Raw genomic sequence first — 72089 nt, forward strand, 5'->3', positions numbered from 1 at the left:
GATATCCCCGCGATTTGCAAAGTCGGGGGGGGGGGGGGGGGGGGTATCTGCTCTGGGTGCCACCAGCACCAATATGAAGCCGCAGGTTTTACTGCCAGCGGCTCGGAAGGCGACTTACCGCCCCCCCCGCTCCCCGCATTCCGCGGTCTTCCGAGCGGGTTCTTCTGGTGTCACCGGCACCAATATGAAGCCGCTGGTTCCACCGCCAGCGGCTCGGAAGGCGAATCCACCGCCGCTCGCTACCCGCATTCTGCGGTCTCCCGAGCGACTTGGTCCGTGGGCAGGCATCCCCGTGACCGGGGTTCCCTGGAGGTTCGTGACTGGGGTTCCCCCTTAGTCCCGACTTTGCCCCGGACTTTTAGCAGGACCTCTAAGTGGAGGTTCCTGCAAGAAGATGAAAAAACCTGAAAAGGTTTTTTAAAAACTTACCTCAGGTCTGTTGCTGGCAGGAGAATCACGTCCATCCTGCCAGTCGTCACGCAATGCGATAGACGATATGACACGCATGCGTACTGGCGGGGTCTTCACGTAGTCACTCACGTGACTCCGAAGTAAAATAGATGATTAAAACACACATTGAAAGGCAACTACTTAAAACAACTTATTCAATTCACATTGTTCTTTCCAAACATGGACACTCCATTCTGTTATCTACAAGGAGAAAACTTTAATTATTGTCACACTACAATAATCCATCTTGCCTGATTGTCCCTTGCTTTATCTCCTTATGGGGGGAAGGCAGGAGAATGGCGTTAGGAGGGAGAGATGGATCAGCTATGATTGAATGACGGAGCAGACTTGATTGGCCGAATGGCCTAATTCTGCTCCGATCACATAATCCTATGATCTCCTGGTATCCTTAGCACAAGTTGTGTTATGACCAGTACAGCATTCTACCGGTGCAGCATAAACAGCATAAGTAAAATGTAGTGCACTTCTTATCATAGATTATTTTAGTTGACGAACACCAGTTGCTTATACCTGTGTCTGCAGCCAGCGAGTGATTCTCCTAATGATCTCGTCAGACCTCATTCTCACAGGATTTAGCCGCAGGGATCTGAGGGCTGCTTTCTTTGTTGCATCAAATGCCGCGGTGTTTGGGAGTGATTGAGAGAAGCTATTGTAAAACATGAAGACAGCACCCAGCTGAGATGTTAGTCCTCTAACCTCAACTTCTGCATCCGATGTTGTATTGTATTGTAATGCATTGTATTCAATTTATTGTCATTATCTCATAAGAGACAACAAAATGGATTTTCCTTACAGTCAAGTAACATAAAAATAAATAATAAATAAATAAAACATTTTTTTTTTTAAAGCACAAACACAGAAGTCCACGACACAACACAACCCCACAGTGGCACCAAAGTTGAGGAAGGTACCATAGTCCAGCCAGCCTCCCCGCCGATCTTCCCAGATGTTCACCCGTGGTCGGGGCCTCATAAGCACCCGCAGTCGCCGCCATGGGCGGCCCGATGCTCAGGCCCTCACGCCGGGATGATGGAACACCGACGCCGAACCCCGACGGAGAACATCCTCAGCGGCCCGGACCTCCAGATCAGCTACCTCCCATCGGAGTCCGCGGCTCCCGAAGTCCGCAGGCCAAGCCGGGCACGTTGGGAGCTCCGCGAACCACAGCTCCGCGATGTTGGTGCAGCAGGCCCAGCACTTCGGAGCTCCTAACGGCGATCCCAGGTAAGGCATCGCCCGCCCCGCGATGTATCCAACGCTGCGCCGCTGCTGCTGGAGCTCAGGTCGGTCCTGGCAGGAAAGGCCACGCCAATCCAGTAGGTAGAGGCCGCTGGGGGGGGGGGGGGGGTGGCGAGGATGCGACTCGAATAATAGTCGCATCCTCTCCAGGAAGCGACTGAAGGACGGTATCCCCCTTACCGTACCCTCTTCCCCCACATAAAGATATTAAAAAACCCCACAGAAAACGCACTTCAACATAACAAAAAACAAAAAGATACCGGACTGAAGGGGGAGGCAGCTAGCACCAGCGTCACCGGATGTAATCAGGTTCCTGATGTGGGCTCCTGTACATCGACTCGTAGAGACTACATCAAACGTAAACTCGGCGACCGTTTCGCTGAACACTTACACTCGGTCCACCGAGGCCAACTGGATCTCCCAGTTGCTTTACTAATCATTTTTACTCCCCTTCCCATTCTGACCTTTCAGTTCTGGGCCTCTTCCTACTCTTGCCAGAGTGACGGCACACACAAATTGGAGGACTAGCACTTTATATTCAGCTTGTGTAGCTTACAACCCAGCAATTTGAACAATGAATTCCCTAATTTTAAGTAACTTTTACTTACCCACCCTCCCCTCCCCCTACCCCCCACTGCCTCTTTCCCCCACCCAAGTCGTTTTTACCAGTTTCAGAGTTGTCCACCTTGTTTCTCTTGAGATCACACCATCCCGAGCAACAATGAACCTACTAAGGCACCACCCTGCCTGAGGTCATTTGTGGCTGGCCCTGATTGATCCAAGAGACAAGACAATAGACAAGAGATATTTATTGTCACATGCACCAATTGGTGCAGTGAAATTTGTGGTCACCATACAGCCATACGAATTAAAATAAAGAACACAGAACACGATAGTCTTTAACATAAACATCCCCACACAGCGGTATCAAAGTTTCCCACTGTGCGGGAAGGCCCAAAGTTCAGTCATCCTCCTCTTTGATGTATTTTATGATGTACTTTATTGTTCACCCGTGGTCAGGGCCTTCCGAGCCCCCCGCTGTCGCCGCAACGGGCGGCCTGATGTTCAGTCCCGCTCGCCGGGATGATGGAAGTCCGACGTCGGAATGGGAGAACGACCTCAGCAGCTTGGACCTCCGAATCGGCCACTTACTACCAGAGTCCGCGGCTCCCGAAGTCCACAGGCGGGCGGAGATTCACACTGGCGACCCCCGGCGAGAGGTCCCAGGACTCCACGAGGTTGAAGTCAGCGCCGCCCGCGTTGGGAGCTCCGCGAACCACAGCTCCACAATGTCGATGCCGCAGGCCCAGCACTCCGCAGCTCCACACGGCGATCCAGGTAAGGCATTGCCCGCTCTGTGGTGAATCCAGCGCTGCATCGCCGCTGCTGAAGCTCTGGTCTGGGTCTCTGGCTGGAAAGGCCGCTCCAATCCAGGTGGTAGGCCGCGAGGAGGGGGGCGAGGACGCGACTCAGAGAATAGTCGCATCCTCGCCAGGAAGTGACTGGGAAATGGTTTCCCCCTTACCCTATCCCCCTCCTCCACATAGAAATACTAAAAAAAATCCTCCAAACATACTTTCAACAAACTAAAATATAAAAAAAAGATAGAAAAACGAACAGACTGTAGGCAGAGGCTGCCATCATGCGGCGCCCCTAGTGGCACTTATCCCGGTCCTGGTCTTTTCTCACCTACAGCTCTTTACCTTCTCCCCCTTCCCCCACCCCCTACTTTCAGGCTGAAGAAGGTCACTGACCCGAAACATCATCCATCAATTTTCACCAGAGATGCTGCCTGACCCGCTGAGTTACTCCAGCATTTTTGCTCGATCCTGACTAAGGGTGCCATCTGTATGGAGTTTGCATGTTCTCCCCATGACTGCATGGGATATTCTTGGGTGCTCCAGTTTCCTCCCACACTCCAAAGACGTACGGGTTTGTAGGTTTGTAGAATTCCGCAACACCCGCTCTCACTGCTCCCCCTCTGTGATTCCACCTGCTCTCCAGCTCGTCATTCCTGATCACCATCTGCTTTGATCTGTCATTTTCACACCTTACATGCTCTTTGCACCCTTCCATATCTCTACTCTCCCTCTCCCGGACTCTCAGTCTGAAGAATGATCTTGACCCGAAATATCACCCATTTCATCTCCCCAGACATGTTGCATGTCCCGCTGCGTTAATTCAGAATTTCGTGTCTATCTTCGGCCTAAACTTAGATGTTGAAGTAAATGGTGGAGAGAGCTCTGTGTTAACACAGTTCTGGTGGATTAATGTAATAACTTTGGTTTTTGAAGTAAGGAAGAGGGAACTCAGCATCCAGCCTGTACATTGTCTGTCCATTACTCTTTCCTCAATGTCAACATAAGGTATCAGTGGTGGAGGATCAATCTAACAAGAGAAAACCTGACAGTGCTGGAAATGGATCGATGTGTAAACAGTTCATCAAACGGTAGCTGCAGTCAGCTCAAGACTCTGAAGCATTCTGCTCCTGACAGAACAGAATAAGCAGAGATATTTCTGTGGGAAATGGCCTTCTGCAACCTTGATGGAATTGTTTTTAAAACATAGAACAGTGCAGCACCCACATCGTGTGTGCTATATGTTTTAGTTCTATAGTTTAGTGATACCACGGAAACAGGCCCTTCGGCCCATTGAGTCCACGCCAACCATCGATCACCCATTCACATTCGTTTAGTTTAGTTTTAGTTTAGTTTAGAGATACAGCAGGGCAAGAGGCCCTTCAGCCCACTGAGTCCACACCAACCATTGATCACCTGTTCACACGAGTTTAGTTTAATTTAGTTTAGAGATACGCTAAACACAGTGCACAGTGGCACAGCTGTAGAGTTGCTGCCTTACAACGCCTGACACCCGGGTTCTCCCTGTGACCACGTGGGTTTTCTCCAGGTGCTCCGGTTTCCTCTCACACTAAAAAGACGTGCGGGTTTGTAGGTTAATTGGCTTTTGTAAATTGTAAGTTGTCCCTCGAGTGTAGGGCAGTTCCATTGTAGTGGAGCTAGAGTGTGAACAGGTAATCGCTGCTTGGTGTGGACGGTGGGCCGAAGGACCTGTTTCTGCGATATATCTCTAAAGCCTAAAGTCTAACGATACAGCAGGGAAAGAGGCCCTTCAGCCCACCAAGTCCATGCCAACCATCGATCACCTGTTCACACGTTAGCTCTACATTATCTCACATTCTCACCCACTCCCTACACACTAAGGGCAATTTTGCACAGGCCATTTAACCAATAGACCTGCATATCTTTGGGATGTGGGAGGAAATCGGAGCACCCGGAGGAGACCCAGGCAGTCACAGGGAGAACAATAGACAACAGGTGCAGGAGTGGGCCATTCGGTCCGAGCCAGCACAGCCATTCAATGTGATCATGGCTGATTATCCACAATCAGTACCCAGTTCCTGCCTAATCCCCATATCCCTTGGCTTTGCTATCTTTAAGAGCTCTATCTAACTCTCTCTTGAAAGCATTCAGAGAATCGGCCTCTACTGCCTTCTGAGGCAGAGAATTTCACAGATTCACAACTCTCTGGGTGAAAAATGATTTTACTCATCTCCGTTCTAAATGGCCTACCCCTTATTCTTAAACTGTGGCCGCTGGTTCTGGATTCTCCCAACATCAGGAACATGTTTCCTGCCTCTAACGGGTCCAATCCCTTAATAATCTTATATGTTTCAATAAGATACCCTCTCATCCTCCTAAATTTAAGAGTATACAAGCCCAGCAGCTCCAATCTTTCAACATATGACAGTCCAGCCATCCCGGAAATGAACCTACGCTGCGCTCCCTCAATAGCAAGAATGTCCTTCCTCAAATTTGGAGAGCAAAACTGCATATAATACTCCAGGTGTGGTCTCACTAGAGCCCTGTACAAATCCAGAAGGACCTCTTTGCTCCTATACTTAACTCCTCTGTTATGAACGCCAACATGCCATTAGCTTTCTTCACTGCCTGCTGTACCTGCATGCTTACTTTCAGCGACTGATGCACAAGGACACCCAAATTTCGTTGTACTTTTCCTAACTTGACACCATTCAGATAATAATCTGCCTTCCTGTTTTTGCCACCAAAGTGGATAACCTCACATTTATCCACGTTAAACTACATCTGCCATGCATCTGCCCACTCCCCCAACCCGTCCAAGCAACTAATCACTGCTTGCCATTCTGAAAGGGACCCGTTAATCCTTACTCTTTGTTTCCTGTCTGCCAACCAATTTTCTATCCATGTTTCCCTACCCCCAATATCATGTGCTCTAATTTTGCCCACTAATCTTCTATGTGGGACCTTATCAAAGGCTTTCTGAATGTCCAGGTACACTACATCAACTGGCTCTCCTTTGTCCATTTTCCTAGTTACATCCTCAAATAATTCCAGAAGATTAGTCAAGCATAATTTACCCATTGTAAATCCATGCTGACTCGGACAGATCCTGTTACTGCTATGAAAATGTGCTGCTATTTCATCTTTTATAATTGACTCCAGTATCTTCTCCACCACCGATATCAGGCTATAATTCCCTGTTTTCTCTCTCCCTCCTCCCTCATTAGCTACCCTCCAATCCACAGGAACTGATCCTGAATCTATAGAACATTGGAAAATTATCACCAATGCATCCACGATTTCTAGAACCACCTCCTTAGATACGCTGGGATGCAGACCATCAGGCCTTGGGGATTTATCAGCCTTCAGTCCCATCAGTCTACCCAACACCGTTTCCTGTCTAATGTGAATTTCCTTCCGTTCCTCCGTCACCCTACGTCTTCTACCCACTAGTACATCTGTGAGATTGTTTGTGTCTTCCTTAGTGAAGACAGATCCAAAGTACCTGTTTAACTCATCTGCCATTTCCTAGTTCCCCATAATAAATTCACATGTTTCTGTCTTCAAGGGACCCACATTTGTCTTAACTATTTTTTTCCTCTTCACATACCTAAAGAAGCTTTTACCATCCTCCTTTATATTCTTGGCTAGCTTACCTTCGTACCTCATCTTTTCTTCCAGTATTGCCTTTTTAGTTATCTTCTGTTACTCTTTAAAAATGTTCTAATTCTCTGGCTACCCGCTCATCTTTGCTATGTTATACGTCTTCTCTTTTATTTTTATTCTGTCCTTGACTTCCCTCGTCAGCCACGGTCGCCTCTTACTCCCCTTAGAATCTTTCTTTCTCTTTGGAATGAACTGAACCTGTACCTTCTGTATTATTCCCAGAAATACCTGCCATTGTTGTTCCACTGTCATCACTGCTAACTTCCAGTCAACTTTGGCCAGCTCCTCCCTCATGCCACCATAGTCCCATTTGACAACTGTAATACTGGCACTTCGATCTTCCCTTCTCCCTCTCAAATTGCAGATTAAAACTATATCATATTATGGTCACTACCTCCTAATGGCCCCTTTATCTTGATTTCCCTTATCAAATAGAAACATAGAAATTAGGTGCAGGAGTAGGCCATTCGGCCCTTCGAGCCTGCACCGCCATTCAATATGATCATGGCTGATCATCCAACTCAGTATCCCGTACCTGCCTTCTCTCCATACCCTCTGATCCCCTTAGCCACAAGGGCCACATCTAACTCCCTCTTAAATATAGCCAATGAACTGGCCTCGACTACCCTCTGTGGCAGAGAGTTCCAGTGATTCACCACTCTCTGTGAAAAAAGTTCTTCTCATCTCGGTTTTAAAGGATTTCCCCCTTATCCTTAAGCTGTGACCCCTTGTCCTGGACTTCCTCAACATCGGGAGCAATCTTCCTGCATCTAGCCTGTCCAACCCCTTAAGAATTTTGTAAGTTTCTACACGATCCCCTCTCAATCTCCTAAATTCTAGAGAGTATAAACCAAGTCTATCCAGTCTTTCTTCATAAGACAGTCCTGACATCCCAGGAATCAGTCTGCACTCCCTCTATGGCAATAATGTCCTTCCTCAGATTTGGAGACCAAAACTGTACGCAATACTCCAGGTGTGGTCTCACCAAGACCCTGTACAACTGCAGTAGAACCTCCCTGCTCCTATACTCAAATCCTTTTGCTATGAAAGCTAACATACCATTCGCTTTCTTCACTGCCTGCTGCACCTGCATGCCTACTTTCAATGACTGGTGTACCATGACACCCAGGTCTTGCTGCATCTCCCCTTTTCCTAGTCGGCCACCATTTAGATAATAGTCTGCTTTCCTGTTTTTGCCACCAAAATGGATAACCTCACATTTATCCACATTATACTGCATCTGCCAAACATTTGCCCACTCACCCAGCCTATCCAAGTCACCTTGCAGTCTCCTAGCATCCTCCTCACAGCTAACACTGCCCCCCAGCTTAGTGTCATCCGCAAACTTGGAGATATTGCCTTCAATTCCCTCATCCAGATCATTAATATATATTGTAAATAGCTGGGGTCCCAGCACTGAGCCTCGCGGTACCCCACTAGTCACTGCCTGCCATTGTGAAAAGGACCCGTTTACTCCTACTCTTTGCTTCCTGTTTGCCAGCCAGTTCTCTATCCACATCAATACTGAACCCCCAATGCCGTGTGCTTTAAGTTTGTATACTAATCTCTTATGTGGGACCTTGTCGAAAGCCTTCTGGAAGTCTAGATACACCACATCCACTGGTTCTCCCCTATTCACGCTACTAGTTACATCCTCGAAGAATTCTATAAGATTCGTCAGACATGATTTACCTTTTGTAAATCCGGTTCATTACACAGCACAAAAATCCAGAATTGCCTTCTCCCTGGTAGGCTCCAGTACAAGCTGCTCTAAGAATCCATCTCTGAGACACTCCACAAACTCCCTTTCTTGGGGCCCAGTACCAACCTGATTTTCTCAGTCTACTGGCATGTTGAAATTTCCCATAACAACCATAGCATTACCTTTGTTACATGCCAATTATAACTTGATTCAACTTGCACCCTATCTCCGGGCGGCTGCAAGAAGTGGGCCAGTCAGAGAGGGATCTTCATAGTTGGCTGCAGGAGGCACCCCCAGGACACAGAGGCAGTCAGACAAGGAGAGGAAAGTTGGTCCGTGGATCATTCCGATCGAGGGCAATGAAGGAGGCCCTGCAGCAGACTGGGGCTTACCTGGATCAGGAGCCATTCCAGTACATCGAGCGCCTGGACTGGACTTTTTCCTTGTGTAATAGTTCCAAAATATCGTGACTTGTGCATGTGTAAGCTATGCTGAAACAATTTCAACGTGTTGTGTATAGATGACAATAAATAAACCATTGAACCATTCTCCAGAGATGCTATCTGATCCGTTGAGTTATTTAGACACATTATGCCTTTTTGTAGTATTAAAGCCGCCAGCACATTTTTGGAATGTGGGAGGAAACCGGAGCACCCTGAGAAAACCCACGCATATCACAGGGAGAACGTACAAACTCCGTACAGACAGCACCCATACTCTGGATCGAACCCAGGTCTCTGGCGCTGTGAGGCAGCTATTCTGCCACTGCGCCATTTGGACAGATGTAAGGATAGGAAGTGTTGAGAGGGCTATAGGGCAAATGCAGGCAAATGGGACTCACCCATGATGCCAACTTGGTTGGCATGGACAAGGTGGACAGAAGGGCCTGTTTCCCCGCAGTACAGCTGTACGAATCCATGGCCCTGACACACCTATGCTACAAACAGCCAACTCCTGCAAAAAAAACAATTATAAATATTATGATGTTGCCAGGACTCGAGGGTCTGAGCTATAGGACTATAGGGTTGATCAGGCTAGAGCTTTATTCCTTGGAGCGCAGAAGGATGAGGGGTGATTTATAGAGATGTACAAAATCATGAGAAGAATAATAGGTTGTGTAAACACTGAGTCTTTTGCCCAGAGATGAGGAATCGAGAACCAGAGAAAGGTGAGGGGGGTAAGATTTAATTGTATTCTAAGGGGTCACTTTTTTACACAAAGGGTGGTGGGTGAATGGAATGAGCTGCCGGAGGATGGTATTGCAGGAGTAGACAGGTAAATGCTGAGGACAGGTTTAGAGGTATATGGACCAAACGCAGGCAGGTGTGACTAGTGTAGATGGGACATGTTGGTCGGCGTGGGCAAGTTGGGCCGAAGGGCCTGTTTCCACGCTGTGCGACTCCATGTATCTTCGGTAACAGCTGAACATCTCCACACACTTTGTCAATAACAACCGACTGGAAACAGTTTAGCGCAATTATTAAGGTACGAAGCCCTCACATTCAATTACATTAACAGAATATTCTGAATGTATTTAAATACCTTCATTTATCTCACTTAAAGAGGCTCGTTTATAGCATGGAGATGCTGAATATACCCTAGAGCATTATTGGTGCTATTGAATATACTGTTGAACAATGGCTAACCATTAGAATGAGAAATTGAAATTTAACTGCAGATAATGTCCAATTTTGCTTCATTAGTACACCATAATTATCACCTACAAACACGTGTGTAGTGTTCATGCCACCTATATACTTCTGTTATGCAAAAGTCAAGTGTCTTTTACTTTCAAATGCACCGAAACAGAAAGATGACATTTTTACTAGCAACAGCACCACAGATTTGTAAACATGGTACTCAGTAACACCTCGAAAAACCACAAAATGCTATAATGCTGAGTACTAAATTCTGCCCTCTGTATCTTCCCCTTTGCTCTATCTAATGTACTTGAGTTTGACTAGATTTATGTATGACATATCTGATCTGCTTGGATGGCATGCAAAACAAAGCATATGTCCCGAAATGGATCAATGAGATCTATACTTGCAGCAGCACAACAGATAATGTAAACATGGTACTAAGTAGACACCAGAAAAAAACATCAAAAATAGTGCAATATATGAAAACAAAGAAAAATAATTAGTGAAAAACAAAAACCAGCCCAAAGTCCCTCGTGCAACCAAAGCTGTTCTTAGCTCAGAGTTTAGTTGGAGCTTGTAGTGTACAATCGCCCGATGGTTATTGGGAAGAAGTTGCTCCCGAACCTGGACGTTACAGTTTTCAGACCCTATACCTTCTTCACGATGGCAGGAGTGAAATGAAAGTGTGGCCAGGGTGGTGTGGGTCTCTGATGATGCTGGCTGCCTTTTTGAGACAGAGTTTCCTATAGATCCCTTCGATGGTGGGGAGGTCAGTACCCATGATGGGCCGGGCAATAGACATAAAATGCTCGAGCAACTCAGAGGGACAGGCAGCATCTCTGGATAGAAGGAATGGGTGAAGTTTCGGGTCAAGACCCTTGTTCAGACCCAAAATGTCACCCATTCCTTCTTTCCGGAGATTTTGCCTGTCGTGTTGAGTTATTCCAGCATTTAAAATCTATCTTTGATTTAAACCAGCATCTGCAGTTCCTTCCTACAACAATGGACTGGGAAATGTTCACCACTCTCTGTCATCTCCTTCATTTCTGGGCATTCGAGTTGCCAAACCAGGCCGTGATGCAACCAGTCAATATGCTCTCTACCGTACACCTGCAGAAGTTTTCAGAGAGTGTTTGTTGAAATACCTAAATCTCCTCAATTTTACAAGGAAGTAGAGGTGTTGATGGGCTTTCTTTATGATTGCATCAATGTAGAGGATCCAGGACAGATCTTCAGCAATACATGGGCCCGGGAACTTGAAGTTGGTGAGTCTTTCCACCAGAGTCCCGTCAATGCAGACAGGGAGTCCCCATGGTCTGGTACCATTTTGCAACCTCCAAGTCTGTGAAAAGTCCGATCTTGGGTCAAGGACGTGTGCACTTCCTTATATTTCTGACTTTAAAGGGCAGGTGACATGGCGGTACTGGGTCGATGAAGTAGTTAATAAATCTCAAACAGGCCAGCACAGTGGTGCAGTGATAGAGTTGCTGCCTCACAGCTCCAGCCCCAGGTTCGATCCTGACGTTGGGTGCTGTCTTCTCTATGTTCTCCCTGCGATTGCTGCTGGTTTTCTCCCGGTGCTACAGTTTCCTTTGGTTCCAAAGTTATGCAGGTTTATACTGTAGGTTAATTTGCTTTAGTCAATTGTCCATAGTGTGTAGGATAGAATATGGGCGATCACTGGTCAGCTGAATGATCTGCTTCCATGCTGTATCTCTAAGCTAAACTAAACCAAACCAAAAATCTCCTTAGAATATTACTCACTGAATCACACCACTCAGTGTGTGGCTTTAGATTTTAGAATTGAGACTCTCTGAGATACAAAGTGTGGTCTAGCTTTGCCTGATGAGGTCAGGAGGAAGTCTTTGTGTTTGCCCTACTTAGCACGGGACGGGGAAATAGGTCGACAAGAATGTCCAACCTGAACCATTGACTCGTTTCCTCTCTCCACAGATGCTGCTTGACCTGCTGAATCTTTCCAGCATTTTCTGTTTTCATTCCAGATTTTTTTATTTTATTTGATTTTCTGCTGAGATGGACTGTCCTTTCGACTTTGGACTTTAGAGATGCAGCATAGAAGAAACTAGCGATCACCCTGTATACTTGCACTAAGATACACACTGGTGGGGACAATTTACAATTTGTCAACTCAATTAACCTGCAAACCAGCATATCTTTGGAGTGTGAGAGAAAATCAGAGCACCTGGAGAAAACCCACGCAGGTCACAGGGAGAACATAAAAACTCCTTGCAGACAGCACCCATGGTCAGGATCGAATCTGTGTCTCTGGCACTTCAGGCAGCAACTCCACCGCTGCGCCACTGTGCTGCCATGTGTTCTTCAGATGACTATTCATAAATGCTTGTTTATCCTTGATTGGTTTCTCACTGTGTACATTTGAAAAAGTCCAAATTCACAGTTAAATGGAAAAAAAGCTCACCCTGCAAATCGTTCTTTTTGCCCAAGAGTCTTAAAGCCTAGGGCCAAAACATATTTTACAACATTTTTATTTTGAACACTCACGCAAATGTCACTAGACATGAACTGTGCTCTGGTTTATGAACAGAATCACAGATTCTGCATTGACAAGGCTTAATACCCTTGAGAAGCCAAAACCCATAAAAGTAATAAAATGTTCAAACGGAACTCTTCCTTAAGACCATTGTGGGTTTATTGGATGTAGCAACATCCTGACCGCTTAGTTTAGTCCAGTCCAGTCCAGTCTAATTTAGTTTATTCTAGTCTAGTTTAGTCTAGCTAGTCTTGTCCAGTTTAGTTTAGTTTAGTTTATTCTAGTCTAGTCTAGTCTAGTCCAGTTTAGTCTAGTCTAGTCTAGTTTAGTCTAGTCTAGTCTAGTTTAGTCTAGTTTAGTCTAGTTAGTCTAGTCTAGTCCAGTTTAGTCTAGTCTAGTCTAGTCTAGTCCAGTTTAGTCTAGTCTAGTCTAGTTTAATCTAGTTTAGTCTAGTCTAGTCTAGTCTAGTTTAGATTAGTTTAGATTAGATTAGTTTAGTTTAGTGACATAGCATGATAATCTGGAAGAGAGGAGAAGGCAGGTGAGAGGGGGGCTTTGATTTGCAGACGGTTGGACAAAGGCCAGTGATAAAAAGACGAAAAGTGCGGGATGAAGATAGAAGAGGTGTAAAATGTGAAGCCACAGGGGTTGTGGACGGTGGGTGTGACGGAGGAGGGTTTTTTTGGTTTTGTGGGGGTTGTGAGGGGAGGGGAGATTGTGGGGAGGAGAGGGGTTGTGGGGGAGAGGAGAGGGGTTGTGGGGGAGAGGGGGTGGGTTGTGGGAGAGAGGGGGGTTTGTGGGGGTGAGGGGTGTGTGGGCGGGGTGTGGCATTGGAGGATATTGTGGGGGGGCGCATTGTGGGGGTATGTGGGCGGAGGTGGTTGTGGGGGGGTTGTGGGATGGAGGGGGGGGGCGTGTGGGCAGGGAGCGGTTGTGGTGGGAGGGGTTGTGGGGGGAGGGGTTGTGGGGGAGGGGTTGTGGGGGGAGGGGTTGTGGGGGAGGGGTTGTGGGGGGAGGGGTTGTGGGGTGGAAGGGGGCGTGTGGGCAGGGAGGGGTTGTGGGGTGGAGGGGGGCGTGTGGGCAGGGAGGGGTTGTGCAGGGAGGGATTGTGGGGGAGTATGTGTGGGCAGGGGGGGTTGAGGGAGAGGGCTGTGTGGGAGAGGGGTGTGCATGGACAGGGAGAGGGTTGAGAGAGGTGTGTGGAAGGGAGGGGTGTGTGGGAGGGAGGGTGTGTGGGGGGTTGGCGTGTGTGGGGGGAGGGTTGAGGGGGCGGGGGGAGAGAGCTCGGAGAAAATACAGAGGAAGAGCCATGGGGGAGATGTGGTATCACGGGGGATGGGGGAAGGAGCCAGCGAGGGGGCCCAAAGGGGAAGGAGTTGGGGGTGCGATGGGGACTCACAGCGGGCTCTGGTCGCTTCGCTGGTCATTCTCCTCCGCTGGGAATCTCCGCTTTCCGTTTGGAGACATCGGCGCCATCTCCAACTCGGCACTGGCTGGGCTGGGTCGGGCTGGGCCGACTCATCCAGAGCCTCCCGCAGCTGCAGTAAAGACGCAGGGGGGGGGGGGGGGGAGAGAGCTCGGGGTGTGCGTGTGTGTGGGCAGGGGGAGGGTTGTGAGGGGTGTGTGGGAGGGAGGGGTGTGTGGGGGGGGTGGATGGAGCTCGGTGAAAAGACAGGGAAGAGCCTTGGGGAGAGTGCGGTATTACGGGGGAGGGGGGCAGGAGCCAGCGAGGGGGACCAGAGGGGAAGGGGTTGGGGGCACGATGGGGACTCACAGCGGGTGCACGTCTTGTGGACTCAGCCCCACCTCCGGGATTTTATTCTCCAGCAGGTGCCAGAAGGGGCGTCTTCATTGTGCAGTCTTCATGGTGACTGACAGACGAGAAGACCAATCTGCTGATCTCACGATTTTTTAAACCTTATAACTTTTGGAATCTTCCACCGATCGGAACAAAACTTGGTAGCTTGGAGCAGAAGAGAACGGTGAGTAAGGTGGCAAGTAATCCCAGCGATGTAGGGTAGCGTTTTTGCACAAATTTAAATACAAAGCAGACTGGGAGTGGTCCAGATGAAACTTTTAGTAATATTATGGGCCGAAGAGCCTGCTTCCACACTGTATGACTCCATGACTATTTGAAGACTATGGTTGCTGCTCACAAGGAGTTAAAGCTGGCTGGTGTTGTGTGAGTGCCAAATTGTGTGAGTAACACTGCATGACAATTTGTGGAACTAATGACCAAACATATTGTGCAGTCTGTAGCCATTAGCAGAAATCACAGACATTAATGCGCAGACCTAGAGCAAATTCACGTGAACTGCACTTTAGCTCAGAGGGAACAGGATAGCACCATTTGATACTTGAATAGTAATTCTATCAGCTAATGTAGATGATTAACCCCGGTAATGAGCTAATCAGGAGTGTAAAAGCTGGATGAAGTCACAGGAGTCAGCGAGATGAATGGAAATGTACTGACACGGCTCCCTTGAATAAAATGTCCTTTCTTAACAAAGTTAAAATGGCACCATCTTCCTTTCGACTTGCAACAGTTTATCAGAGACACCCTGTCAGCGCGTGGTCCTAATGAGTATCGGTAGCCAGCTACCCATTGTAGGATGCTCTGCAATTAAGATGCTCATGTCATCAAAGGGCAATGCACTCTGAAAGAAGGCACAGTGAAAATGGCAAACCCTAGCCAAAATAGCCAGCCAGTTCAGTCACAGTGGACCTTAACTTGCTTCACAACATTGCAAAATCTCATTACTGAGGCAGTGCCTCGTTTTTTTTTTTGCCTAACCCACGGTTTAGAATAAGAGTCAATTCTATTAACCTTTTAATCCCTCCTGTGCATGTGTTAACCATTTTCATGTAGCAAAACAACACAAAAGGACTTCAAAGGAGTCATCATCAAAAGTGTGTTCATGAGAAAGATTAAAAGGTTAATAAATAGTTTTCTATCCCCATTAGGTTTAGATTTAGGTTTATGTTCAGCTTTCTTTAGACTATAATAATATAGCACGGAAACAGGCACCTTGGCCCACCGAGTCTGTGACAACCAGCGATCACCCCGCACAATAGCATTATCCTACACACTAGGGACAAATTTTCCACAGCTAATTAAACCTGTACGTCTTTGGAGTGTGGGAGGAAACCGGAGCATCCGGAGAAAACCAGGCAGTCATGCGGAGAATGTACAAACTCCGTACAGACAGCACCCATAATCAGGATCGAACTTGGGTCTCTTGCACTATAAGGCAGCAGCTCTATTACTGCGCCACCGTGCCATCCCAAAACTATTTATTGTCATGTGTATCAAGGTGCAGTGAATTCTATTCAATCATGCTATTCAATCAGATCAGATAATACCAACTCAAACCAAACTCATGTACAATAGGTAAAGCAAAGGGGGAAACACGGAGTGCAGAATATAGTTCTCAGCATTGTAGCGCACCAGTTCCATAGGCAAAGTCCAACGTCCTCATTAGGGTAGAGGTGAATCGGACATTACCCTAGCTTATGGAAGGACCATTCAGAAGTCTGATAACAGAGGGGAAGAAGCTGCTTCCGAGTTTGGTGGTGTGTGCTTTCAAGCTCTGTACCTTTGCCAGATGGGAGCGGGGAGAAGAAATGTCTGGGGTAGGACAAGTCTTCGATGATGTTGTATCATCAGTTGCATCAGAAGAGATTCACCAGGATGTTACATGAATCTACAGGCATGCATTACAGGGATTGGTAGGGATTTTGTAGGTTAATTGGCCCCCTGTTTATTGCCGCTAGTGTGCACGGTGAGTGAGAAAGTGGGATAACATAGAACTAGTGTGAACGGGTGAATCAATGGTCGGCGTGGACTCGGTGGGCCTGTTTCCATGCTGTATCTCTCTAAACTACACTAATACAAGAGATGGACACACAGTGCTGGAGAAACTCAGCGGGTCAGGCACCATCTCTGGAGAAACAGGATGCGTGACGTTTCGGCTCGGAACACTTCTTCAAACTCAAGAGGTCTGACCCGAAACGACACCCATCCTGTGTCTATCTTTGGTATAAACCAGCATCTGCAGTTCCTTCCTAAACTAATACAGGAAATTGTTTCAGAAAGCTGTTCTTGAGTTTGCACAGTACGTGCTTACTTCATCTTTACAGGAAAGCAAGTGGAAAACAGTGCCATTTTAACTTAGAAAAGAAAGGACATTTTATTCAGGGGAGCCGTCAGTATATTGCCATTCATCTGGCTGACTATTGAGACTTCATCCAAGGTCGGATAATGGTGAAAGCCCCAGGATTAGGAAGTGAAGGGAAACCTCCCGATGTTTTAAGTACTCAAGACACACCAGTCAGTGTTTAAAGACGGAACCCTTGTGCAAGCAGGCTCTGGGTTGTTCATTAACTCCTGCGCCACACAGTGCGAGAGAGACCTCACGTCACGGAGCAGCTGCACCTCCTCCGCACAGATGCAACAATTATATCGCCTGGCATTTCCTAAAAGATGGGCACCGCGGAGAAAATAACAGGACCGGCCGCACTTACGGCCCAATCTGCGAACATCGTCAGTGCCGCCCTCACTCCAGGGCAGATGCCACTCTCTGCTGTCCCCACCGCCCGCTCCAATAATTAACCAGACCTACCGAGGTTTCAGTCTTGTCTCACACTGCGCGTTTAGTCGGAGGGTGGTGAATCTGTGGAATTTATTGCCGCAGACGGCGGTGGGGGCCAAGTCAATGCAATATTTTAAAAACAGGGATTGATAGGTTTTTGATTAGTAAGGTCGTCAACCTATTGTCTATTGTCTATTGTTGTCAAGGGTTAGGGGGAGAAGACAACAGAGTGGGGTTGAGAGGGAAAGATAGATCAGCCATGATTGAATGGCGAAGTAGACTCGATTGGCCGAATGGCCTAATTCTGCTCCCATAATTTATGAACATGAGGTATGGGAGAGGTTGGATAGGCTGGGACCTTTTTTCTTTGAAGTGTAGGAGGCTGAGGGGTGACCTTATTGAGGTGTATAAGATCTTGAAGTTAAAGTGAATGCCCACAATATATTTCCAATAGTGGAGTATTCTAAAACCTGAGCGTAAAGGCCTGTGTGTGGAGAGATTGAAGAGGGACCTAAGGGGCAATTTATTCACACCATGGTTAGTTTGTCTTGATGGTCCGAATGGCCTACTTCTGCTCCTATGACTTATGGACATGAACTAATGAATTAGGTTCCCCTGGAGCTGAGATTTGCTATTGCTCAGTAAGGAAGCTGAAGTAACCACAGACTTTAACCTTGGCAGTATGCCTTCAATTGTCCTTGAAAACGCTCATTATACCCCTGCCATCGGGAAGAAGGTACAGGAGCCTGAACACTGTAACGTCCAGGTTCAGGATCAGGTTCTTTCCTACAGGCTTCAGGCTATTAAACACTTCAATCTGCAAATGGGGGCATATATGTATAATGTAAGAATTTCATTATTCTGTCTGGGAGATATGGCAATAATTGACTACTGAATGGCAGGATCTCTCTGTATATTCCCTATTGAATTTCTGCCTAAGTTTACTGTCATGTGTACTGAGATACAGTGGAAAGTTTTTTGTTGTTGCGTGCTATCCAGTCAGCAGAAATCAAAACATGATTACAATCATGCCGTCAACAGTGTACAGAGACAGGACAAAGGGAATAACGTTACGTGCAAGGTAAAGTCAGACTAAAGAGAATTCAAAGGTCTTCAATGAAGTAGTTGGGAGGTCAGGACCGCATGGAGATGGGGCATTTTGGTCAGCATGGCAAGTTGGGCTGAAAGGCCTGTTTCCATGCTGTTTGACTCATTGAGTCATATAGTGACACGATGTGGAAACAGGCCCTTCGGCCCAACATGCCCACGCCAACCAACATGTCCCATCCACACACTAGTCTCACTTGCCCACATTGGGCCCATATCGCTCTAAACCTATCCGATCCATATACCTGTCCAAATGGTCATTAAACTTGCGATAGTACCTGCCTCAACTACCTCCTCTGGCAGCTTGTTCCATACATCCACTATCCTCTGTGTAAAAAAATTGCCTAAACCTATATCCTCTGGTTCTCCATTTCCCCTACTCTCGGCAAGAGAGTGTGCATTTACTCGATTTATTCCTCTCATGATTTTGTACACCTCTATAAGATCACCCCTCATCCTCCTGCGTTCCAAGGAATAAATGAGCAACAGAATAGCATCACTCAATGACTCTATGTCCTCACCTCATTACTGCTCCCAATGTGCATTACCTCACACTTATCAGGATTGAACTCCATCTGCTTTTACTCAGCCCATTTCACCAACACATCAATATAAGACTTCCCGACTGTCAACAAAAGTGCTTAATTAGGTTAGTTTAGCGATACAGTGCGGAAACAGGCTCACCAAGTCCGCACTGACCAGCGATCCCCGTACACCAGCACTATCCTGCATACTAGGGTCAATTTACAATCTTTACCGAAGGCAGTTTACCGAAGGCAGGTCTGGTGGACGGTGACATCGGGAGCCTGCGGGTCTCTGCTGGGAGACCGCTTTTCGGGGCTTCCGCAACGGCGACTTCTCCCGCCCGAGTTGCGGGGTTGAGGATGGCCTGGGGCAGGGCCTTACATCGCCCGGCGCGGCTTTGAATGGCTGCGGGACTTGCTAGCGCCCGCCGGGGGCTCCAACACCAAGACCTGGAGCGCGGCCTTGCATCACCCGGCGCGGCTTTGAATGGCCGCGGGACACTTACCATCGCCCGCCGGGGGCTTTGACTCTGAAATCGGGAGGGGAATGAGGAGTGCAGGGGAGAGATAAGACTTTGCCTTCCATCACAGTGAGGAGATTCACTGTGATGGATGTTTGTGTAAATTGTGTTGTGTCTTGGTTCTTTTTCTTGTGTGTATGACTGCAGAAACCAAATTTCGTTTGAACCTCAATGAGGTTCAAATGACACAAATAAATTGTATTGTATTGTATTGTATTGTATTGTATTGTATTGTATTGTATTGTATTACCAACAAACCTGTACAACTTTGGAGTGTGGGAGGACACTAGACCACTCGGAGACAAACCCACATGGTCACGGGAAGAATGGACAAACTCTGTACAGACAGCACCCGTAGTCAGGATTGAATGCAGGTCTCTGGCGCTGAAAGTCAGCAACTGTAACGCTGCATTACTGTGAGGCCCCAAAGGGGTGTAGGTGTACATAGCAGAAACCATGGCAGGACTTAGTGCCGACTGAGCAGGTAATTACCTGTTCCATTGTCCCAATGGGCGAGACCTTGCCTGGAGCCTAGATATCAAAACCAGCCCCTGAGGCATGGCAAGTGCAAGCAGCCAATTAGTGTCCAAAACAGGAAACTTAGAGGGAGCGACCCACCTTTGCAGACACACAAATTATCGTGGGATAAAATGCTCACAGTTCACCTGACATAAAGCAAGACATATTTATCTAGCAACCTACATAGCGTCTGAATATTAGGGCCAATGAATAAATGGAAAGTGTGGTTACATACATAGAAACATAGAAACATAGAAATTAGGTGCAGGAGTAGGCCATTCGGCCCTTCGAGCCTGCACCGCCATTCAATATGATCATGGCTGATCATCCAACTCAGTATCCTGTACCTGCCTTCTCTCCATACCCCCTGATCCCTTTAGCCACAAGGGCCACATCTAATTCCCTCTTAAATATAACCAATGAACTGGCCTCAACTACCTTCTGTGGCAGAGAATTCCAGCACTATACAAGGAGATAACTATGTTGGTGGAGGGGTATGTATTCTGCAATTTAGACGTTGCACAAACAGGCCCTTCGGCCCACCGAGTGTGAGAGGAAACCAGTGCACCCGGAGAAAACCCACGTGGTCACAGGGAAAATGCACAGACAGTGTCCGACAGGATCGAAACTGATGCTCTGATGTTGTAAGGCAGCAGCTCTACCGCTGCACCTCTGTACTGTCCTTTAAACAGGCCCATCGGCCCATCAGGTCTGCACCAACCATTGATCAACCATACACTAGTTCTTCCTACGCACTGGGGACAATGTATAAAAATCAATTAATCTACAAACCTGAAGAAGGGTCTCGACCCGAAACGTCACCTATTCCTTTGCTCCATAAATGCTGCCTCACCCGCTGAGTTTCTCCAGCATTTTAGTCTACCTTCGATTTTTACAGCATCTGCAGTTCTTTCTTAAACAATCTACAAACATGCGCGTCTTTGGAAGATGGGAGGAAACCAAACAAACGGAAAAAACCTATGGCTTCACAGGGAGAACGTGCAAACTCCACACAGACAGCACCCGTAGTCAGGATTGAATCTGGGTCTCTGGTGCTGTAAGGCAGCAGCTCTACCACTGCGTCACTGTGCCGACCTATTTGTGTGAAATATTGATTCAGGATTTTCTGCATCCATCTGATAGGGAATACAATCCCAAAGAATGGTGCTTCCTCTGACAAACTGCCTGAAAGCATCCACATGGTAGATCGAGTGGTAAAGAAGGCACGTAATATGCTTGCCTTCTTTGCTCAGGACTTTGAGTATTAGAGTCATGATGCAGATCTTCAGGAATTTGGTCAGATCACATCGCTGGTCGGCGCGGACTCAGTGGGCCAAAGGGCCTGTTTCCACGCTGTATCTCTAAACTAAACTAAACTAAACATCTCGGTTCATCCATTCAAAGCTCCCCAGTTTGCTGCAAGGGGTTAATAGTGTACAAAGTTTGAATACTTTGCCAGAGTTTAAGCAACTATTATTCATTCAAAGCCTTTTGCAGCTTGAGGAATGGCTAATCCTCAGAGGGAGTTTGGAAACCATTTCGACTTTTCACTCTAAATCCTGTCATCTGCTCTTACCCCCTCCCAGCGTCCGATAATTGTCCCAATTCTCCCTCCGCATTCAGCCGAGCAGGTTCTAATCAGTCTCCTTGTGATGGGGATCCGTTGCTGCTTCTGATCTGTGGCAGTGGTGAATGCAGGCCACCTTATCAGCTCTCCTCACTCCCCCTGTCCTCAGCAGGTGGGCTGCACCGTATCAGCTACTGTGGGGTGACCAGCATCTGGGGAGAGACGACAGTCACAGTGGAAAGAGGATCTGGGGATTGGACTCCCCCGTGCCCGCGCCGAAAAATACATCCAAATGTTGGAACAGTTCAAAGCGAGAGAGGAGGGTAATGAAAAGCCTGCTAAGTCAGGGAGCGACGTTTAATTTAACAAAGTCATCGATCAAAGTTATTAACGGCCTTTAATTTGACTGGATCAACCCTATCTTTACGCCGGAGTATTTCATTCACAAGCGGAGATTGAGTGCGATTGCAAAACCAGGCTGGCTCTTTTATGTGGGGAGCAGCAGAGAGAGAGGCAGAAAGGAAATGATAAATATGTATTCCTAGCAGTAGTCTGGCTTCAAAGTAAAACAAAATGTCACGTTGATTTACTTCGTATTTTCAAGATGTCATTTTCCAAAGGTACCACTGTTCCCAGCTTTTAACCAACCCGGCAAACATCTTATTTGTAAACGATTCTTCCCCCATTTCCTATCACAAGTCTGGTTCTGCCTACCCTCGTGTTTCCTTTTCATCCTTATCCTTCATTTAGAATTCCTGCCTTTTTGCAGAGTTTCAAAGTTACAGTGATATCGTTGTCTCACAGTCTATAAAAAAAGACACAAAGTGCTGGAGTAACTCAGTGGGTCAGGCAGCATGTCTGGAGTATCATGAAGAGGTGACATTTCGGGTCTGATCCCTTCTTCACACTGTTATGTTATCACCAGAATAGGTAAATATATCTGTAAACATTGCTTCAAAAATTCACATAGAAACAAGGAACTGCAGATGCTGGTTTAAAAAAAAGACATAAGACACAAAATGCGGCACAGACATTGTGGGCCGAAGGGCCTGTGCTTGTGTTGTACTATTTTACGTTCTATATTCTAAGTTCTAACTGAGCGGGTCAGGCAGCATCTCTGGAAAACATGGACAGGTGATGTTTTTTTGGTCGGGTCTCAGCAGGTCTCGAACCTAACTCGAACCGAAGCGTTGTCTATCCATGTTCTCCAGAGATGTTGTCTGACCCACTGAGTTAGAACTTAGAACATGGAACATAAAATAATACAACACAAACACAGGTCCTTCGGACCACAATGTCTGTGCCGAACATGATGCCAAGACCAATGCTTATCTGCCTGCATGTAATCCATATCCCTCCATTCCCTGCATATCTATATGCCGATCCAAAAGTCTCTCAAATGTCATTATCACATTTGCCTCAATACTCCAACACTCTCTGTTTTGTAAACCAGTTCCTTGTTTAGTTTAGAGATACAGCATGGAAACAGACCCTTTGGCTCAGCAAGTAGATACAATAATGGTATTTAAGAGGTTTCTGGATGGGCACATGCATATGCAGGGGATGGAGGGATAAGGATTATGTGCAGGCAGATAAGAGTTGATCTAGGTGTTATGTTTGGCATGGAGATTGTGGGCCAAAGGGCCCGGGCTCTGTGGATGGCTTAATTGTTTCTCCGACTGGATAGAACGCAACAAAAAGCTTTTCGCTGCACCACAGTACACAGGAAAATAAACTAAATTAAACTAAACTATTCCCGTGCTGTACTTTTCTTTTTTTTCTTCCTTTTTTTTAATAAATATTTTTATTAGAAGCATGTGTACAAATAATTGTAAGCAACAATTTAATTACAGATTTCTTACTTAGCTTCAGTTTTTTTTATAAAGAATAAAGATAAAGATGAGAGAAAGTAATAGAGAGAAGAAGGGGATAAAAAGGGAGACGCAGAAGGAAACTACCAATGACAAGATTATGAAGATAGATCCAGGAAATGTTGAGTGTAACTATTCATCCAGTCCCAAACTCAGGTTTCCACCCTGATTTTGTGTTAAACCAATTTACCTTTTCAAATATTCAATAAATGGAGACCATATTCTAACAAAAAATTCTGGTTTGTCAATTAAAACAAGTCTTATTTTTTCCAAGTGCAAGGTCTCAGTCATTTCCGTAACCCACATGTTAATTGTGGGGGCTGCTGGTTTTTTTCCAAAATGTTAGTATTAATTTTTCTGCAGTTATTAGACTGTAATCAAGAAATTGTCTCTGACTTATCGTAAAGTTTGTATTGTGTTCTGATAATCCTAATATTATTAAATTTGGCTCTGGGTCCAGTTGGATATTGATAACTTCAGAAATAATTTTTTAAATGTCCACCCAAAGAATTTTTATACGTTACAAAGGTATGCGTTAAGTTGGCTTCTTGAAATTGACATCTATCACAGAGAGGGGAAATATTTGGAAAAATCCTATTTAACTTTGCCTTTGAATAATGTAGTCTGTATAATATTTTGAATTGTATCAAGCCGTGCTGTACTTTTCTATAGTCTGAAGAAGGGTCCTGACCGACACATCACTCATCCATGTTCTACAGGGATGCTGGCTGACCTGCTGAGTTACTCCAGCACTTTGTTTACATTAGTTTAGAGATACAACACGGAAACAGTCCCTTCGGCTCATAGAGTCCACGTCGACCAGTAATCCCCGTACATTACACTATCCTACACATTCTACGAACAAATGTTACTATTTTACCAAGCCAATTAGCCTGTAAACCTGTAAGTATTTGGAGTGTGGGGGGAAACCGGAGCTCCTGGAGAAAACCCACGCAGGTCACGGGGAGAACGTACAAACTTCGTACAGATAGCACCCGTCGTCAGGATCGAACCTGGGTCTCTCGAGCTTTAAGGCAGCAAATCTACCACTGCACAATCATGCCACCCCACTTTGTATACTTTTGTAAGCTAGCATCTGCAATTTCTGCATCTCTGTACAGTACCCTATTCTATATCCTGTGTATTTAGATAAGGTATGATTTGCCTAGATAGCACACAAGCATTTTTTTTAATTGTACCTCAGTACATGACGATGATAAACCAATACCAACAATGAACCTATACCAATATATTATAATGTCTGCATATATTGGGCATTTCAAAACTGTGGGGGCAGCTAAGATGCCACAATATCAGTGTATTTCTTTGTAAGTGCTTCCTTGTTTTACATGTGAGGTTGATATTTGTGACTCTACGATTAGTTGATGATGGGTTAGGATAAGTGCAAGACAGGATGTGAGCGATAGCATTTGTTTGAGTGAATTGATTGGCTGTAGATCTTCACATAGTTAGTTGCTTAGTAGTGCATATGGGGAGCATAGGTGGTGAGAGGGGTGATTCTGGGATGCCAGATCTAACTGTTGAGCTTTCCTGAGGTGTCGTGGGTCGAACTCAAGGAAACATCAGTGAAGGGACGTGCCCACTTGGTAACCCCAATGATATAGTGGCAACTGCACGCTTAGTTTTTATGTGCTTGTTAGCATCTATGTAGCTTATTATTGAATATGGAGTTAGTTATTGTCCTATAACATAAGTGTGTTTAGGCAGTTTAGATAAGACTTTGGCATTGGGCTTGGTATTCTTGGTTGAGCGCTTATCCTGGTGTTATAGCACAAGTACTTTGTGTTTCAATAGTAATTTAGGAAGTGGGTGTTTGGTCACATATCGACCACACTATGTATGACAGCGGGTTTCCTTCGCTGAGAGTATGTGAAGACGTTTAATTAAGAATAATTTGGTGGTTTCATGATCAGTATCTCTGAGTGGCTTTTATAAAATTAATTCCTGATTTATTTGCAGCAAATCCTCGTTATAACGGACCATGGGCGGGGGAAATGGTTCCTGTTATTGTCGACTGTCTGCTATAGCCAGGTAAAGGATTACTAAATAAAAGAGTATCATTGTGTGCAGTAAGTAGTAGAAACAAAGAACTGCAGTTGCTGGTTAATACACAATAGGACACAAATTGCTGGAGTAACTCAGCGGGTCAGGCAGCATCTCTGGAGAATATGGATAAGTGACGTTTCGGGTCGAGACTCTTCTTCAGACTCTCGGTCTGGAACTGGACCAGGAATCCAGGTGTTGACGGCCCAGGCATGCTGGTGGCCGGGGGAGAGGCGAGGATCGGCGGAGGCAATGGTCGCGGCCCGCGGGTGGCCGGAGTGCTGTGGTAGGCGTGACCTGGAAGTGGCCGGGGAGGCAGTGTGGGCCGGGGTTGGTGGTGGCAGCCCGGCATGGTGGCGATAGTTGGTAGGTCCGTCCACTATAACCAAAATCTGTTATAAAGAGTCCGTAATAACGAGGGTTTACTGTAATTATTTGCTTAAATTCACCAACTGCTTTGGTGGGATTTGAATTCCAGTTTCTGCATCGATGATTCAGATTTCTGGCTGTGCATCCAGTAACTTATGCCTTCTTGGAAGTTTGAATTGAATTGAATTGAATACCTTTATTGTCATTCAGACCTTACGGTCTGAACGAAATTTCGTGCCTGCAGTCATACATACAATCATACAATAATAAACAACAATAAACACAAATTAACACCACCACAGTGTATCCTCCAAGCACCTCCTCACTGTGGTGGAGGCAAAAATCTTAGGGTTACTGTCTCTTCCCTCCTCTTCTCCCTCTGTGCTGAGGCGATTCCCCACCGGGCGATGGCACAAACAGTCCCGCGGCTCACCGAACCCCGCAAACGGGCCGGTTCAAACACCGCGGCCCGGGGGTGATCGAAGCTGCCGCCCTCCAGTCCAGCGGACGCAGCCGCTGGCCCGAGGCTCAACCCAGGACTCAGGTCATCGCCGCCAGAACGCCGTCCCAGCCACCGGAGCACCGTTCCAGCCCCGAGCCGGATCGCCCTCACGTGAGTGCCGTTCCTCCCTCGAGCTGGGCCACTCCGATGGGAGTGCCGTTCTCCCTCGGGCTGGACCACTCCGACGGAAGCACCGTTCTCCCTTGGGCTGGGCCACTCCGACGGGAGTGCCGTTCTCCCTCGGGCTGGGCCATTCCGACGGGAGTGCCGTTCTCCCTTGGGCTGGGCCACTCCGACAGGAGTGCCGTTCTCCCTCGGGCTGGGCCATTCCGACGGGAGTGCCGTTCTCCCTCGGGCTGGGCCACTCCGACGGGAGTGCCGTTCTCCCTCGGGCTGGGCCGCTCCGACGGGAGTGCCGTTCTCCCTCGGGCTGGGCCACTCCGACGGGAGTGCCGTTCTCCCTCGGGCTGGGCCACTCCGACGGGAGTGCCGTTCCTGCCTCGGGCTGGGCCACTCCGACGGGCCACAGCCCCTCACGGGAAAATCTCTCAGCCCCTGGCCAGGCCGCTCTCACGAGAGCGCAGTTCCAGCCCCGGGCTGGGCCACCCTCACGGGAGCTCAGGGCGAGTCCTGTCAGCTGCCTCCAGAGTCCCGAGGTCGCCAGCTCCGCCATTAGGCCTCAGCGTAGACGGAGGCAGAGAAGGGGGATACGACAAAAAGGTCGTATTCCCCCGAAGGGAGAGACAGCAAGCCCCGTTTCACCCCCCACCCACATAAACACGACCTAAAAACGAAAAACGTAACTAGACAAAACGAAAAAAACAACACAAAAAAGTAAAAGACAAACGGACTGCAGGCGAGCCGCAGCCGTTCCCAGCGCCGCCACTTCCGGATTGTTGTATAATGCAAGAGGAGAGAAACCTCTCTAAGGCTGAGCAAAACACAAAGTGCTGGAGTGATTTACCAGGCCAGGCAGCATCTGTAGAGGGAACGGACGGTTCGGGACCATTCTTTAGCCTGAAGCTAAGCTCGGAGAAAGAGAACAAATAATATTGGAAATACTCAGTGGACTTTTAGACTTTGGACTTTATAGATACAGTGCGGAAACAGGCCCTTCGGCCCACCGAGTCCCTGCCAACCAGCGATCACCCAGTACACTAGCACTATCCAACACACTAGGGACAATTTACAATTTTACCGAAGCCAATTAATCTACAAACCTGTCTATCTTTGGGATTTGGGAGGGAACTGGAGCACTAGGAGAAAACCCACGTGTTCACAGGGAGAACGTACAAACTCCATACAGACAGCAACTGTAGTGGGGATTGAACCCGGGTCTCTGGCGCTGCAAGGCTGCAGTTCTGCCACTGCACTATTGTGTTGTCCCTGCTGCAGTAGGTCAAGCAGCATCTGATGAAAGAGATACTAGTTGATACTTCGGATCAAAAGTCCTTCTTTAGAATCGGTCAACTTTGTTTTAGTTTCCACAGTTGCTGCCTGACCTACTGAGTGTTTCCACCATTTTCTGCCTTTGTTACAGACTTCCAGCATCTGCAGTTTCTTTTCATTTTCATTAAACTTGAGAATATTGGTCGCACGTTGTAAACACCTCTGCCGGTTTGGTTTGAATAAAGTCACGGTGTCTTATTCCTTCTCTGTAACTTTCACCAGCCTTGCAACCCTCTGATATCACTGCACACCTCCAATTAGATTCATACCTAGCACTGAAACAGGCCCTTGTCGTGCATGCTGACCAAGATGCCCCTTGTAAACTGGTCCCATATGCCCACATTTGGCCCATATCTATCGACATTTTTTCTCTCCATGTACCTGTCCAAGTGTCTGTTAAATGTTTTAATTGCACCAGTCTCAACTACCTCCTCTGGCAGCTCGTTCCATATACACACTACCCTCTGTGTGAAAAACCTACCATTTCGTGATCGCTGATTTGCCTCGTTGCCCCTGGCAACCCTCTCCTTAGATGCCAAGATTCTAAGCTCCTTTCTGAAACCTCTCTGCCTCTCTATCTCTTTCCGTCTTTCAGTTGATGAATAAGGCTTATCACTATGACCAAACCTCTATACACCTCCGCCAACAGTCTCTTTGCTAACTTGGGATTCAACTTTTATGTGATAACTTGTGTTACAAGCAGCTTGGAATCTCGACTGAATTAAAGAAGGTTTCTTACTGTGACAATAATTTGTTTTCTTTTCTTGCAGATAATGGTTGGTGAGTGCGTCGAACATCATTCAAGATGAGTATAATTATTCCAGTAAAATATTCAGATGTTAGTGTTAATTGTTGTAATAATAAATAACTGGTTGTAAACAATAATTGTAACTTTTTATTAAATTAGAGTCATACAGCGTGGAAACAGGCCCCTCGGCCCAACTTGCCCATTTAAGAAATGTTTAGACAGGTACATGGATTGGACAGGTTTAGAGGGATATGGCCCAAACGCAGGCAAGTGGGACTAATGTCGATGGGGCATGCTGGTCGGTGTGGGCAGGTTGGGTTGAAGGGCATGTTTTCACGCTGTATGACTCTATGACTCTATAACAGCTCGCCCCTTCAGGTTGTTACATCTCTAACTAACTGGTGTCTGGGCTGCAACAATGTTTGCAAAATGTTTCAGAGAGGCAATCCTCGAATACAGATGTTAGAGGTACAGTGCGGAAACAGGCCCATCGGCCCACCGAGTCCGCGCCGACCAACGATCACCCCGTACACTGACACTATCCTAACTACTGGGGACAACTTAAAATTTTACCATAGCGAATTAACCTACAAACTTACACATCTTTGGCGTGTGGGAGAAAACCAGAGAACCCGGAGAAAACCCACGTGGTCGCAGGGAGAACATACAGACAGCACCCATAGTCAAGGTCAAACCGAAGGTAGACAGAAATGCTGGAGATACCCAGCAGGCGAGGCAGCATCTATGGAGCGAAGGAAATAGGCAATGTTTCAGGTCAAAACCCTTCTTCAGACTGATGTGAGGGTGGTGGGGGTGGGGGGGGGCGGGAAGAAGAAAGGAAGAGGTGGAGCCAGTGGGCTGAGGGAGAGCTGAGAAGGGGAGGAGAAAGTAGGGACTACCTGAAATTAGAGAAGTCAAGATCAAACCTCTGTCTCTGGCGCTGTAAGGCAGGGAGGGCATGTGTTGTTTTGAGTTGGCTGTGTGTCATGTATGTTGTCTACCAGCTCTGTAAAATGGACTTCATTGGGTGCTGGGAGAACACATATTCTGTTCATCACCAGTTTCTATCTTCCTTTCAACCACACACTCAACCCATTGAGTCCCCTATTCCTACTCCCCTCTGCCCACATTCCCATGTGTATCGGGTTCCATTCATCACCTTCCTTTCAGATGCCATAATGAAGTCATACACAAACTGGGAGAACAGCACCTCATCTTCTGCTTGCATAGCCTACAACCCAATGGCATTCACCAGTTTAGTTTAATTTAGTTTATTGTCACGAGTACCGGGGTACAGTGAAAAGTTTGAATGTTACGTGCTATCCGGTCAGTGAAAAGACCACACATGATTACAATCAAGCCGTCCACAGTGTACAGATACAGGATAAAGGGAATAACAATTAGTGCAAGATAAAGTCCAGATTAAAGGTACTGGTTAAAAATTTGATTAAAGGTACCGGTAGTTCAAAGGTCTCCAATGATGTAGATTGTAGGTCAGGACCGCTCTATAGTTGGTAAGAGGATGCTTCAGTTGCCTGATAACAGCTGGAAAGAAACTGCCCCTGAAGCTGGAGGTGTGCGTTTTCAGTCTTCTGTCCACACGTTCATATCAAAATGTGGTAAAATGAGAGTACTGTCAGAACTGAACGAGGAGGAGGACACAAATGCAGGCTCAGACACAGGGCAGATCAGTCTTCGGCGTTTAATCGGTCCAAGTCAGTACACAGGTAGGCAAAACAGAGGCAACAGTACCATATAGGAGCAGGCAAGAACCAGTGGTCGAAAATACAGGCAAAGGTCGAGATCACAAGGTCACAAGATTTCGAGAGCTGGAACGAGGTGATACCAAGTAGCATACAACACGAACTGGCAATGGGAACTAAAACACAAAAGGCTTAAATACAGACTAGCAGGGGATAACGAGACACAGGTGAAACACATCAGGGCGTGGCCAACAATCACATGAGGGTAAACGACCTGACAGGAAATGGGACCTGAAACAAGAGGAGATGTGAGACACCAAAATAAAACAAGAATGCAAACTCAAATACTAAAAACCAATAAGAAACAGAAACTAGATCAAACGCGAGACCTGACAGTACCCCCCCCTCCACGGCCGGCTCCTGACGGCCCAGGATCTTCAGGATGTTGGCGCCGATAGTCCCTGATAAGTTCCGGGTCGCATATGTTGCGAGCTGGCACCCAAGACCGCTCCTCAGGTCCATACCCCTCCCAATCCACAAGATACTGACAACCACGACCACGCCGGCGCATCCCCAGCAACCGGCTGACCGTAAACACTGGACCCCCATCAAGGAACCGGGGGGGCGGAGGGGGTGTGGAGGCAGGGACCAGAGGACTCTCCTTAAATGGCTTCAGACGGGAGACATGGAAAGTAGGGTGGACCCTCATGGCACGGGGGAGTTTGAGACGAACCGCCACAGGATTGATGACCTTCGATATGGGGAAAGGACCAACAAAACGAGGAGCCAGCTTCCGGGATTCCACCCTCAGCGGTAAGTCTCGAGTGGAGAGCCACACCCTTTGACCAGGCGAGTATACTGGAGCCGGCGTTCTTCCACGGTCAGCCATCCTCTTGTAACGCGCAGAACTGCGCAACAGCATCTGACGAGCCCCATTCCAAACCTTGCGACAGCGACGGACGAGAGCCTGAGCGGAGGGCACACTGGACTCCTTCTCCACAGCAGGGAACAATGGCGGTTGATAACCATAGGCACACTGGAATGGAGAGAGACCAGAGGATGAGCAAGGAAGTGTGTTGTGTGCATACTCCACCCAAATAAGGTGTTTGCTCCAAGTTGAAGGGTTCTGTGCCACCAAGCACCGCAGTCCTGTCTCCAATTCCTGGTTAAGGCGTTCAGTCTGTCCATTGGATTCCGGGTGATAACCAGATGTAAGGCTGACCGTGGCGTCCAACAGAGAACAAAACTCCTTCCAAAACCTGGACACGAACTGAGGCCCCCGGTCAGACACAATGTCTCTGGGAAATCCATTAAAAGCGAAAAACATGAGACAGCATGACCTCTGCCGTCTTCTTGGCGGAGGGAAGCTTGTGCAACGCAATGAAATGGACCATCTTAGAAAATCTGTCCACTACAGTCATGACTGAGGTGTTACCTTCAGAAGAGGGCAAGCCCGTGACAAAGTCCATGGAGATGTCTGACCAGGGGCGTGAGGGGACAGGCAGCGGATTCAGGAGGCCAAAGGCGGCCCGACGGGAGGTCTTGTTCTGAGCACAAATACTGCAGGCGGCGACGTACTCCTTAATCCCCCTCTCCATGGAAGGCCACCAAAACCGCTGTTTGGCCACAAACAGGGTTCGGCGGACACCGGGATGACAGGAGATCCGAGACGTATGAGCCCAGTGAATCACCTGTGAACGAAGAGACTCGGGAACAAACAGACGATTAGAAGGACACCCTAGCGGAGACTGAACACCAGCAGTTGCCTCGGAAACTCTCTTCTCAATCTCCCAAGTAACCGCCCCAACAAAACAGGAAGCAGGCAGAATGGGAGTTGAAACCTTAGGGGATGGGTCAGGATCAAACTGTCTGGAGAGAGCATCAGGTTTGCCATTCTTGGCACCAGGGCGGTAAGACAGTACAAAATCAAATCGATTAAAGAAGAGAGCCCACCTTGCTTGGCGCGAGTTGAGGCGTTTGGCTGACTTGATGTATTCCAGGTTTTTGTGGTCTGTCCAAACTAGAAACGGCTGCTTGGTACCCTCCAACCAATGTCTCCATTCCTCCAAGGCTGTTTTAACCGCTAACAGTTCACGGTTACCCACATCGTAATTTCTCTCAGCAGGAGAAAGCTTCTTTGAGAGGAAAGCGCAGGGATGTAATCGACCATCTGTGGGGGATTTCTGTGAGAGTACGGCCCCGATGCCCACACCCGAGGCGTCCACCTCAACCACGAACTGAAGTGACGGGTCAGGGTGAACCAGGATGGGGGCTGAGGAGAAGCTCCTCTTGAGTCTCATAAATGCAGTTTCTGCTTGAGAGGACCAAGAGAAAGGCACGTGGGGTGAGGTAAGAGCATGGAGTGGTGCAGCAGTGACACTAAAGTTCCGGATAAACTTCCTATAAAAATTAGCAAACCCAAGGAACCCCTGAAGTCGCTTACGACTGGAGGGTGTAGGCCAGGTGGCCACAGCACTGACCTTGCTCGGGTCCATCTGTATACCAGCAGGTGATACAACAAAACCAAGGAATTGAACAGTGTTAACATGAAATTCACATTTCTCAGCTTTCACAAACAGATCATTCAGGAGCAAACGTTCTAGCACCTGGTGTACATGCTGCACATGGGAAGTCTCGTCTGGAGAAAAAATCAAAATGTCATCAAGGTACACAAACACAAATCGGTTCAGCATGTCCCGTAATACATCATTAACCATGCCTTGAAAAACTGCTGGAGCATTAGTAAGACCAAACGGCATGACCAGATATTCATAATGACCACTGGGTGTGTTAAACGCAGTTTTCCATTCATCCCCGTCCCTTATCCTCACCAGATGATACGCATTTCTAAGATCTAACTTAGTGAATACTGCAGCGTCTTTTAACAGTACAAATGCAGAGGAGATAAGAGGAAGAGGGTATCTGTTCTTAACAGTAATGTCATTGAGTCCTCTGTAGTCAATGCAGGGCCGAAGTGTTCCATCCTTCTTATCCACAAAGAAGAATCCAGCTCCTGCAGGTGAAGAAGAAGGTCTGATGATCCCAGCAGCAAGGGCATCGTCAATGTACTGTTCCATGGCGAGCCGCTCAGGTGAAGACAAGGAGTAGAGATGGCCCTTAGGAGGCGCTGTACCTGGCAGAAGGTCGATGCAGCAGTCGTACGGTCTATGCGGCGGAAGAGATGTGGCCTTGGCCTTGTTGAACACCTCCTTTAGGTCTAGATAATATGAGGGAACCTTGGTGAGATCTGGAAAATCCTCCTCCCTTGAACGGGGAGGCTGCCGGAGGGTGGTCCTGGAAGATCCCAGCAAACTGCTCCTTGACGGATCCTTCATAGACTCAGGAGAAGAATCATGCAGATAGATGAGTTTACAGTTATTCCCCCAAGAAATTACTTCCCCAGTACCCCAGTTCATGTGAGGATTATGGTAAGACAGCCAAGGGAGCCCCAAAACCAGAGGATGAAGAGGACAGTCGAGGAGATGAAAACTGATGGTCTCAAGGTGATTACCTGCCACGATGAGTTGAACAGGTTGAGTTCGGTGAATTACCCTGTACAGTAGGCGCCCATCCAGTGCACTAGCCTCCATAGGATCTTGAAGCTGTTCACGTTCCAGCTTCAATTCATCAGCCAAGCGAATGTCCATGAAGTTCTCATCTGCCCCAGAATCAACCAAAGCCTGCAGGGAGTGCCACTGGGAATGCACCAACAATTGTACCGTCGACAATGGACGAGAGGAACGGCTCATAGGAGTGGTACAACTCACCAATGTCCTCTCTTTCATTGGTGAGCTTTGTCTTTTACTGAACAGCTGTTCACCAAATGTCCCAGTTCACCACAGTAAAAACACCTCATTTCCCTTAGGCGGTGCTGCCGTTCCTCCGGACTGAGTTTGGCTCGTCCCACCTGCATGGGCTCCTCCGAAGATGCAGGTGGCGCTGTAGGCTGACTGGACCGGCCGAGAGGGAAGAAGTCCCGACTGGAAGGTGAAGGGCGACGCTGCCGCCACTGCTGGGAGGAGGACCGAACTGCAGCCGATCTCCTCTCTCGATCTCTTTCTCTGAGCCTAGCGTCAATTTGGATAGCCAGGGAAATCATAGACTCGACGTCGGAAGGCAGGGTTAGAGGAGCCAATTGATCTTTGATAGCTTCAGACAATCCATTGCGAAAAGCATCCAACAAAGCAGCCTCATTCCATCCACCCTTAGCAGCAACAGTTCGAAAGTCAATAGCAAAATCCATAACAGAGCGATTACCTTGTTTCATGGAGACCAGGTTCTGTGAAGCCTCTCGGCCAGGATTGGAGTGATCAAACGTGCGCGACAGAGCTTCCATGAACAGGACCGATGTCTGGCAAACAGGAGAATTCCGAGACCACTCCGCCGTGGCCCAAGCCTCCGCCCTACCTGACAGGTGCGTGATGATAAAGGCTACCCTTGAGCATTCTGATGGAAAGGAAGCCGCTTGAAGTTCGAAATGCAGTCCACACTGAATCAAAAAAGGTCTACATTTCTCCGATTCCCCCGAAAAGTGTTCCGGTCTTGCCAGGTGGACGAATGGAGATGCTGCAGCAGCTGCGGCCATCGGAGCTCCTGGAGACACAGACAAGGAAACAGACTCGGCAGGCACGGGAGCCGCAGCAGGAAACAAAGAATTCAGCCGAGTAACCAGGTCTTCAAACCGAGAACTTAAAGTGTTCACCTGTGAACCGATGTCTGCCTGGAACCCCTGCTGACGCTCGCCGAGATCCCGGAACCCGGCGACGATCGAGGAGAGTTGACCCTCGTAATGCAAGATGCGCTCCTCTTGCTTCTGGAGCGCTGCACGAAAAGGATCAGAGCCCGCTGAGTCCATTGTTGGCCAGTTCGTAATGTCAGAACTGAACGAGGAGGAGGACACAAATGCAGGCTCAGACACAGGGCAGATCAGTCTTCGGCGTTTAATCGGTCCAAGTCAGTACACAGGTAGGCAAAACAGAGGCAACAGTACCATATAGGAGCAGGCAAGAACCAGTGGTCGAAAATACAGGCAAAGGTCGAGATCACAAGGTCACAAGATTTCGAGAGCTGGAACGAGGTGATACCAAGTAGCATACAACACGAACTGGCAATGGGAACTAAAACACAAAAGGCTTAAATACAGACTAGCAGGGGATAACGAGACACAGGTGAAACACATCAGGGCGTGGCCAACAATCACATGAGGGTAAACGACCTGACAGGAAATGGGACCTGAAACAAGAGGAGATGTGAGACACCAAAATAAAACAAGAATGCAAACTCAAATACTAAAAACCAATAAGAAACAGAAACTAGATCAAACGCGAGACCTGACAAGTACATCATTTTTGGGTGGGAGGTAAGAGATTAGAGATTCTGCCAAAAGGACACAAAGTGCTGGAGTAAGTCAGCGGGTCAGGCAGCATCTTTGGAGAACATGTATAGGCGACGTTTCAGGTCGAGTCTCTCTTTCAGACTAACGAAGAAACTGACAAACATCACCTATCCATGTTCTCAGAGATGCTGCCTGATCCACTGAGCTACTCGAGCATTTTGTGTCCTTTTGTGTAAACCAGCATTGTAGTTTAGTTTAGTTTAGTTTAGTTTAGTTTAGTTTAGTTTAGTTTAGTTTAGTTTAGTTTAGTTTAGTTTAGTTTAGTTTAGTTTAGTTTAGTTTAGTTTAGTTTAGTTTAGAGATGCAGGCCCTCCAGCCCAACTCGTCCAAACCAACAAAAATGTCCCATACATATTTGGTCTGTATCCCTCTGATCTTTTCCTATCAATGTTTTCACTATTTTCTGTATTTCAAATCAGCAGCAGCTGCAGTTTTTTTCTAATATTCATTATAGATTAATGCGTCAGATAATGCTTTGAGTAAAGTGCTAAAAATAATCAAACATATTAATTTCTTCTTATTCCCTTTTAAGATTTAATATATGTATTATTGATACATTTCCAATAGAAACCTCTATTAACCATATAACCATATAACCATATAACAATTACAGCACGGAAACAGGCCATCTCGACCCTTCTAGTCCGTGCCGAACACATAATCTCCCCTAGTCCCATATACCTGCGCTCAGACCATAACCCTCCATTCCTTTCCCATCCATATAACTATCCAATTTATTTTTAAATGATAAAAACGAACCTGCCTCCACCACCTTCACTGGAAGCTCATTCCACACAGCTACCACTCTCTGAGTAAAGAAGTTCCCCCTCATGTTACCCCTAAACTTCAGTCCCTTAATTCTCAAGTCATGTCCCCTTGTTTGAATCTTCCCTACTCTCAGTGGGAAAAGCTTTTCCACGTCAACTCTGTCTATCCCTCTCATCATTTAAAAAACCTCTATCAAGTCCCCCCTTAACCTTCTGCGCTCCAAAGAATAAAGCCCTAACTTGTTCAACCTTTCTCTGTAACTTAGGCCAGCCAATTAATCTATAATGAATATTGGAAAATAACTGCAGATGCGACCAACTTGAAAGAAATACAGAAAATGGGTGAAACCATCAACAGGAGAGTTGGCGTCTCTGGAGAAACAAACAGAGGTCAAAGGACCTGTATCAGAAAGATCCTTGTAAAAAGAAAAACATAAAGTGCTGGAACAACTCAACAGGTCAGGCTGCATTTCTAAATCTCTCACCCCTCACCCTAAATCTCTATCCTCTCATTTTATCTACCTTTAGAAGATAGAAGAGTACAGCACAGGAATAGGCCCTTCAGCCCACAGTGTCTGTAAAGTGCCAAAAAATAATTAAATATCGTGATATCTTCTCCTTCCTTTCAAGATTTAATTGATAAACTAGACCAAGTGCAGGCCCGTTGGGTCTGTTCCCGCAACGCGCGGTTGCAAGGGGGGGGGGGGCGGCCTGACGTCATGGTGCAATAGAAACAATAAATGTTGATGGAGTGTGTATGGTTAAAAGGTGAAGACCACATTGAATGTTAAAGAAGTGCTGGAGTAATTCAGCACGTCAGGCAGCATCTCTGAACAACATGGTTAGGTGCCATGGAAAATAGAAGGGAGGTTGGTTGGTGTGATGGTCTGGGCTGCATCCACAGCATCTGTGATTCCTTGTTTCACCTTGTATGTGTTGATAACGTAACAAAGCGCAGTTTGAAAATGTAATCCAGTCTGGAAAGAAAGCAGAGAAGATTTACGAGGATGTTGCCAAGACTCAAGGGTCTGAGCTATAGGGAGAGGTTGGGCAAACTCGGACTTTATTCCTTGGAGTGCAGGAGGCTGAGGGATGATCTTATAGAGGTGAACAAAATCATGGGGAATAGATAGGGTTAATGCACAGAATCTTTTAGTCAGAGTAAGGAAATCAAGAACCAGAGGACATACTGTAGGTTTAATGTGAGGTAAGGGCCTGAGGGGCAACTTTTTCATTCAAGGATGGTGGGTATATGGAATGAACTGCCAGAGGAGGTAGTTGAAGCATGCTTAATTAATAACATTTAAAAGACACATGGACTGGTACATGGATAGGATATGTTTGAAGGGATGTGGGCCAAACACGGCTAAATAGATTAGCGTAGATAGAGCGTCTTTGTTGGCATGGACAAGTGGCGGCACGGTGTTGCTGCCGTACAGCGTCAGAGACCCAGGTTTGATCCTGACTACGGGTGTTGTCTGTACGGAGTTTGTACATTCTCCCCGTGACCGCGTGTGTTTTCCCCAGGTGCTATGGTTTCCTCCCACATTCCAAAGACGTACAGGTTTGTAGGTTAATTGGCTTCGGTAAAAATTGTAAATTGGCCCTAGTGTATAGAATCGAGCTAGTGTACGGGGATCGCTAGTCAGCGTGGACTCGGTGGGCCTAAGGCCCTGTTTCCGTGCTATATCTCTAAACTAAACTAATGTAAAGTTGGGCCGAAGGGCCTGTTTCCGCGCTGTATGACTCCAGGACCTTCCATACCCAATATTTTGGAGTGCGGAGTGTGTTCAGCAAGGATGTAGAATTTATTGTTGGATAAATCAAAGGCAGTTTTTTAATTGTTTCATTTCAAGACAACTGTTCAGTATCGAATGGAAGGGGCAAAGAAAAGATGTGACCATTGTTTGTGAACAATCAGCGTGGTGACATTTCAGAGCTGAAGGTTATTGAAAACCACAACATTCACAAAAACAAATGTCAATATGAGTTTCCCTGATGAAATTCATCAAAAAACAATCTGGAATTTCTATTCACACAGTAGGACAGTAATCGGATACAGTGAGTCGGGAAGGCATGCTTGGAATACAAATGATAAACAGATTGTTTATTTTAAATGGTTCAAATTAAAGATGCCTAAAGTAGTAAATGTCACAGCTTTACTGAAATCTCTGAACAATCCCTCAATGAGCTGATCCTGCAGCCGACCTTATTGTGGACATTGCAAGTTAGTTAGTTAGTTAGTTAGTTAGTTAGTTAGTTAGTTAGTTAGTTAGTTAGTTAGTTAGTTAGTTAGTTAGTTAGTTAGTTAGTTAGTTAGTTAGTTAGTTAGTTAGTTAGTTAGTTAGTTAGTTAGTTAGTTAGTTAGTTAGTTAGTTAGTTAGTTAGTTAGTTAGTTAGTTAGTTAGTTAGTTAGTTAGTTAGTTAGTTAGTTAGTTAAAGAACTGCAGATACTGGAAAAATCGAAGGTAGACAAAAATGCTGGGGAAACGCAACAGGTGAGGCAGCATCTATGGAGTGAAGGAATACGCGACGTTTCGGGTCAAGACCCTTCTTCAGACTGATGTTGAGCAGTATGAACATTGACTTCTCCAATTTCAGGTAGTCCTTGCTTTCTCCCTCCTTAACCTCCCCTTCCCAGCTCTCCCACAAGCCTACTGTCTCTGTCTCTTCCTTTCTTTTTCCCACCCCCCCTCCCCCCCTCCCCCCCCCCCCCCCCCCGACATCAGTCTGAAGAAGGTTCTCGACCCAAAACGTCGCCTATTTCCTTCGCTCCATAGATGCTGCCTCACCCGCTGAGTTTCTCCAGCATTTTTGTCTAGCTAGTTAGTTTAGTTTCCAAATTCAGGGACAGTTTCTTCTCAACTGTTATCAGGCAACTGAACTTTATCTTGCACTCAACGTTATTCCCTGTGTTTCTACACTGTGGACAGCTTGACTGTAATCATGTGTCGTCTTTCCGCTGACTGGATAGCACGCAACAAAAAGCCTTTTACTACACATGACAATAAACTAAATTAACTAACCAACTAACTAGTTTATTATCATATGTACCAAGGTCCAGTAAAAAGCTGTAATAAAGGGTCTAGAGGCTTTAAGGTGAGAAGGGGGAAATTTAAAAGGGATGTGTGGAGCAAGTTATTTTACATCGAGTGTGGTGTGCCTGGAATGTGCATTGTGGCATTTAAATGTGGGATTCAAAAGGCTTTCAGATAGGCACATGGATATGCAGGGAATGGAGGGATATGGATCACGTGCAGACAGAGGAGATTAATCTGACTTCAATGTTCGGCTTGGGCATTGTGAGCTGAAGGGCCTGTTTTGTGAGTTATTATTCTCTGTTCTTTCAACAAACTATCTGCCAGAGGAAAACCAGCAGCACAGCACAATAACAGATCCTTCGGCCCACAATGTCCGTGCTGCACATGGTGCCTAATGCCCCTGTCCCACTTAGGAAACCCGAACGGAAACCTCTGGAGACTTTGCGCCCCACCCAAGGTTTCCGTGCGGTTCCCGGAGGCTTTTGTCAGTCTCCCTACCTGCTTCCACTACCTGCAACCTCCGGCAACCACCTGCAACCTCCGGGAACCGCACGGAATCCTTGGGTGGGGCGCAAAGTCTCCAGAGGTTTCCGTTCAGGTTTCCTAAGTGGGACAGGGACATAAGACAACCTAATCTCCGCTGCCTGCATGTGGTTCATATCCCTCAATTCCCTGCATCCAGACTTAAGAACAACTTATTCCCCACTGCTATGAGACTCAAGAACCAATTTCCTCTTTTACTCCTTCCTAGTGGTGCTGCCAAGCTACAGTGAAAAGCATTGTTTTGCATGCTATCATATAGTACGATGCTACTTCAGATTCCTGCATCTGCAGTCTGTTCTGTCTCTATTATTCATAATATCTGCAGTTCAGTGACTATGAGGATTCTCTTGAACTTCTAAAGATGCGCTACACAAAGTGTTCTGACGGGATGCATCTCAGCCCGGTTACAGCAACTGCTCTACTCTTGACCGCCTGGACCTGCAGCAAGGGGTGAACACAAAAAGCTGGAGTTAATCAGCGGGCCAGGCAGCATCACGGGAGAAAAGGAATAGATGACGTTTCACATCGAGACCCTTTGAACCATTACCTTTTCTCCCTTCTACCTTCTGGGAGAGGATACAGGAACTCGAAATCGTGGACATAGAATAGTCTTTAATCAGATTTTACAAGACTTTATCTTGCACTAAATGCTATTCCCATTATCCTGTATCCGTGCACTATTGACTGTTAGTCTTTCCGCTGACTGGAAAGCAAGCAAAACAAAAAGCTTTTCACTGTACCTTGGTACACGTGACAATAAACTAAACTCAACTAAAAAACGAACCTAAACAATGTCCATACCAACATGATGCCAAGTTAAACTAATCTCGTCAGCCTGCATGTGATCCATGTCCCTCAATTCCCTGCATCCAGATTAAGAATAGCTTCTTCCCCACTGCGATCACTCAAGAACCATCCCCTTTTCCTACCTCCAGCTCCAACCTCTCCTCTACTTTCATTCTGAAGAAGGGTTCCAACGCGAAACGTCACTCATCCTTTTTCTCCAAAGATGCTGCCTGACCCACAGAGTTACTCCAAAACTTTGTGTCTATCTTCAAGAACTAATCACATCCTTCACATCCCTTCCTAGTGGTGCTGCTATCCTAACACCTCAACAGGACCTTGATCGGTTGGCCTGGTGGGCTGAGGAATGATTGATGGGATTTAATACAAAGAAACGCGAGGTGTTGCATTTTGGGCAGTCTAACATGGGCAGGACCTACACAGGGAATGGTAGGGCTTTGAGGAATGTTGTAGAGCAGAGGGATCAAGAAATGCAGGTACATAGTTCATGAAAGTGGCATCACAGATAGATAGTGTGAAAAGGGCTTTCAGCACTATTGAGTATAGGAGGTCATGTTGCAGTTACATAGAACATTTATGAGGCCACATTCAATGTATTGTGTTCATCTTTGATCACCATGTTATAGGAAAGATGTTGTCAAGCTGGAAAGGGTGCAGAGAAGATTTGCGAGGATGTTGCCAGGACTCAAGGTCCTGAGCTATAGGGAGAGGCTGATCAGGACTCTATTCCTTGGAACGCAGGAGGATGAGGGGGTGATCATATAGAGGTGTACAAAATCATGAGAGGAATAGATCGTGAAAATGCACAGTGTCTCTTGTCCAGAGTATTGAGCATTGAGAACTGGGGGGTAACGGCTTTACACAAAGGGTGGTGGATATATGGAACGAGCTGCTGGAGGAAGTAGTTGAGGCAGGTGCTATCATAACGTTTAAGAGACATTTGGACAGGTACATGGATAGGATAGGTTAAGACAGAAATGACCTAAACACAGGCAGGTGGGACTGGTATAAATGGTATAGATGGTGCATGTTGGTTGGTGAGGGAAAATTGGGCCGAAAGGCCTGTTGCCACGCTGTATTACTCCATGACTATAACACATTCGTTTGTGAATTATTGTATTTTTTTGCACTGCTTCAGATTGCGGTAAGATCTTGCACCATTCTGCTGTTTTACAATTGTCATTTGTATTTTTTTGTTGTATTTTTCATTACAGTGTTTATATTGTTTACCCTTACAGCTTCATGTGAAAAGTAATGTCATCGCACCCCTTAGACACAAGGAACTGCAGATGCTGGTGTGCAAAACCCCCCACAAAAGTCTGGAGTAACTCAGTGGGTCAGGCAGCATCTCTGGAGAACATGGATAGGTTCACAGTTCACAACTTTTCAATCCTTTTTTTGTCAATAGCCTTTGTCCAACCATCTGCCTATCACCCCCCCCCCCCCCCCCCCCCCCCCCCCCCCCCCCTCTCACCCTCCCTCCCCCCGCCTGTGTTTACCGGTTACCTATATCCTGCTCCTCTTCTTTACTAGCTTTCTCCCCCCTCTCCCCGAGAACGGAACTCACTATCAAAACATGGAGGGGACGGGGGACACAATTTTCTGGTGGCCACGATGTCCAAAACATCACCTATCCATGTTCTCCAGTGATGCTGCCTAACGTGCTGAGTAATTCCAGCATTTTATGTGCTTTTTGTATGAAAATTAACTAATCATATATGAAGTAACGTTAATGGGGCTTTTTCACGGGGCGAGTTGACGCAAGATGTCACCAGAGTGAAGTGGTCGTGGTCCAGCACGAGTTTCGCACGATATAACGGGGGGTAGATAAAGAGTTCCCACGGTACTCGGCATTTCTGTTATTTGTGCGAGTGACTTGTCCGTCACCCGAGCTTTCCCGTTAATCTTGAATGAACATCGTGAACTGTAGTGTTGTTAATCACGTGGCACAAATGATGTTACTTTGTTTTCACACACTATATTGTTTTTTTTCACACACTATATTCCTCCCTTGGTTGAATTGGCTCATTTGGAGACATGCCTATACTAAGTATTTTCGAGTACAGGATGGTGGTTATTTTCATTGACGCGCTGTATGCAGCAGCCCACTATGTGCATCGAGAACGCTTGCGTGAAGGCAGAAGGGTGAGATTAATTAAAAAGGGAATTAAGAGGAAGTCTCACTGGGTGAAGCCCATCTTTCAACGGAGACCTCAATTTGGACAATATGATCAGCTGCTTAATGTGCTGTGCGAAGAGGATAAAAGTGCATTCACAAACTTTGTCAGAATTTCACCCGAGTTCTTTAATGAGCTGAAGAATAATCTGGGTTTTTTTAGACAAATGTTGTTTGGTGTGATGCACCTTCTCTCAATATGTGCAAGAAGTCGTCTTTTTATTTTGTCAAATAGGAATAAAGACTTTGTCTCACATTGACCGTGATGGTTGTCTTATTTTATTATCTACTGAGAGGTGAAACTTTCAAACGTTTAACCAGTCAGTAGACAGACAATAAATAGTAACAATCGAGCCATAAATGGTGTATACATGGTGAAGGGAACAACACTGTGTGCAAGATAATGTTTAAAATCATGCGAGGAATCGATCGGGTAGATGCACAGTCTCTTGCCCAGAGTAGGCGAATCGAGGATCAGATTACATAGGTTTAAGGTGAAGGGGAAATGATTTAATATGGATCTGATTAAATACTGTCAGTAGTAAACCCGATCAAAAACAACATCAGGACGTCTATTAAACACCAGAGACCCCAGTAAACACCCAGCCGAGACTTATTACAGGTCTTGTGGAAAGACACAAAACGCTGGAGCAACTCAGCGGGTCAGGCAGCATCGCTAGACAACATGGATAGATGATGTTTCGGGTCTGGACTCTTCTTCAGCGCTGAGTTACTCCCGCATATTGTGTCTTTCCAATGCAGATTAGCGTCTGCGATTCTTTGCTCCTGCATTACGGGGTCTATCTCGATTCCCGATAAAGTCTAAAACCCATCCTCCAGAGTTCTCAGCCCAGGGCGCCCATAAACAAGCCCTTAACTCCACACTGGGGACAGAGGCTGAGAGGTGTACAAAACCATGAGACGAACAGGCAGGGAAATAGACAGAGTCCAGGGTAATATATGTCCTTTGCCCACAGAGGGGATTCGAGGACCAGAGGGCATAGGTTCAAGGTGAGGGGGGAAGATCTAATAGGAATCTGAGTGAGGGGTAACATTTTCGCACAAAGGGTGGTGGGTGTATGGAACAAGCTGCCAGAGGAGGTAGTTGAGGCTGGATCCATCCCTACATTTAAGAAACATTTAGACAGGTACATGGATAAGACAGGTTGGGAGGGATATGGACCAGACGCAAGCAGATGGGACTAGTTTCGATGGGACATTTTGGCCAGTATGGGCAAGTTGAGCCGAAGGGCCGGTTTCCACACTAACTCGATAAAGCCAGTGAGTATACGATCTAAGATAGTCCGAGGGTCTCGAATGAGGTAGGTAGTAGTTCAGGAATGCTCCGTGGTTGGTGTTAGGATGGTTCAGTTACATAAGTGCTCAAATGTAGGCACCGTTTTCGCAGTGGAAGCTCCGAGACTGTGCAGCGGGCGATTGTCGTGTTGGCTGGGACTCCTGTTATCCATGCAGGGGATTGACCTCAGTCTGAAGAAGGCTCTCGACCCGAAACGCCACCCGTTCCTTCTCTCCAGATTTGCTGCCTGTCCGGCTGAGTTGCTCCAAGCAACTGGTGTCTATCTTCAAAGGACTGACCACCGGGCTGGATGTCGGGGCTGGCGTGTTGCGTTTCACAGACCGAACTGTCCAATTAATGGTAACAGATGGGCACTGAGGGAAGTCCCCTCCCCCCTCTGTTTATCTGCCCTTTCTTTAACGTTTGTGCCTCTATGCAAGTATCTCGCGAGCCATCCCAGACTGCCCATTTCTGCTCCCCCTCGTCTTTAATAACTACATTTCCCTAACAATTACTATCTTTGTTAGTTATAGGAGCAAAATTAGGCCATTCGGTCCATTAAGTCCACTCCGCCATTCAATCGCGGCTGATCTATCTCTCCCTCTCAACCACATTCTCTTGCCTTCTCCCCATAACCTCCTGACAGCCGCACTAATCAGGAATGTATCTATCTCTGCCCCTATTCTTCACCCTTTTGACAGTAGTTTTGTTTTATTGGAGACGCGGGAGACAGCGGATGCTGGAATACTGAGCAAAACACGAAATGCTGGAGGAACTCGGTGCATTTGTGTTTAAGAAGGAACTGCAGATGCTGGAAAATCGAAGGTACACAATAATGCTGGAGAAACTCAGCAGGGTGCAGCAGCATCTATGGAGCGAAGGAAGTAGGCAACGTTTCGGGCCGAAACGTTGCCTATTTCCTTCGTTCCATAGATGCTGCTGCACCCACTGAGTTTCTCCAGCATTTGTGTGTGTGTGGGTGGGAGTAGGGGGGAGTAGGGGGGAGGGGGGGGGGGGGAGAGATAAGGCAGCCTGAAGAAAGGGTCGCCTGTCCATTTCCCTCCGTAGATGCTGCCTGGCCCGCGGAGTTCCTACAGTCTTAGAAACTGCTTTAGACAAAAAGAGACACAAACTGCTGGAGTAAAATAGCTCAGCAAGTGAGGTACCTGAACACTAAAAATGAAAAAGAATGAAAATGTGATTATTTCACCTCCCTTCAACTATTTTGTGTGTCAGCATGAGAGGGATTATAACATTAGAGACATTCATCTTGTAGTGATGTGTTAATGAAGAATTGCAGACATCAATCTGATAGTAAAACATATATTTATTTAACAATGAGGTAAAACAAGCACTGACAATCAAACTGCTCAGTTACTCACCGTTCGCAGGAGTTCCCACGGTACCCGCAAGAGTTATTACGGATATCGCACGGATATCGCACTGGCCACTATGTTCATACAATGTTGCAATGCTCAACCACAAGTGTACAAGTCACTCTTGGAGAAATTCAAACTTTCTTGAATTTTCTCCCGAGTGACCAAGTTACACGACTACCTGCCGTTAGCGCCACGGTGGTCCACGGTGGTCCACGAATGCCGTACTGTTATCGCACGAGGTTCCCACGATGATAAACTCTGGTTCACTCTTGCGTCAAGTCGCCCCGTGAAAAAGCCACTTCACAGTTTGCTGATGTGATTCTTGCAATCTTGCACTTTATGCAGTCCATTCATCACAGGTACAATGCTTAAGTACACTAGTTATAAATCATGTATTAACTAGCAATTAAACAGATGGCCAGAATTACTTCAAAGCTTTTTACAAAGGTCTCACCTTTCTGGGTAGATTATGCTGGATTTGTGCAGACATAAATCTTTTCCAAACACATAGAGTTACTCAGTTCTTAACACGCGGTTATGCTTCTCTTTCTTCTATCGATTTGCTTTTTAATATGATTCATCTATGCACTCATCACCCTAAAAGATCAATTACTCTCCTCGGTTAGTCAGGAACTCCTCTTCTTCGAAAGTCTCCCACATCCTCTCACACTCTCATAAATCCTTATCTTAATGAAGCTGCACACCAAAGGTTCAGTCGCAAGCAGATAGCGCAGAAACTAGGTTGTTTTATTACTTAGTTACTTTAATTAGTTTATTATTGCTGTCACGTGTACCGAGGTACAGTGAAAAGCTTTCTTGTTGCGTGCTATCCAGTCAGCAAAAAGACTATACGTGATTACAATCAGATGCAGGACTAAGAGAATGACTTTTAGTGCAAGGCAAAGTCCAGTAAAGTCAAATTTAAAATGGTTCAAAGGTCTCCAATGAGGTAGATGGTCGGTCAGAACTGCTCTCTAGTTGGTGATAGGATGGTTCAGTTGCCTGATAGCAGCTGGGAAGACACAGTCCCTGAATCTGGAGGTGTGCGATTTTACACTTCTGAACCTCCAGCCTGATGGGAGAGATGGGAAGAGGGAGTGAACGGGGTGCGACTGGCCCTTGATTATGCTGCTGGCCTTGCTGCGGCAGCGTGAAATGCATATGGAGTAAATGAAAGTGAGTTTGGTTTGTGTGATGGTCTGGGCTGCATCCTCAATTCTCTGCAATTTCTTTTGGTCTTGGATGGAGCTGATCCCAAACCAGGCTATGATGCATCCCGATAAAATGCATTCTGCGGCGCACCTTCAATGTTGGTGAGAGCTTTTGGAGAACATGCCGAACTTCCTAAGCCTTCTAAGGAAGTCGAGGCGTTGGTGAGCTTTCTTGCCCATTGCATCGATATGGCTGGTCCAGGACAATTTGCTGGTGATATTTACTCCTAGGAACTTGAAGCTTTCAACCATCACCACTTTGGTGTCGTCAATAATGTGCACCCTTTCGTCTCCTGAAGTAGATCACTATCTCCTTTGCCTTGCTGACATTGAGAGAAAGGTTGTTGTCATGGCACCAGGTCAGGAGGTTCTCAATCTCTTTCCTCTACTCCATCTCGTCATTATTTGATATCTGGCCCTCTACGGTGGTGTCATCCACAAATTTGTAAATTGAGGCTTTTACAGTAGAATAGCTGCGATTCTCAATAGTATTGGTCATCAATTAATTGCCTGATCAATTTCACTTCAAATACATCAGTCTTTAGACTTCAGAGATACAGCATGGAAATAATCCATTTCACCCACTGATTCCACACCGAACAGCGATCCCCCCATACACTAATTCTATCCTACACACACTAGGGACAAATTACAATTTACAGATGCCAATTAATCTACAGCCCTGCACATCTTTGGAGCATGCGTGGAAACCAGAGCACCCAGAGAAAACTCACTCAGTCACAGGGAGAACGTACAAACTCCATACAGACAGCACCCGGAGTCAGGATTGAAGCGGGATCTCTGGCGCTGTAAGGCAGCAACTCTACCGCTGTGCCACTGTGCTGCCCCAGTCACTTGGTTCCCCACTGTTCATGGAGTTTGCTACATTTCCAACACCTTCACAATCCGCTTGATCGATTGGCCAAGTTAGCTGAGGAATGGTTCATGGAATTTAATACAGAAAAATGTGAGGTGTTGCATTTTGGGAAGTCTAACATGGGCAGGACCTACACAGTGAATGGTAGGGCTTTGGGTAGTGTTATAGAGCAGAGGGATCTTAGAGTGCAGGTGCATGTTTCCCTGAAGGTGGAGTCGCAGGTAGATCAGGTGGTCAAAAAGGCTTCTGGCACGTCAACCAAAGTATTGAGTATAGAACTCATGTTGCAGTTGTATCAGACGTTGGTGAGGCCGCATTTAGAGTATTGTGTTCAGTTCTGGGCACCGTGATATAGGAAAGATGATGTCAAGCAGGAAAGGGTACAGAGAAGTGTGGGAAAGAACTACAGATCCTTGTTTAAATTGAAGGTAGACACAAAATACAGGAGCAACTCAGCGGGACAGGCAGCATCTCTGGAACGAAGGAATGGGTGACGTTTCGGGTTGAGACCCTTCTTCAGACTGATGTCAGGGGCATGGGCGGGACAGAGATAGAATGTAGTCGGAGACAGTAAGACTGGTGGGATAACTGGGAAGGGGGAGAGGATGGAGAGAGCGGGAAGCAAGAGTTATTTGAAGTTAGAGAAGTCAATGTTCATACCGCTGGGGTGTAATCTACCCAAGCAAAATATGAGGTGCTGTTCCCCCAATTTGTGCTGGGCCTCACTCTTTCAATGAAGGAGGCCCAGGACAAAAAGGTCAGATTGGGCATAGGAGGGGGAGTTAAAGTGCTGAGTAATCGGGTGATCTGTTAGGTGAAGGCCGGCTGAGCGGAGGTGTTCAGCGAAATGATCACTGAGTCTGTGCTTGGTCTCAGTTGACAACTGGAACAGTGGATACAGTAGATGAGGTTAGAGGAAGTGCAAATGAGCCTCTGCCTCACCTCATCTACTGCGGATACAGTAGATGAGGTTGGAGGAGGTGCAAGAGATCCGTCTACCAATACTCTCCTCCACCTAGCAGAGCTGGTCCTTACCCTCAACAACTTCTCCTTCGACTCCTCCCATTTCCTCCAAATCCAAGGCGTAGCTATGGGCCCTCGCATAGGTCCCCAGCTATGCCTGTCTCTTTGTTGGGTACAATCACTGTTCCAGACATACACTGGCCCTATCCCCAAATTCCGCTACATTGACGACTGCATCGGTGCTGCCTCCTGCACCCATGCAGAACTCACTGACTTCATCAACTTCATGACTAATTTCCATCATGCATTCAAATTCACTTGGACCATCTCCGATATCTCCCCACTGTTTCTGGATCTCACCGTCTACATCACAGGAGACAGACTATTGATCGACATCTACTACAAACCTACTGACTCCCATAGCTATCTAGACTACACTTATTCCCACCCTACTTCCTGTAAAGACTCTATCCCCTACTCCCAATTCCTCCGTGTACGCCACATCTGCGCCCAGGATGAGGTTTTCCATACTAGATCATCGGAGATGTCCTCGTTCGTTAGGAAACGGGGGTTCCCTTCTTCCATTATAGGTGAGGCTCTCACTAGAGTCTCCTCGATATCCCGCAGCTCCGCTCTTGCTCCCCCTCCCCCCATTCTCCACAAGGACAGAGTCCCCCTTGTCCTCACCTTCTACCCCATCAGCCGTCGCATACAGCATATAATCCTCCAACATTTTCGCCACCTCCAACGTGATCCCACTACTGGCCACATCTTCCCATCTCCATCCCTTTCTGCTTTCCGCAGAGACCGTTCTCTCCAAAACTCACTGGTCAACTCGTCCCTTCCCACCCCCTCCCTAGGTACTTTCCACTGCAACAACAGGAGATGCAACACCTGTCCCTTTACCTCCCCCCTCGACTCCATCCAAGGACCCTGCCAGTCTTTTCAGGTGAGGCAGAGGTTCACTTGCACCTCCTCCAACCTCATCTACTGTATCCGCTGTTCCAGGTGTCAACATCTCTACATCAGCGAGACCAAGCGCAGGCTCGGCGATCGTTTCACTGAACACCTCCGCTCAGTCCGCCTTAACCTACCTGATCTCCTGGTTGCTCAGCACTTTAACTCCCCCTCCCATTCCCAATCTGACCTTTCTGTCCTGGGCCTCCTCCATTGACAGTGTGCGGCCCAGTGCAAATTGGGGGAACAGCACCTCATATTTTGCTTGGGTAGCTTACATCCCAGCGGTATGAACATTGACTTCCCTAACTTCAAATAGCCCTTGCTTCCCTCTCTCTCCATCCTCTCCCCCTTCCCAGTTCTCTCACGAGTCTTACTGTCTCCGACTGCATTCTATCTCTGTCCCGCCCACTCCCCTGACATCAGTCTGAAGAAAGGTCTCGACCCGAAATGTCACCCATTCCTTCTCCCCTGAGATGCTGCCTGTCCCGCTGAGTTACTCTAGCATTTTGTGTCCACCATCAAGGGTACAGAGAAGATTTACAAGGATGGTGCCAGGAATAGAGGGTCTTAGCCACAGGCAGAGGCTGAGTAGGCTGGGACTCTATTCCTTGGTGTGCAGGAGGACGTGGGGTGATTTTATAGAGGGTGTATAAGATCATGAGAAAAATAGATCGGGTATATGCAGAGTCTTTTGCCCTGAGTAGGTGAATCGAGGACCAGAGGACATAGGTTTAAGGTGAAGGGGAAAAGATTTAATAGGAATCTGAAAGGTATTTTTTCACAGAAAGGGTGGTGGATGTATGGAACAAGCTGCCAGAAGAAGTAGTTGAGGTAGGGTCTATCCCATAATTTAAGAAATAGTTAGAGAGGTACATGGATAGGACAGGTTTGGAGGGATATGGCAGGTGGGACTAATGTAGCTGGGACAAGTTGGCCGGTGTGGGCAAATTGGGCCGAAGGGCCTGTTTCCACACTATTACTTTATGACTGTATGAACTTAGGCGTCCCACTTAGGCGATTTATTTTGGCGACAAAGGTGACTAGGCTATCGCCACATGGTCGCGGGGTGATGCCTGTATGGTCGTGAGTACTCTCCTCAAGTCGCCTAAAGAGTCGTAACATTTTTCTGGTCGCTGTTGGATTTTGAAATGTTCAAAACTTTTTGGTGACTGTGAGCTTGACGTAGCTCGATGTAGCTTGTCTTCTCCTGTCGTAGGTGCTGTCATAGGTTGTCGGCAGGATGACACAGGTTGCCACCAGGTGTCGTTGGTTGTCGCCGGGTGGTGACTTTGGTGAATTCCATTGGCGACTACCTACGCAAACCTACGTCAACCGGCGACAGGTACCGGCGACTGAATTGTCTTCAGTTGTCGCCGACAGGGTCGTTGCTTGTCGTAGCTTGTCGCGGGTGGACGTAGGTTGACTTTGGTTGTCGTGAGTTGTCGCCTGTATGGTCGTAGGTGTGATCGTAGGTTGTCGGTAGTTTGTCGTAGCTCGACGTTGGCTAGGTGGTCGTTTGTCGTAGCTTATCGTAGACACTGTCGTAGGGGCGGGTCCAGTCGCCGCTTTTTCGGCGACCTGCTGCGACTGCGGCAGTCGCCGAAAAAAATCGCCAAAGTGGGACAGGCCCTTGACTCAATAGGCTGCAGAATGCTTTGGAAAGCCCTGATTTTGGGAAGATGCACTATATTAATGGATATTTTTTTGTATGCTGTGAGAATAGCAATGCCTTCAAGTGTATCCGCACTGCAGGCAGCGTGTTACTATTTCTCCAACAGATTGTTTTTAACTGGGTGACAGCAGAAATATTTCTCTTTTGCTCACAGATCACTACTCAAAACAAGATGGACAGATCGGGTTTTATCTGACTTGACTGAAGAAGCCAGATTTTTTTTCTGTCAGGTTTCTTTTCCAATCAAAATGTTTGAAGCCAGATTGCCTATTCTGGCTGAAAATATTCTCAGAAGCTTGACACAAAATGCTGGAGTAACTCAGCGGGTCAGGCAGCAATTTTGGAGAAAAAGAATGGGTGGTGTTTTGGGTCAGGACCCTTCTTCAAACTGAAGGGTCTCAACCCGTAACATCACCCATCCAGTTTCTCCAGAGATACTGCCTAACCCGCTGAGTTACTCCAGCACTTTATATAAACCAGCATCTGTAGTTCCTTGTTTCTACATTCTGAGAAGTTTCATCGTTTGACACAACGGCACAGCTGGTAGAGCTGCTGTCTCACAGTACCACAGGGTTTCGATCCTGACCTCAGTGCTGTCTGTGTGGAGTTTGCACGTTCTCCCTTTGATGACATGGGTTTTCCCTGGATGCACTGGTTTCTTCCCACAGCCCAAAGACGTGCGTGTTTGTGGGTTAATTGGCCTCTGTAAATTAAATCAAGTGTGTAGGGATTGGATGTGAAAGTGAGATACCATAGAAGTCCCTGGTCCTGTACTGACTGGAGTTTGGAAGGATCAGGGGGGGGGGGGGGGGGGGGGGGGTCTCATTGAAACCTACTGAATAATGAAAGATCTGGATAGTGACGTAGAAAGGGTGTTTCCAGTCGTGGGAGAGTCTTGAACCAGAGGGCACATCCTCAGAATAAAAGGATGTACAGTACCTTCAGAATGGAAATAAGGAGGAATTTCTCTAGTCAGAGGGTGCTGAATCTGTGGAATTTATTGCTGTGGGGGCCATTGGGTATTTTAAAGTGGCCATTTATAGCTTCTTGATTAATAAGGGTGTCAAAGGTTACGGGGAGAGGGCAGGAGAATGGGATTGAGAGGGAAAAATAGTTCAGCCATGATTGAATGGTGGAGTACACATGATAGGCCAACTTGCCTAATTCTGCTTGTATGTCTTATGATCTTATGCTCTAACTAGTGTGAATGTGTGATCAATGGTTGGTGTGGAGTCAGTGGCTGAAGGGCCTGTTCCCATGCTGTATCTTTAAATCAATCTAAATGGGTAAACGCACACTTGGTAAAATCTGAAAGTTCAGGGGAATGATCATGTGAAATAACTGCTGCAAAGTGGTAAGATATGAATCTACAAAGAGTATACCTTTCCAATAAATATCTTGAAGCATTTCAACTTACCCCCCCCATTCATATTGTGGGAAATAAATGAACAGCAACAAAGATGGTTGTAGATGTTAGTATCTAAGACAAAGAAAAAACAGAAAATGCTGGAACCCTGCCAAAGGTCAGGTGGTATCTGTGGTAAGTGAAACAGAGTGAACATTCCAGGTCAAATATCTTTGGAAAATGGGAAAGAGGAAAAACATATTAGTTTTAAGCTGCAGAGAGGGAAATGGGAAGTTTGGATTGAACAATGGGAATATCCAGGCAATCCCAATGTTTATGTAGCTGATTGATTAATGGATTAATAAGGACAGTCAGAGAAGGAGAACATAAAAGAAAGGACAAGAAAGGCTAAAGTGCTGGAGTAACTCAGCGGGTCAGGCAGCAACTCAGGAGAACATGGATAGGTGACGTTTGGGGTCAGGACTCTCCTTCAGATTCATCCCGATCAGAAACATCACCTATCCATGTTCTCCAGAGATGCTGCCTGACCCGCTGAGTTATTCCAGCGCTTTGTCTCTTTCCTTGGTATACCAGCATCTGCTGCTCCTTGATCCTACAAAGAAATGTTAAATTTAGTTTAGCTTAGAGATACAGCGTGAAAAACAAGCCCTTCGGGTCCACACCGATCAGCGATCACCCCATACACTACCACTATCCTACACGCTAGGGACAATTTACAATCTAATTAAGCTACAAACCTGTTTGTCTTTGGAGTGTGGGAGAAAACCATAGCGCCTGGAGAAAACCCACGCGGTCACAGGAAGAACGTGCAAACTGCATGCCGACAGCAACTGAGGTCAGAATCAAACCCAGATCTCTGGCGCTTTGAGGCAGCAACTCTCTCAGGCTGCGCCACTGTGTCGCTGAAAGGACAGGTGTTTTATTGGTAATTAATATCGGTTTGTTATTGTCATTTGTACTGAGATACAGTAAAAAACGTTCTCTTGCTATCCAATTGAATCATACCATACATGAGTACAATTAAGGCTTACACAAGTACAATAGATAGTGCATAAAGTATATCAGAGTGCAGAATACAGCATTGTAGTTTTACAGTTGTGGAGAAAGTACAGTTAAAGAGAAGTGCAAGTCCACAATGAGGTAGGTTTATCTTGGGAGCTCAGGAACCACCTTTTCAAGTCGGCAAATTTAAGTTTTAATTTTAATTTTAGGGATACAGCATGGAAACGGTGCAAGCTGGGCCGAAGGGCTTGTTATCGTTTTGTATGCTTCCATGATTCTATGACCTAAATTTCTCGATTCCTTCCCCTTGACTTGATGAGAGACTTGAATGATGGGACCGAGGGCCCTGTAGTCACACTTGCTGATGATAAAAAGATTAGGTTGGGGCGGAGAGCAACCACTGCAAAGCCCGCAGTCCAGCTAATAGTTACCGACACTTCTCACCTGCTTGACGTACTCTTCTCTTTGAAATACAATTTATTATTTATCAGCAGAGAGTAGAGGCCCGGGAAAGGTCAACGTAAAGTTGCTGTAAATGCAATCACTCATGCAAAAAGATGACAGGCAAAAATGGTTTATCTACACGTAAGTGACACACTGCTGATTGTTTCAGCTCATGGCATTGGACTGTAGTGGTCAGGAATAATCGTACACAACAATGGCAAATGGAAACAGAATTAAACTGCTTTTAATGAGACATTAAACTGACTCTGTGTCTCTTTGAGAGGCGGCACAGTAGCGCAGCGATAGAGTTGCTGCCTTGAGGGCCTGTCCCACGAGCATGCGACCTGCATGCGGCAAGCGCGACCTAAAGAGCCGGTCCCACCAGCATGCGCCTGCATGCGGCAAGCGCGACCTAAAGGGCCGGCCCCACCAGCATGCGCCTGCATGCGGCAAGCACGACCTAACGTGGTCGCTTGAGCCGTACGGCATGCGGCAAGCACAACCAAACCATAAGCGGGAGCCGCGCGGAGGTCGAGTGAGTGACACGGCGTCGAGGCGGCTGCGGGCCGGCAGGCCGTTGCCGCGCGGAATTTTTAAACACGGTCAGTTTTTCGGAGCCCCGCGCGATGTCGGGACCAGCTCCGCACAACTCCATACGGCTCCGGCGATCGAAGTGGGACCGGCCCCGCGAAGCCGTACGGCTCAAGCGACCACGTTAGGTCGCGCTTGCCGCATGCAGGTCGCATGCTCGTGGGACAGGCCCTTCACAGTGCCAGACACATGGCTTGATCCCGACTACGGCTGCTATCTGTACGGAGTTTGATTGTTCTTCCTGTAACTGCATGAGTTTTCTCCGGGTGCTCCGGTATCCTCCCACACTCCAAAGATGTGCAGGTTTGTAGGTTAATTGGCTTCAGCAAAAATTGGAAATTGTTCCTAGTGTGTAGGATAATGCTTGTGTATTGCTGGTCGGCATGAACTCGGTGGACCGAAAGGCCTGTTTCCACGCTGCATCTCTAAAGGGGAGATCCCCTGACTGTAACACGAAGATGATCAAGGCTCTGCTCCTCCCAATCTTTATCCCACAGGTGAAGATGAAATGCAGGTTCTTTAAAGTAATAGCATGGAAACAGGCCCTTCGGCCCATCATGTCCACGTGGACCAATGATCACCCCTACACTAATTAACCTACAAACCCGCACGCTTTGTTGGTTTGGAGATTAATTGACGTATAAATTGTTTCCATGCTGTATCCCTAAAACTAAATTTAAAATTAAGATTTAACTTGATTATAGATGTGGTGGGTATATGGAATGATCCGCCAGAGGAGGTAGTTGAGGCAGGTACAATAACAACATTTCAAAGACATTTGGGCAGGTACATGGATTGTCCATGCTGAGTAATGATCCCCGTACACTAGCACTATCCTACACACTAGGGACGATTTACCGAAGAAAGTTAACCTTTGAGTGTGGGAGTAAGTCAGAGCATCTGGAGAAAACCCACACAGTCACATGGAGAACATTCAAACTCCATACAGACATCACCCGTAGTCAGGATCGAACCCGGGTCTCTGGCGTTGTAAGGCACTAACTCTACCGCTGTGCCACCCTCATTTATGGATAGTGTTACTGTATCTGATTTGATTGAATAGCTTCCAAACAAAACTTATCACTGAACCTCGTACACTGTACCTGTGGCAATAATCAACCTAGTTTTAAGCTATGTGAGGGTGGGGGGGATAGATCACTGATATATTGAATATCTGATACACTAAATCCAGGGCCGACAAAATGTTTATGAACCCTCCCAGTTACTAGATTAATAAGAGCACTTACAGCAAGAGCAGACAAACAATGCAACATGTAAAGGCTGTGAAGTGCAGGAAGGACCTATTGCAGAGAACTGAATCCATAACAAAATGTTAGACACACAAGAAACTGCAGATGCTGGAATCTCGAGTAAACCACAAAGCTGCAGGACAAACTCGATGGGTCAGGCAACGTCTGTATGGACAGACGACCATTCTTATCCATTCCCTCCAGAGATGCTTATAGAGGTGTACAAAATTATAAGAGGATTAGATCGGATAGACGCACAGAATCTCTAGCTCAGTGTAGGGGAATCGAGAACCAGAGGACATAGGTTTAAGGTGAGGGGGGAAAGATTGAATGGGAACCTGTGGGCCTGGAATGCACTGCCAGGATGGTGGTTGAGGCCAATACGATGGTGGTGTTTAAGAGGCTTTTAGATAAACACATGGATGTGCAAGGATTGAAGGATATGATCGCTTGCAGGCAGATGAGACATGTTCGGCACAAAAATGGTGAGCGAAAGTCTTATTACTGTGCTGTTCCATGTTCTATGTTCTTGTTTTAAGGTAAACTTGAGTCTAGGTTTGGAACGAGTGAAGGGACAGAAACACTGGTAGAATGATGGAGACGGACCCCTAGACAGACTTCTCAATGGAACATCTGCAGAGCTTTGTAGAAACAAAGACTGTCGGGATCCCTGGACAGAGTCGAGGAAGGGGCTAATAGGGCAGGTGTTGCATCTCCTACAGTTACAAGGGAAAGTACCTGGGGAGGGGGTGGTTTTGGTGGCAAGTGATGTGTGAACCAAGGAGTTGTGGAGGGAGCGTTCTCTACAGAAGGCGGAAAGAGGTGGCGATGGGAAGATGCGATTACTGGTGGAATCCCTTAGGAGGTGACGGAAATGTCAGAGGATGATGCGGACCAGGGGAACTGTCCATGTTGTGTCTGGGGGGGGGGGGGGGGGATGAGAGCAGAACTGTGGGGCACAGAGGAGACACGTGTGAGGATCTCATCTCATCAACAAAAGGGGGGAACCCACGTTCCCTGAAGAATCGCGATATCCTAGATTGGAACACCTCATATTGGGAGCAGATGCGGCGCAGGTGGAGGGCTTCAATAGGTTTTGAAACATTAAGCAGGCGATAGGTCAGATCCTGGATTTGGAAACTAATAAACAGATCTTAGGAGTGAGGCATACAACTTGCAAGTCACCATCATGGAGACTCCTGTAGATGAGAAATGACTGAGGTAGAGGAAAAACAAATCACTAAGAGTATTGATGACACCTTGACACCACTGACACCAAGAGCAAGACCAAGGTAGTGTCTAAGGTGTCATCAGCCAAGAGTCAAGTCAAGAGCATTTAATATGTAACAGGACCAGAACAGTGACATTTTTATTTGCTGCATCTTTACAGACACATTAACACAATAATATAACAAATAAATTGATTGATTGTTAGATACAGTATGGAAACAGGCATTCTGCCCACCAAGTCCACACCTACCATCGATCACCCATTCACATTAGTCCTATGATATCCCAATTTTACATCCACTCGCTACACACCAGGAGTAATTTTCAGAAGACAACTAACCTTCAAATCTGCATCTTAGGGATATAGGAGGAAACCGGAGCACCTGGAGGAAACCCACGCGGTCACAGGGAGAACGTGCAAACTCCACACTTACAGCATCCGAGGTCAGTATTGAACCCAAGTCTCTGCCCCCATGAGGCAGCAGCTCAACTAACTGTGCTACTGTGCCACCCTATTAAATATGCAAATTAAAAAAATTACTGCTTATAATAGGTATCCAGATTATAATAACAGGTGGCATGGTAGCGCAGTGGTAGAGTTGCTGCCTTACAGCGCTTGCATCACGTAAAGACCAGGTTCGATCCCGGCGCACACACACACACACACACACACACCTACACACGCACACACACACATACACACGCACACACACACACACACATACACACGTACACGCACACACACACACGTACACGCACACACACACGCACACACGCACACACACACATACACATGCACACACACCTACACACGCACACACATACACACGCACACACACATACACACACACACACACACACACACGTACACGTACACACACACACACACACATACACACGCACACACGCACACACACACACACACACACATACACACGCACACACACACACACACATGCACACACACACATAAACACGCACAACACACACACACGCACACACACGTACACACACACACACACACACACATGTACACACACACGCATGCACAGGCACACACTCACACACACACACACACACACGTACACACACACGCATGCACAGGCACACACTCACACACACAAACACACACACACACACGTACACGCGACACACACACACACACACACACACACACACACACACACACACACACACACACACACACACACACACACACACACACTCACACTCACACGCACACACCTGCTCTATCTCCATCAAAGCCCCAACGAAGTTGGAAATACCAGACACTCCTCACTTGCCCACTTCCCCTGTGACGCTGATCACAAGTTCTGCCATTTAAAATCTATTCCAATTTGGTATTTCAGTCAAAAGAAATTAACTTTGTGCTCAATTCTTGAGCGAGTTGGTACAATTTATTGTACAATTCAACATGTTTGTATTACCCGAAGCTACTGAATTGTGCAATTGTCTTTTAAAACTGTACTTTAGAATCTATTTATACTCTAGCCATGATCAATATTTCCCTGCTGGGGCAGTCTCTGGAACTGGGGAGGGGATGACTTTCAGTACTTTGTGCCTTACTGTGGGAGGCTTGTTGTAACTAGCAACTGACAAATTTCAATAAAAGCATAATTTTCAACGGTTTAAAAAAATTTAAAAATGGCCTACTCCTGCACCTATTGTCTATTGACTACAATGATACAATACAATGATACAATAGATACATAGAGGTTCAAACTAAATTTGGTTTCTGCAGTCATACACACAAGAAAAAGAACCAAGACACAACACAATTTACACAAACATCCATCACAGTGAATCTCCTCCTCACTGTGATGGAAGGCAAAGTCTTATCTCTCCCCTGCACTCCTCGTTCTCCTCCCGATGTCAGAGTCAAAGCCCCCGGCGGGCGATGGTAAGTGTCCCGCGGCCATTAAAACCGCGCCGGGTGATGCAAGGCCGCGCTCCAGGTCTTGGTGTTGGAGCCCCCGGCCGGCGCTAGCAAGTCCCACGGCCGTTAAAGCCGCGCGGGGCGATGATGTAAGGCCTCGCAGACTATGGGTGTTGATTGTACAGAGTTTGTACGTTCTCCCCGTGACTGCGTGGGTTTCCTCCCACACTCCAATGACGTACAGGTATGTAGGTTAGTGTATTTGTAAATTGTCCCTAGTGTGTGTAGGATAGTGTTAATGTGTGGGGATCGCTGTTTGGCATGGACCCGGTGGGCCGAATGGCCTATTTCCGTGCTGTATCTCTAAACTAAACTAAATAGTGCCAGTGGAAGTGTGTAGTAAAAAAGGATACAAAGTGCTGAAGTAACTCAGCGCGTCAGGCAGCATCTCTGGAGAACATGGATTCAGTGTGAAGAAGGGTCTTGACACGAAACGCCACCTATGCATGTATTCTAGAGATGCTACCTGACCTGCTGAATTACTCCAGCATTTTATGTCTTTTTTTGTAAACTACTATCTGCAGTTCTTTGTTTCTACTGCTTGCAGTAGATACAAAGTCCACAGTGGTTAGTCGTTGAGGTAGGGTTGTGGTTAGTGTTGTACAATGGTCCATAGTTGGCTATGGAAGAGGTGATAACGATGGGATCCGAACAGTTAAACTAGCAAGACGATAGCAAGACTAGCAGGTCACAACCCCAAATGTCCCCTTTTCCTTTTCTCCAGAGATGCTGCCTGACCCGCTGAGATACTCCAGCAATTTGTGTCTATCTTCGGTGTCCTTCCTACACACTGTTTTTGAACCTGTTGGTCACGGTTTTAAGCTCCTGAACCTTCTTCCCAATGGTAACAGCAAGATGAGAGCCAGAAATTATAATTAGGATGTTGATAAAACACTATTTAAATCAGACAAGTTTATCATATAAACATCTCTGTTCCTGCAGGGAGCAAATGAACAAATTGGGTATCTCCCAGACTGATGGGTGATTAGAAAAGTTAATCGCAAGATTAAAATAATTAATTGCATGTTAATCTCAGTTTAATCGTCTTGTTAAACAATAATGGAATACTAATAAATTATAGTTCTTTCAAGTAATTACATATTGCGAAATGTTTATTTGTGCTTTATTTTCTCATTTTAATACAATTCAATACATTTAGGTTTAGGTTTATTATTGTCACTTGTACTGAGGTGCAATATAAAGCTTTGCTTTGCATGCTATCCAATCAGATCAAATAATACTTGTTTAGTTTATTGTCACCTGTACCTAGGTACAGGGAAGAGCTTGTGTGCTTGCTATCTGTAATCAGACTGTGCTCTAGCTTATGAATGAATCCGTCCCTTTTGTGCAGTTCCCCCTTACTCCAAAACAGATTCCAGTGATCGAAGAATCTAAATCCCTGCCCCCTGCACCAGTTCCTCAGCCACACATTCAGGTCCCATATCTCCCTGTTCCTGCTCTCGCCAGCACGAGGAACTGGAAGCAAACCGGAGATAACAACACTGGAGGTCCTGCTTTTCAGCATTTTTCCGTGCTTTCGCTGTCACGCTGCAGAATATTCATCCCCTTCTTTCCGACATCGTTTGTGCCGACATCCACTACCACTTCCGGCTGTTCACCTTCGCCCTTGAGGATTTTCTGCACTCTGTCCGTGACATCCTGGATCCTGGCACCAGGAAGGCAGCACACCATCCTCGAATCCCGTCTATTGCCGCAGAAACCCCTGTCCCGTACCTCTCACAATGGAGTCTCCAACTACAATGGCGTTGCCTGATGTTGGCCTCTTTGGTTTTGGCTCAACAGCCCTTTTTGCTTCGCAAGCCAGTCCGCCGCTCAGTGTAATAACGTCTTCTGTCCCGACGGCTTCTAAGTGGGCGAACCTGTTAACAAGAGGTACAACACCCGGGGACCTTTGCATTCCAAGTTTCCCTCCCTTTCTCACCGTCACCCACTTTCTCTCTTCCAGTACCTTAGGTGTAACAATCTTACTGTAGGACTTGTCGAGGAACGACTCCGTGTGTGTCCTTAATGTGGTTTGAAAATGAGAATGTGGTTAGTTAGAAATAAAGCACAGCAAATGGTTGTTGGTGGTGGTTGGTTCGAAGTAGCAAATGATTAAAAGTCTAAACTTGACAACTCCCTGTGCAAATTCAAAACTGCACTTGAATTTGGTGGCCTTGCACCCTGCTTGAAATGGTAGGAAACTGCATTTGAATTTGGTGGCCTTGCACCCTGCTTAAAATGGAATTTCAAGGAATAGCCGTGTCAACTGCCAGCCCACCAGCCGTGAGTGAGCTGCCAGCACACCAGGCTTGAGTGACTGAGCTGCCACCCCAAGAATCCATTTGGCCCACAATGTCCATACTAGCCCTCTGGAAACCAGTCCCTTCAGCCCACAATACCCATACTAGCGCTCCAGAAAGCCCCCCCACTGGCCACCAATTTTGGAATTCCATTGGTGGAATATATATATGTGTGTGTGGGTGTTTATATATATATATATATATATATATATATATATACTAGACTAAGTGGGACCCGTTGGGTCCGATGTTCACACGGGAGGGCTGGTCCCCCAATGCAATATTCCACTCTCCACCAATTCCAATATTGGTAGCCAGTGGGGGGGATTTCTGGAGTGCTGGTATGGGTTCTTGAGGTGGCAGCTCAGTCCCTCAAGCCTGATCTGCTGGCAGCTCACTCACGGCTGGTGGGCTGGCAGTTGACTCATGACTATTCCTTGAAATTCCATTTCAAGCAGGGTGCAAGGCCATCAAATTCAAATCCATTTTCCTACCATTTCAAGCTGGGTGCAAAGCCACCAAATTCAAGTGCAGTTTCATACCACTTTCAGCAGGGTGCAAGGACACCAAATTCAGTTCAGTTTCATACCACTTCAAGCAGGATGCAAGGCCGCCAAATTCAAGTGCAGTTTCATTCCATTTCAAGCAGGGTCCAAGGCCACCAAATTCAAATGCAGCTTCATTCCATTTCATGCAGGGTGAAACCACCATAAAACCACACAAAACACCAAACTCGCAGTTCAGTAGACATTCAGTGTGTTTAGTTGATTCACAGCTCAGACAGTCATGACCTCTCCCTCGCCCATCATGCAGAGACTGAGCCACACCCACACTTCCGGGTTTTATAACCCCTCCCCCTCCCACCGGAAAAGGTTTGGCTTTCAGGGTGTGATTGACAGGAGAGAGATTCTCAACATTTTTTAAACACTAATAACACGTTTATTTTCCATTGATGGGAAGAATTCTCTGCACCTGCTCAGCGGAGCGGGGACTGAGTAAGAAGGCCAAAAATCACAGCCGTAAGTGGTAGCGTTTTATCTAAAATCAATATACAGTGCAAACAGGAAGTAAGTGCATTTGCAGTAGTGCCTTTTAACTTCTAGCCAAATCACCCAAGCCGCCATTTGCAGTAAGTAGTGCCTTTCAATTTCACGCCAATGCACCCACGCCACCATTTGCAGTAAGTAGTGCCTTTCAACTTCAAGCCAAAGCACCCAAGCCACCATTTGCAGCAAGTAATTCCTTTCAACGTCAAGCCAAAGCACCCAAGCCACCATTTGCAGTAAGTAGTGCCTTTCAACTTCAAGCCAAAGCATCCAAGCCACCATTTGCAGTAAGTAGTGCCATTCAAGCCAAAGCACTCAGGCCACCATTTGTAGTAAGTAATGCCTTTCAACCTCATGCCACCATTTGCAGTAAGTAGTGCCTTTCAACTTAAAGCAAAATCACCTGCCACCATTTGCAGTAAGTAGTGCCTTTCAACTTCAAGCCAAAGCACCCAAGCCACCATTTGCAGTAAGTAGTGCCTTTCAACTTCAAGCCAAAGCACCCAAGCCACCATTTGGAGTAAGAAGTGCCTTTCAACTTCAAGCCAAATCACCCACCCCCATTTGCAGTGTAGTGCCTTTCAACTTCAAGCCAAAGCGCCCAAGCCACAATTTGCAGTAAGTAGTGTCTTTCAATTTCAAGCAAAGCACCCAAGCCACAATTTGCAGTAAGTAGTGCCTTTCAACTTCAAGCCAAAGTACCCAAGCCACAATTTGCAGTAAGCAATGCCTTTCAACTTCAAGCCAAAGCACCCAAGCCACCATTTGCAGTAAGTAGTGCTTTCAACGTCATGCCACCATTTGCAGTAAATAGTGCCTTTCAACTTCAAGCCAAAGCACCCAAGCCACCATTTGCAGTAAGTAATGCCTTTCAACTTCAAGCCAAAGCACACAAACAACCATTTCCAGGCTGTACCTTTTTACTTCAAACAAACCATATTTTCACTTTCAAACCACATTAAGGGTACTCACAGTTGTGTAGACATTTGTTCAGTGTTATTCAGAGCTCAGAGAGACGTGACCCTTGGCTTCATCCATCATGCAGAGACTGAGTGAGTCACACCACTTCTTGGTTTTATAGTCCCTCCCCCTCCCTCCAGCAGAGGCAGCAGAGAGAATGGTGATTTTTTTAAACTTCGAGCCAAAGCACCCGCCACCATTTGCAGTAAGTAGTGCCTTTCAACTTTAAACCAAAGCTCTCGCCACCTTTTGCAGTAAATAGTGCATTTCAACTTCAAGCAAAGCACCCAAGCTACCATTTGCAGTAAGTAATGCCTTTCAACTTCATGGCACCATTTGCAGTAAGTAGTGCCTTTCAACTTCAAGCCAAAGCACCCAAGCCACCATTAGCAGTAAGTAGTGACTTTCAACTTCAAGCCAAAGCACCCAAGCCACCATTTGCAGTAAGTAGTGCCTTTCAACTTCAAGCCAAAGCACCCAAGTCACCATTTGCAGTAAGTAGTGCCTTTCAATTTCAAGCAAAGCACCCAAGCAACCATTTGCAATAATTAGTGCCTTTCAACTTCAAGCCAAAGCACCCAAGCCACCATTTGCAGTAAGTAGCACCTTTCAACTTCTAGCCAAAGCACCCAAGCCACCATTTGCAGTAAGGAGTGCCTTTCACTTCAAGCCAAAGCACCCGCCACCATTTGCAGTAAGAAGTGCCTTTCAACTTCAAGCCAAATCACCCGCCACCATTTGCAGTAAGTAGTTCCTTTCAACTTCAAGCCAAAACACCCAAGCCACGATTTGCAGTAAGTAGTGCCTTTCAACTTCATGGCACCATTTGCAATAAGTAGTGCCTTTCAACTTCAAGCCAAAGCACCCAAGCCACCATTTTCAGTAAGTAGTGCCTTTCAACTTCAAGCCGAAGCACCCAAGCCATCATTTGCAGTAAGTAGTGCCTTTCAACTTCAAGCCAAAGCAACCAAGCCACCATTTGCAGAAAGTAGTGCCTTTCAACTTCAAGCCAAAGCACCCAAGCCACCATTTGCAGTAAGTAGTGCCTTTCAACTTCAAGCCAAAGCACCCAAGCCACCATTTGCAGTAAGTAGTGCCTTGCAACCTCAAGCCAAAGTACCCGCCACTATTTGTAGTTAGTACCTTTCAACTTCAAGCAAAGCACCTAAGCCATCATTTGCAGTAAGTAGTGACTTTCAACTTCAAGCCAAAGCACCCAAACCACCATTTGCAGTAAGTAGCGCCTTTCAACTTCTAGCCAAAGCACCCAAGCCACCATTTGCAGCAAGGAGTGCCTTTCAACCTCATGCCACCATTTGCAGTAAGTAGTGCCTTTCACTTCAAGCCAAAGCACCCAAGCCACCATTTGCAGTAAGAAGTGCCTTTCAGCTTCAAGCCAAATCACCCGCCACCATTTGCAGTAAGTAGTGCCTTTCAACTTCAAGCCAAAGAACCCAAGCCACCATTTGCAGCAAGCAATGCCTTTCAATTTCAAGCAAAGCACCCAAGCCACCATTTGCAATAATTAGTGCCTTTCAACTTCAAGCCAAAGCACCCAAGCCACCATTTGCAGTAAGTAGTGACTTTCAACTTCAGACCAAAGCACCCAAGTCACCATTTGCAGTAAGTAGTGCCTTTCAACTTCAAGCCAAAGCACCCAAGGCACCACTTGCAGTAAGTAGTGCCTTTCAACTTCAAGCCAAAGCCACCATTAGCAGTAAGTAGTGACTTTCAACTTCAGACCAAAGCACCCAAGTCACCATTTGCAGTAAGTAGTGCCTTTCAACTTCAAGCCAAAGCACCCAAGGCACCACTTGCAGTAAGTAGTGCCTTTCAACTTCAAGCCAAAGCACCCAAGCCACCATTTGCAGTAAGTAGTGCCTTTCAACGTCATGCCACCATTTGCAGTAAATAGTGCCTTTCAACTTCAAGCCAAAGCACCCAAACAACCATTTGCAGGCAGTGCCTTTTTACTTCAAACAAACCATATTTTCATTTTCAAACTACATTAAGGGTACTCACAGTTGTGTAGACATTTGTTCAGTGTTATTCAGAGCTCATAGAGACGTGACCCTTGGCTTCATCCACCTTGCAGAGACTATGAGGCACACCACTTCCTGGTTTTATAGTCCCTCCCCCTCCCTCCAGCAGGTGCAGCAGAGAGAATGGTGATTTTTTTTAAACTTTGCCAAAGCTCCCAAGCCACCATTTGCAGTAAGTAGTGCCTTTCAACTTCAAGCCAAAGCACCCAAGCCACCATGTGCAGTAAGTAGTGCCTTTCAACTTCAAGCCAAAGCTCCCAAGCCACCATTTGCAGTAAGTGCCTTTCAACTTCAAGCCAAAGCTCGCAAGCCACCATTTGCAGTAAGTAGTGCCTTTCAACTTTAAACAAATGCTCCCAAGCCACTTTTTTGCAGTAAATAGTGTAATTCAACCAAGCCAGAGCACCCAAGCCACCATTTGCAGTAAGAAGTGCCTTTCAACTTCAAGCCAAATCACCCAAGCCATCATTTGCAGTAAGTAGTGCTTTTCAACTTCAAGCAAAGCACCCAAGTCACCATTTGCAGTAAGTAGTGCCTTTCAACTTCAAGCAAAAGCACCCAAGCCACCATTTGCAGTAAGTAGTGCCTTTCAACTTCAAGCCAAAGCACCCACGCCACCATTTGCAGTAAGTAGTGCCTTTCAACTTCAAGCCAAAACACCAAAGCCACCATTTGCAGTAAATAGTGTAATTCAACCAAGCCAGAGCACCCAAGCCACCATTTGCAGTAATTAGTGCCTTACAACTTCAAGCTAAAACACCCAAGCCACCATTTGCAGTAAGTAGTGCCTCTCAACTTCAAGCCAAAGCACCCAAACAACCATTTGCAGGTAGTGCCTTTTTACTTCAAACAAACCATATTTTCATTTTCAAACCACATTAAGGGTACTCACAGTTGTGTAGACATTTGTTCAGTGTTATTCAGAGCTCAGAGAGACGTGACCCTTGGCTTCATCCATCTTGCAGAGAATGAGTGAGGCACACCACTTCCTGGTTTTATAGTCCCTCCCCCTCCCTCCAGCAGGGGCAGCAGAGAGAATGGTGAATTTTTTTAAAACATTAATATCTCTCTGATTTGTCATCAATGGGGAAAAATACTCCGCACCTATAAGGCGGAGGGGGGCTCTGAGCGAGGTGGCCAAAAATGACGGCCGTCGGTGGCGGCGTTCGGAAATCGCAGCACAGTGGGCCAAAAGCAGTCAAGTTCAGAGATTTAGTAATATAGATATCAAAAAGCCTCTTAAACATCACTATCATAACTGCCTCCACCACCAAAGCTGGAGGATAAAGCTTTAAGGTAAAAGGAGATGTGTGGAGCAAGTTTTATACCCATAGGGTGGTGGGGGCCTGGAACGAGCTGCCAGGGGTGGTGGTGGAGGCAGATATGATCAGGATGTTTAAGAGGCTTTAAGATAGATGCATGAATAGGTTAGGAACAGTGGGATATAGATCACGTGCAGGCATAAGAGATTAGTTTAATTTGTCTTCATATTTAGCACAGAGATTGTGGGCAGAAGTACCTGCTCCTGTACTGTACTTTTCTACGCTTTGCATTCTATGTTCCAGTAGATACTATTCTTGATTTCGTTAATTTAGAGATGGAAACAGGCCCTTCGTCGCACCGAGTCCATGCCAACCATCGATCACCTGTTCACACTAAATGCTATCCCACTTTCTCATCCGCTCCCTATACACCATGGGCAATTAACTTACGAACCTGCACGTTTTTAGGATGTAGGAGGAAACCGGAGCACCCGGAGAAAACCCACGCGGTCATCTGGAAAAGGTGCAAGCTCCACACAGACAGCACCCAAGGTCAGAATCGAACCTGGGTCTCTGATGTTGTGAGGAAGCAGCTCTACCAGCTGTGCCACTGTGCTGTGCCATGCAAAGGAGAGATCTTAAAGATCTTTGTTATATTTAGTGCTACAAGCTGCACCACTTTACAGACATGATGTATATCAAGCCATTGCATATTTAGTGATAGAATTGCTTTTAAAGTTTGCAAAACATTTTGTTGTGTTCATGAAAACAGCACCCCTTTAAATCATATTATATTTTCTTTCGTATATTTCATAAAACTGGAAATGTAATTTGAATGTGGCATGTAATGACTGCCATAAATCCAAGCAAAGATGAATTTTAAAACATCCTGAATATGTTAAATCCTAGTAATGATGGATTATAATAAATGATAACTATCGTAAATCCTGGCAATCAACATAGATTAGAAATTGTTAACACCCTTTTGTCAATGCAACAAGCATTAAGATCCTTTTGTGTAAAGCACCATGCATCAAAAGCATAATGTGCCCTGTCAACCAACAGCAGCGGGAGCCTTGCTTCAAGTCAAATGAAAAGCTGACAAATAAATAAAGTGCCACGTTTGTTAACACCTGCCTCGCCAGCCACTGCGAAGGGAACACTACACTCTCTACACTGAAGGGCGGCAAGGCGGCACAGTGGTAAAGTTGCTATCTTATGCCCCTGTCTCACTTAGGAAACCTGAACGGAAACCTCTGGAGACTTTGCACCCCACTCAAGGTTTCGTTGCGGTTCCCGGAGATTTTTGTCAGTCTCCCTACCTGCTTCCATTACCTGCAACCTCTGGCCACCACCTGCAACCTCGGGGAACCGCACGGAAACCTTGGGTGGGGCGTAAAGTCTCCAGAGGTTTCCATTCAGGTTTCCTAAGTGGGACAGGGGCATTACATAGCCACAGACCCGGCTTCAAGAGTCAACAGTCAGGAGTGTTTTATTGTCATGTGTCCCGAAATGGGAGAGTGAAATACTTACTTGCAGCAACACAACAGATACTATATGTATTCAAGAAGGAACTGCAGATGCTGGAAGATCGAAGGTACACAAAATTGCTGGGGAAACTCAGCGGGTGCAGCAGCATCTATGGAGCGAAGGAAATAGGCGACGTTTTGGGCCGAACCCCTTCTTCAGACTATATGTACACAAGGTACTCTGCAAACCCTATAATAAGTGACTGGCCTCCTGGTGCACACCAGAATAATAAATCGCCCGTTACTTCAAACACCAACTCCATGTGGCATTTCATTCTCCTCCTACAACAAGTAACAGAAAAAAGTTTAGTATATACACACGTACACATGAACAGATAATATACACACACACAAATCTGTGTGTGTGTGTGTGTGTGTGTGTGTGTGTGCGTGCGTGCGTGCGTGCGTGTGTGTGTGTGTGTGTGTACAATAGACAATAGGTGCCATTTGGCCCTTCAATCCATCAACTCAATGTGATCATGGCTGATCGTTCCCAATCAGTACCCCGTTCCTGCCCTCTCCCCGTATCCCCTGACTCCGCTATTTTTAAGAGCCCTATCTACCTCTCTCTTGAAAGCATCCAGAGAATCCGCCTCCACCGCCCTCTGAGGCAGAGAATTCCACAGTCACCACTCTCTGTGAGAAAAAGTGTTTCCTCGTCTCCATTCTAAATGGCTAACTCCTTATTCTTAAACCGTGGCCCCTGGTTTTGGACTCCCCCAACACCGGGAACATGTTTCCTGCCTCTAACGTGTCCAAACCCTTAACAATCTTATATGTTTCAATAAGATGCCCTCTCATCCTTCTAAACTCCAGAGTGTACAATCCCAGCTGCTCCATTCTCTCAGCATATGACAGTCCCGCCATTCCGGGAATTAACCTTGTAAACCTACGCTGCACTCCCTCAATAGCAAGAATTAGGGGAACAAAACTGTACACAATACTCCAGGTGTGGTCTCACTAGGGCTCTGTACAACTGCAGAAGTGTGTGTGTGTGTGTGTGTGTGTGTGTGTATATACAGTGGCTTGCAAAAGTTTTCATACCCCTTGAACTTTTCCACATTTTGTCACGTTACAACCACAAACGTAAATGTATTTTATTGGGATTTTATGTGATAGACCAACACAAAGTGGTGCATAATTGTGAAGTGGAAGAAAAATGATACATGGTTTTCAAATTTTTTACAAATAAAAAACTGAAAAGTGTGGCGTGCAAAAGTATTCAGCCCCCCTGAGTCAATACTTTGTAGAACCACCTTTTGCTGCAATTACAGCTGCAAGTCTTTTGGGGTATGTCTCTACCAGCTTTGCACATCTAGAGACTGAAGTCTTTGCAAAATAGCTCAAGCTCAGTCAGATTGGATGGAGAGCATCTGTGAACAGCAATTTTCAAGTCTTGCCAGAGATTCTCAATTGGATTTAGGTCTGGACTTTGACTGGGCCATTCTAACACATGAATATGCTTTGATCTAAACCATTCCATTGTAGCTCTGGCTGTATGTTTATGGTCGTTGTCCTGCTGGAAGATGAACCTCCGCCCCAGTCTCAAGTCTTTTGCAGACTCTAATAGGTTTTCTTCCAAGATTGCCCTGTATTTGGCTCCATCCATCTTCCCATCAACTCTGACCAGCTTCCCTGTCCCTGCTGAAGAAAAGCATCCCCACAGCATGATGCTGCCACCACCATGTTTCACAGTGGGGATGGTGTGTTCAGGGTGATTTGCAGTGTTAGTTTTCCGCCACACATAGCGTTTTGCATTTAGGCCAAAAACTTCAATTTTGGTCTCATCTGACCAGAGCACCTTCCTCCACATGTTTGCTGTGTCCCCCACATGGCTTGTGGCAAACTGCAAACGGGACTTCTTATGGCTTTTTTTCAACAATGGCTTTCTCTTGCCACTCTTCCATAAAGGCCCGATTTGTGGAGTGCACGACTAATAGTTGTCCTGTGGACAGATTCTCCCACCTGAGCTGTGGATCTCTGCAGCTCCTCCAGAGTTACCTCTTGGCTGCTTCTCTGATCAATGCTCTCCTTGCCCGGCCTGTCAGTTTAGGTGGGCGGCCATGTCTTGGTAGGTTTGCAGTTGTGCCATACTCTTTCCATTTTCGGATGATGGATTGAACAGTGCTCCGTGAGATGTTCAAAGCTTGGGATATATTTTTTTTAACCTAACCCTGCTTTAAACTCCTCCACAACTTTATCCCTGACCTGTCTGGTGTGTTCCTTGGGCTTCACGATGCTGTTTGTTCACTAATGTTCTCTAACAAACCTCTGAGGCCTTCACAGAACAGCTGTATTTATACTGAGATTAGATTACACACAAGTGGACTTTATTTACTAATTATGTGACTTCTGAAGGCAATTGGTTGCACTGGATTTTATTTAGGGATATCAGAGTAAAGGGGGCTGAATACTTTTGCACACCACACTTTTCAGTTTTTTATTTGTAAAAGAATTTGAAAACCATGTATCATTTTCCTTCCACTTCACAATTATGGTTGTAACGTGACAAAATGTGGAAAGGTTCAAGGGGTATGAAAACTTTTGCAAGCCACTGTATATATATATATATACACACACGTGTATATACATATATATACACACACGTATATATATATATATATATATACACACACATATATATATGTGTGTGTATATATATATACACACACACATATATATATATATGTGTGTGTGTGTGTGTGTGTGTGTGTGTGTGTGTGTGTGTGTGTGTGTGTGTGTGTGTGTGTGTGTGTGAAATATATATATATATTTCTTCAGACCCTCATTGATATATATATACTGTGTATCACATAATCTATATATATACACATATACATATATATATACACATATACATATATATATACACATATACATATATATACACATATACATATATATACACACATATACATATACATATACATATACATATACACATATATATACATATACATATACATAATCAGATTATGTGATACACAGTATATATAAATATCAATGAGGGTCTGAAGAAACGTCACCCATTCCTTCTCTCCAGAAAATGCTGAGTCACTCCAGCATTTTGTATCTATCTTCCACATAAATAAATTGAATAAACAAACAATAATAGTCACCTCGCGTCCTATCTGTACAGTGTTCGTATGTTCTCCCTGTGACTGCGTGGATTTTCTCCGGATGCCCTGGTTTCCTCCCACTCTCCAAAGCTGTGATGAAGGTGTGGGTGGAATGAGCAGGGCCAGGAATAAACATCCATCCCTCTGCTGCTGATCCAAGCCATTGATTGTGTGGTTAAGGAAAAACGACCTTGCTCTCAACGTCAGTAAAACCACAGAACTGTTGCTGACTTTGGATCCACGAACCTGTCCTCATCAACAGGGTGGCGGTGGAATAGAGTCAACAACTTCAAGTTCCTGGCCGTGCATATCTCTGAAGACCTGTCTCGGAGGTAGTTGTGGCAGGTACTGTCATAATGTTTAAGAAACACTTAGACAGGTACATGGGATTTAGAGGGATATGAACCAAACACAGGGGCATGTTGATGGGGCATGTTGGTCGGTGTGGGCCAAAGGACTTGTTTCCATACTGTGTGATTCTATGTGACCATGTGACCATGTGACCATTTTCACTGCACTTCTTTGTTCTCCTGGTGCCAGCATTTCTCTCTGTGTCTCTCCAGCAAGCGGCATCTACCAAAGCCTGTCAGGATACTTGACATCAAGTCTCTGTCTATACCTTTCCTATCCACCTACCAGTCGACATTTCTTTTCAATATTATTGCTCACCTTGGACGAATTTAAGAATTCTCACTCGCACTTACAAAGACAATCCTGAGCGTAGAAAAACACTTTCTTGTTCCCCTCTAAGCGACCAGTGCCGTTTTAATCAATTCAAATTAATCTGTGGAAGA

General features: G+C 46.3%; 2 long non-coding RNA genes across 2 annotated transcripts in view; one reads left to right on the forward strand and one right to left on the reverse strand.

The window, feature by feature from the left end:
- The first annotated feature begins 14512 nt into the window (after window positions 1-14512).
- Window positions 14513-28488, forward strand: LOC116972117. Its single transcript, XR_004411725.1, has 3 exons — window positions 14513-14555; window positions 25255-25326; window positions 28429-28488. It is a non-coding gene; the product is annotated as an uncharacterized LOC116972117 (long non-coding RNA).
- Window positions 28489-58166: 29678 nt separating this feature from the next.
- The window catches only part of LOC116972166, an 18255-nt gene continuing 4332 nt past the window's right edge, over window positions 58167-72089 (reverse strand). The window contains exons 2-3 of the long non-coding RNA XR_004411734.1: window positions 58309-58461; window positions 58167-58188 (exon numbers count right to left, since the gene is read on the reverse strand). This is a non-coding gene — a long non-coding RNA (uncharacterized LOC116972166). The remainder of the gene's footprint in view (window positions 58189-58308; window positions 58462-72089) is intronic.

The sequence above is a fragment of the Amblyraja radiata genome, chromosome 1, assembly GCF_010909765.2.
Source record: "Amblyraja radiata isolate CabotCenter1 chromosome 1, sAmbRad1.1.pri, whole genome shotgun sequence".
NCBI lineage: Eukaryota > Metazoa > Chordata > Chondrichthyes > Rajiformes > Rajidae > Amblyraja > Amblyraja radiata.